This window comes from Merops nubicus, unplaced genomic scaffold (genome assembly GCF_000691845.1).
Source record: "Merops nubicus isolate BGI_N331 unplaced genomic scaffold, ASM69184v1 scaffold14841, whole genome shotgun sequence".
Taxonomy (NCBI): domain Eukaryota; kingdom Metazoa; phylum Chordata; class Aves; order Coraciiformes; family Meropidae; genus Merops; species Merops nubicus.
In genome coordinates, this window is record NW_008587709.1 from 11,429 (window position 1) to 67,389 (window position 55,961).

General features: G+C 39.6%; 1 protein-coding gene across 1 annotated transcript; it reads right to left on the minus strand.

Annotated features, from left to right (window-relative positions):
- Positions 1-20,927: 20,927 nt before the first annotated feature.
- ZNF438 (zinc finger protein 438) lies at positions 20,928-31,052 on the minus strand. The gene is made up of 4 exons (XM_008949032.1): positions 31,019-31,052; positions 29,608-29,682; positions 23,121-24,984; positions 20,928-21,540 (listed from the first exon to the last, which is right to left on the minus strand). The coding sequence occupies exons 1-4, from the start codon at positions 31,050-31,052 to the stop codon at positions 20,928-20,930; spliced, it is 2,586 nt and encodes an 861-aa protein (XP_008947280.1).
- Positions 31,053-55,961: the final 24,909 nt, after the last annotated feature.

Sequence of the window (55,961 nt, forward strand, 5' to 3'; positions counted from 1 at the left end):
TTCATGTAATTTATGCCTTGCAAGCCCACAGAAGTTTGGTGAAAAAGAACCTCTTTATTTGAACTTTCTGAAGTGCAATATTTCTCTTGGCTTAATTTTCCCCTCCTTCTAAGCTTATGAGTTATCATCTGACAAATTGGATCTATTCTTTTCCAGCAAGTTATTTGAACACATACTTGTAGCTGCTTTTAAGAACAGTACAGCTTTCAGACAATTTCATTGTTATTTTATGTGCCAGATGTGGTTTGTTTTCCACAGCTGGAGCGTTAGAAAAAAATTGCATAACATCCGTCTATTCTTTTACAAATAAAAATTAAAACCTACAGATAAAAGATAAGTGGGTTCTACAGAACCCAAAACTGCCTCATTTTACTTGTCTCTTTATGCTGCAGGGAGTTCAGCCTTGCCAGAATACAAGCTCGTTCCTCATCATCTCCCCCCTTCCTGGGCTTCCCCAGCCATTTTTCTTCTCTGTACTTGTAGACGCACAGACTCAAAGAATCATTAAGGTTGGAAAAGACCTCTAACATCATCAAGTCCAACCGTCATCCAACACTACCATGACCATTAAACCTTGTCCCTAAGTGCCACATCGACACGTTTTTTGAACACCTCCAGGGATGGTGACCTGCCTGAGCAGCCTGTTCCAATGCCTCAGCACTCTTTCAGGAAATAAATTCTTCCTAATGTTCAGTCAAAACCTCTCCCGGCACAACTTGAGTCCAGTTTCTCTCGTCCTATCGCTAGTAACCCGGGAGAAGGACCCACCACCCACCTCACCACAACCTCCTTTCAGGTAGTTAGAGAGTACAATAAGGTCTCCCCTCAGCCTCCTCTTCTCCAGAACGACCCCCGTTCCCTCAGTCGCTCCTAATAAGACATTCCCCAGAACCTTCAGCAGCTTTGTTGCCCTTTTCTGGACCTGCTCCAGTACCTTAGTGTCCTTCCTATACTTCATTGACTATATTTGACTTAACATACCCATTGACCAGAATTTGAAGCACCGAAAGAAACCCTTCTTTATCCAAACCTTCAAAGCAAGCTGAGTATGCCTTTTGATTACTCTCCATTGACTACTGCCATCCACATCAGCAGACTTACTTTTGATATTTAGAGGTTCATTAAAGGTAAGATGTCCCCTGAAGTTTATCCAGACTCTGTGCAACCTCTTTTTTATTTCTTTCTTTTGGGAGTTACTATATAGCAAAACAGCTGGTGTCTCCAAGTTATTATAAAGTCCTCTGAATACCACCACTGGGGGCTGTGGGATAAATCCATGTAAAGATCCCCGTGGCTTGGCACAGAGAGGTGATGCATTGCTGGACTCTCTCTCCCTTCAAAGAGGTTAAATACAAACAAACACATTTAGCTCAGTGGGGATCAAACAGGGCAACCAACCAAGCATCTAGCTAAGAGCTTTGTGAGGTCTGGGTGACACTGACTTTCTTCAAAGGAAAAGACAGAAACAAATTGTATGAAACACATGAAAGCTGCCTTTGCAAATTACGCCTAGAGAAATGGAGGCATCAGTTTGGCAGAAAGCTAAATTTATCCCCAAGCTCCACGATAACAGCGACTCATCTTTCCTTGAGAATCACTCGTCTGTGCAGCTCTGTGTGCACCACTTCCAATGTTCGTGCGATGGCATTTGTCATGGTGTGTTCCCCTTGCAAAGTGTCCTGTCCTGCCGGGGCACTGCCCAGAAGGGAAAGGCCGCCACGGGGCCTGTTTCAGTTGAGGACAAGAACAAATAGCCCAATACAACATGCAAAGCCGGAGTGTGCATAAATTAGTGATGTGCCCCATCTGCAGAAATCTTCAAAGCAGTGTCCTTGAAATATCCTACAGATTTTAACATTTTAATTAAATACATGTTTTATGCATTCATTCCATAAGTACTTTATGATCACCGACTCTGCAGTCCTCTGGACTTAAAACCTCCAACAGGTTTTAAGAAGGGAATACCCCACACATGGGAGAAAAGGATTCTTCTTCAGATGCCACAACTCAATATCTTGCTGGTTTATTTTTAGTTTTATAGATAGAGTAGATCTGGAATTCACAGCTCAAGTCATTAGGGCTTCAAAAGGTTTAAATACAAGCTGCTTTGGCATTAGAAAAAATACCTAAATACATCCACAGTATTTTCTTCTTTCAAGGTGCCACAAAGGTTAATTAACAAATAAATCTTGCTTGCCTCAGCTAGAAAAGTCCCTCTGTCAGTCTTGGACTTTCCCCCAAAAGACAACAGCAAGGCCTTTATTGTAACTGCTGGAGTAGCACTGGGCACAGATCACATCTTGACTAACGGGATGTGATGCAATAAAAAGCTTTAGAGATAATGAAACCTTCTCTTAAGAGTAGTGCATTGAGAGGAGGATGGACTCCATTACAGGAAATTATGCACCTCTGTGCCCACACTCCCAGAAGGCAGGACCTTCACCCCACCACAAACTCACCAGCAACAGCAGTCTCCATGCTGCTCATTGAAAAACTGTGTCAAAGGGGCCAAAATGGATTTCACCGCTCGGGAACTCGCCCCTCAGAAGGTAGGCTAGCATGGGTCTGTAGGGTGGGAGCAGAAAGCCTTGTGTGCTACTTATTTCATCATAGATGTCCTTGGTGGCGATGCAATGAAAGGACTAGAATGAATGGGGAGCACAAGGAGGTGGGTATCACATATGAGCAAGGGAAGTCTGCCCCAAAGAGGTTGGAAGGTGCAGTCTGTGGCTGTACAGAGCTCAAAAGTGAGGCTGAGAGTCACAGAGGTGCAGACTTAGGAAGATGAATGACAAAGTCAGAATAGAGGAAAATTATTTCAGTGGGACCAGTTTGGGTATGACAGGATTGGCAGACTCAAGGTGAGGTAGAGAAGAAAGAATATGAAGAAATAGGTTGCACTAAATTGGATCACAAGGTAACATACCATAGGTATGTTATTCTGGTTGTGATTTCTTTGTATCTTCTTTACAATTCTATGCCAACATGTCATACAGGTAAATCTTAACCTTGTTGGGGCTGAGAGCTTATTTTTCTAATGATCTCTGTTGGCTCTGCATCACTATAATTGAAGGGTTCTGCTCTTTTCACAGCATGAGCTTAACACCAAGTACAAATTATTAAAGAGGAACTGATGTGCAAGCACATGCCAGGAGGACCTGACAGCTCCTGGGTGCAGCTCAGCCACTGGCAGAAAACCAGCTCTCAGCTGAGCAGTGAGCATGCAAGCCATTTCTCTGATTACTTGATTTCTTAATATAAATATATCTGGAAGAAAAGCATTGTTCTGCCAATGACCAGGCCCAACAAAAATGATACCACCACCAGCAGGAAGATGAATCAATACACAGACTGTATTGCAGACAAGGACATTCCATGAATGATCGCTGGGGGTACAAACAGATCAATCAGCTGGTACATAACTGACGCCACCCCCAATGATCCCACAAAAGATGTGACTCGGCCCACAACAGGTGGTACAAACAGAGACCCGAGGTTGCCCACAGCTGGCATGGGAAACAGCCAGACCAGCAAGCTGAACACATAAGAGAAAGGTGCCCACATGGTGACTCTCACCCGATCAGCCCGTGGTCGCAGAGGTCTTGAGCAGACCGGGGCCCAGCTCCAGGGAGAGTCAGGAGGTCTGCCCTGAACCAGGAAGCTCTGTGGAGTGCACTCCACAAACAGACACTCCTGACTCCCTGCAAGTGGTCCCAGCTTTTATCCCCAAGCAGACACCTGACCTTTGTCAACTCAATGCGGGACCCCTGGGGCTCATTTCCCTTATGGCTCTCCCTGCAGGGCCGGCCGCACCCTGGGGGGAAGCTATAAGGCAAACTCACCTCCTCTGTATGAAGGGCTGTGGGAATCACCCATATGTCAACCTTAATTCAGGGCTCGGGGTTCAGACCCCAGCATTTCAAGCATTAACGAGACTTCAACAGAATATTTCTTCCCCTGATCTCAAAGCACACTCCAGAGCTGGTGGTATCCAGTCACAACTAGAAGCAAACTCTGAGAAATTCAACAATGTCTGTGCATTCAGACTTGGATCACTGCAAACTTTTCTGGAATATTAGCTGGGAAGAGGAGGGGGTTGTAAGACTGTGTTGCCTGAGACATCTGCAAACGAGGATGATTTCTTGTTTTTACAGTCTATCGTTAGAGAAACAACATTAACACCTGAATGCTGCCTCACTGTATTGTGCAAAGCATTTCTCAGATTTAATTTCATGCATTATTCAGATTCATATCACTAACCTGCAATCATGCTGGTCAATAAGTTCTTTGATTTTGATGTCAACTTCCCAGTATCCCACTAATTGACTCTCAAGAGAATTACAGTTATTGCTCACTGTAGTGGAGCACTGACTGTAACTATTGCCATTTTTTCAAAGCAAGATCACCCAAAAAATTAAAATGTTTTAAAGGAGCTGGGATAACGGATTAAAAGAATCAACTAATGAAATTATTATAGACAGCTTCTCCTTTTTCATTCTGAGCGGCTCTTTCCGATCAAACACATCTTGCACATACTATACAACAAACATTTATTTTGAAGAAAAGTTCCACTAGGCAGGTAAGTATGACACTGAATTAAGAGGTACCTCTCTGTTTCCTCTAAAATTTTAAATAAATAACCTAGGGAAAATAATTGCCCGACTGCTGAGAAATGATACATAAAGCATGGCCATAAATGTGTGGTGTATATACTGTGTACATATTTTTATGTTCCCTAGTTACCCCTGGTTACAGCTTGCCACATCAACAAAACATCTGGTCTGGTATTTTTCTTACATTGAAACCTCTCGGCCAAGCAGGAATTTTTATCTTAAAAGCAGCTGAAACTTCTGTTTACCATCTCATAGGACACGCCGTTAGACTCTCGTGCTGAAGATCTTTTTTAATGATGTGCTTGATGGGACTGAACAGTGTATGTTCACCAGCTTTCACCTTCACTATTAATAACAGCACAGTTCCTATCTGAAATGTCTTCTATAATTGTGTAATTACACACCTCATTTATCCAATTGTTAAGCCAAGAGTCTGATTAAATATTAACAACCGCTTGGTTCTCCTAGTATCATTAGTTGGAAAGCAAACCTGTAATCTCAGGTAACACATGATGGTAATTATCCTTCACAGTCACACTTAGCTGAAAATCCAGCACAATCAGAGCAGATCAGGTTGCCCAGCAGAAACCCCATTACTTTTCTGTTCTTTCTTCCCTTAATGCTGCCTGAGCCACGTACCACATGTATGGACTTTCCACCCTAGAAAAGCAAACAGGTACAGAGCACCGTAGAGGAGGGCACTGGCTGGTTTTGCTCCTCTAATCCCATGCTGCATGTTGAGAAATTGCAGCCTGGCTTCCAAAGTTATAATGTCATTTTAACTTCAAGTCAAAGAGGGGTCAGTTTGGTTTTGCCCAAATATCCCTTCCCACAGAAAGCATTGTAACAAGCAATGCAAGAGCTGGCAACGATGCTCTTGTGCCACGCCTTGCATCAGAGGGGAGTGAGCTCTGTGAACTTCACCAATTATTGGCTGAAATACATAAGCCAGGAGCAAGTTGCACTTCTGTTGCACTCTGCATGGAAGTATCACCAGGCTCCTTAAAATAAAATGTTGCAGAAGGGAGCATTGAAATGCTATAAACAACCCAAAGTGATGGCAAACAGATGTTTTGTTCAGCCTTCTGAGGAGGGCTATGTGCCACTGCCCACAGCCCTCAACAAAGATCTTGGGACCTGGGGGACCCTGAGCTGTGTGGGGTTGATGACCAGGCACCCTCTGCCTCCAGGAGCAGGACCGTATGAGGAGGTGGTGTGCCCTGGAGACACTGGGCGGTGGGCATGGGGGGATGCAGGGGGTGGGCATCGCAGAAGCCGACCCAGCAGATCCCCCTTTCCCAGCTGCTGCGGGAGCATTCATGGAGGGCTGTCTGGGGTAGCAGAGCTTTCCCCCTGTTAACATCTTATTACGATGAAAGGAGCAGTTTATACCTCCCAGAGTTATTGCTTCCAGGCTGTCTGTAAACGCAGGTGAAACCTTGCATCTGGTTCAGGTTTCCAGGCTTTCCATTGCAGCTGAGAGGACGGGACCATAATTTGTGTGTGAGGAGAGTGGGGCTGGAAGTGGGCTGGGATGGGGGGCTTGCCACCCACAGAGCTGGGGCCACTAAGCCACTGCCTGATGTCTGCTGTGCACAGCTCCTCCTCTCCTCTCTTCCACAGCGCCACGCAGCACAGCCAGTGCTGGCACACCGAGGTGATGGGCACAGCCACACACAGGGCTGTGGGAAGGGCACAGGATTTGCCCTGAGACCTCTCAGAGCACCAGGGTGGGCTGCTCCAAAGCAGGGGACACAGAGGGGCTTTGCAGCTAGAGGTCTCTCTCATCTCTAACATGCTACAGTTCAGCTCAGGCTCCCAGCACAGTCCTGGCAGGTGCTGAATTTGAGATAAGATTGGAAAGATAGAGTCAGAAATCAATAAAGTCCATCAGCTAGGATCTAGCAGCTGTCTGAAACGACAGGTTAAAGCAGCTGATGAATACTTAAAGGTGGGGAAATGAATTAAAAATAAGAGCAAAATATGATCAAAAAGCACACTCTCCAGCTGCTAGCCCTATAGGAGAGCAAAACCCAAGAGAAATAACTACATTCAGGTATATCCCTTAAGACGCCTGAAGTGCAACCCCTTCAAGGACAGGTAATATCTTTATATGATGGGCAGGTTATGCTACAAATTACCAAATAGCTCATTTTTAAAGTTTTAGCTGCCTGGTTTTGTGATTCATAAAACTGAGTTATCAATTCCTATATTATTTCTGAAATCCACTTTCAAAAACCTTCACCCACTCCTCTGCAATAATCTTTCCATTATATTTGCACCAGTTGTATAAATAAAGGCTTCAGCGAAATATTATCGATACTCATGACTCTCAACCTCAGCAGGGATATTTTTTGGAAGCTGAGTAAGTGCTTGAGCTCACCTCAGCAGCATGCAGATTGCAGGTGGGACACGCAATAGGAGATGCTCTGGCCTGGGAAGCATTGGAGAACCCCTATGCAGTCTAGCATATCAGCATGTGGCAGAGGCCTCTGTTTCCATCATTTTCCTTTCCAGCCAAAGCCATAAGAAATGTGATTTAAGCCCAAATATGTTAAATATGGACAAGAAAGGCAGCAAAACATCAGTGTCTGGGAGGCAGAGGTGGTCACTGAAGCAAGTCCGGAGAAATTGGAGTAACCTCCATCCTCCAGGACTGGCGTGGAAGTTTCCCAGCTTCTCCAGTATGGGTTGGGACACAGCACTGGGACCTGCCACTGCTGAGCCAGTCTAGGTGGGGAAACCACGGCCTTCACTCTCCTTGGAAGCATTACCTCAAAGCCTGTGTGGGAGAGACTCAACAGTCTGTTAGAAGCACTAATTTGCCATGAATTTGTTACACCAGCCAGGTGTGGCTGCATTTCTCCTCCCTTTGCACAGGCCCCCTGGAAGGAAAACTGTGGAGAGCAAGTGTGGAGCTGCAAACTCGTGTGATTACTCCCCACCAGAGCCACAGAGTGGTTGGGGTGGACAGGCAAAAGAAGCCTCTGTGGTCGATGGATGAAAAGCATATGAAACACTGGCAAGGACACCTGTTTCCAGCTATGCTTGACAGCTTTAGAGGGCTCCTAATGACTAGAAAGATAAGCTCAGGAAAGGAGGCACTGACATGGCCACCCTTCCTGGAGAGGTTTCTGGCTCATTACAATCTTTATGCATTACACTAAATAAACCACTTAATATTATGTTGTTGCTATTTAAAGGGATTATAACAATCATCAGAAAACATCTAATATGCCTCTGATGAAAAGTTAAAGAGAATAGACATAAAACTAGATTTTTTGAAATGCATCACTTGCTATCCTCTGTATGGTTGCAAGAAGTTTCACTGAAAAATAAAACTACCTGGAGGAATAAATTTGTTCAGTAGAGGCTGCCCTGAATACACAGCTTTTTTGCCTTCTGGCTTTGCACAGACATTTTACAAACAATTGCTTTCCAGAACAGGATATCGATCCTCACCGATGACTGGTACTGGTGCTACACGGCAGGAGCCTGCCCGTCCTCCTGGCGATGGGGAGGACCCCAGAACGTCAAAGCTGCCCGTTTCCCCAGGAAGGTGGGACCAGCCCTGCAGAAAGCCAAAGCAGCCCCAGTTCCAGCAGCAAGGCGATTCCAGCAAACCGAGACGTATGATCTCAGGGAGCCACCTGCAAAAGCCCACACAAAAGTGCTCCCCAGAAACCTTCCGGCCTCATAAACCTCTCACGGGCCCCCGAAGGCCATAAATTCTGCAGAGCCTCTCACAACTGTTTCAGAGCACTTAATGTTTTCCTCCTGCTCTGCGGTTTCCCTGCCCATGGTGGGGATCTCTGCACCCACCTGATACTGAGCCTGGCCAAGTATTGCTCCATATGCCAAAAAACCACTATGGAATTCAGCTAAATTGCCTTAGATGATGCTATCTAGGTAAGATACTACCTAGGTATTACTTTCTACTTAGGTAATCTAGGTAAGACCCTGATGCCACTTCCTTGTGACTTGGTTTATTTTAAAGTAAAAAGGGAGGAAAAAAAGCAACTGTGTTCTGTATTTGAGTCAGATTTTCAATTTCTAATGTCAAACTATTAAGAAACCAGTGACGTAGGTTAATGACATCAGCTGAACTGAAAAACTTGACTGTGGGACAAACATGGCATTTCTCTCCACAAACATCAAAAATGAACATCCAAAACAAGAAGAAAAAGCTTGTATGGTAGACACCGTATCCTGTCACCTCAGAGAGGGTAGCAGGAGTACACACTGAGTGAGGTACCGAGAACAAAACTGACTGGCACAGCAAAGTTAACTCTTACATGTAAGGTGTTGGGACGTGGACAAACTCAGACATGACAAAGGAAATTAAATGGAAATGGGAAAGTAAAACCCTAAGTGCTCACATCCCACCTGAAAAAGATTTTTTTTGCACAGAATCCGGGAATGACCAGCCTGTCTCCACTGCAAAACATCTATCAAATGAAGAGCACCAATATATGAGCCAAAAATTCATCATAAAGAGGGAAAAACAAGTGATCTCAACAATCGTAGCCATTTTAGTCTGTCTTCAACACTGAACTTTGATTTGGAAGAATTTAGGAAGTCAAAAGATAATGAAAGACACGAAGGTCTGTATATAGTCCCCAAAACCTCTACCCTCAACTTAATCTTGCAGCATTCTTCAGTAAGATGAGCAACCTCTTGCACCATGGGGTGAGGTGGCTGTAAGCCACCCGCCCCGCAGGAGGCGCAGCACATAAAGTAGCTATTCAACCAAATACTTTTGCCATAGGCAGAAGCTGGCCAAGAGGGCTGTGAGCTGTGCTGAGACTGGAGCCATCAGGTAAAGATGAGCACTGGCATTTTTGAAGGCTCAGCATCTCAAGTTATTTTATTTAATATTTTTCATTAATCAGGTAGGAAAATCCTAATTAAATCTGTGGATCTGGCAGAGTTAGTTGGTATTGTAAGGGTGATGAGAATTCTGGAGTATTTTGCATGAGACGTAGATAACTTTGTGGGTTGGAATATTACAAATGGATTAAATTTGATTGCGCCAACTCCACAGCAAGCACCTGGATACACCTAAGTAGAACTGTAGCTTCCACATGGGTGCTTGTTATTTGGCTTTGACAGCAAAAGAAGAGGACTATTAGCTCACAAGATGATTACGAGCTACCAGAGCAATGAGGCTCTAAGGAAGGAGATCAAACTTTATGATCTGAGAAGTTTATTCCTATTGCTTTGAGCCCCATCCACGATCAGTCAGGCATTCTTCCACAAGGCACTGAAACAGCCCTGTTCGCCCCACTGCCTGTGGCCCTGGTGGGAGCTGCTGTAACCCTCCCACAGGGCAGCAGCAGAGCTCCCAGGGCTGTTTGCAGGGGAGCCACTCTCTCCTCGAGCACCAGCTTGGGTCACTTGCCCCTAACACAAAGAATGAGAGGCAACAGAATAAAACCATGTGAACCCTCAAACTGCTCTGAAGCTTGGCCAGGTCTGTAAGCCATCCTTGTAGCTGGGCAGTGAAAGCAATGGGCTGCTCTTCCCAACCAGCCACTGTCTCCAGAATCCTTCCCCACTTTGCCACCAGTGCCCCAGGGGCTGCGAGCTCCCTGCTCCCGCTCATTAACCGCGGTGCCTGAGGGCTGAGGAGCAAAGAGCAGCAAACTGAACCATACATCCAATAGTTTCCCACGAAGCCTGTATCGGGTTTCACTAGCAAAGCATTTCAGATGGGATAAAAGTATTCTGTTCCCAGCAACAAGTCACGTTTTTCTTATTCAGACACTGCTGGAGCCTGCAAACAGCTCCAGTGGTGGCAACACCATCCCTGGGGGGCTGCGGCTCGGCAGCGACAGGAAACGCTGCTCTAACAGGGGTAGGCTCAGGGTGCTTGTACCGCTCCCTTCCGTGGTCTCTCTAAAGGAAAAGGGGCTCCACTACATGTCCATGGGAGCACATCAGTCAACTCCGATGCTTGACTTTACCACCTGCATTCTTGTTTCTGCATTTATAATGTTTTTAATCCTAAAAGATTTTGCTGGAAAGGACTGCTGCAGGCAGACAGGAGGGAGCTACAGCAAGGACAACAAAAAGTACTGTTTGGCACAGCATACCTGAAAGCCAAGGTGCTACTACATTTTCAAAGCTATTTCTCCAAGTATATTTCAATCTTTCTCTATCTGAAATCCCTGAAAATACTTACAGACTTGCTTGTCTTGATTTCTTTACCCAGACCCTCCATAAAACATCAATCAATAATGAATGCTACAGGTAGGAAAACTGTGAGGGATAAAAATCTAAAGCAAGCACTGTACTTTTTAAGTCTGTGACAAAGAAATCACTCTGTTGCCATGCATGGCCAGTTGTTCTTAATCACTACCTACTTGGCACTAGGTACTGCTAGTCTTTGCAGAGACTGGCTGAGATTTTTTACAGGCTACACCAAAAAAGCCCCAACAATAAGGTATTTTTTCTGCTTTCTGCCTGAGCAGCCGCCTGCCCGGTGCTGCAGTGAGGCCGAGGGCAGCGAGCCCGGGCACTGCCGACCTGTGCGCACCTGGCACGGGGGGGATGCAGCCGGGTGGGAAAGTGCAAACAGGAGGGGGGCACAAGCTCCCAGTGAATTTAACCTGAGAGAAGGAACCCATATACTCTTTCCTTTTAACCCCTTTCAGTGACTTGGCAGATAAATAAAAAAATCATATACCTTTCCAGTTATCTTTATTTGCCTTCATCCCTACCAAATACCCAGCTCTGGAAATGCTTCTGAATTTCTTCAACTCCTCTTCACTTTTATTGCACCAGTTCGGTGCCTTCTGCAAACCGCCATTTGGTGGGCGAATTCAAACCAATTTATTCCAACTTGTAATTGCATACAGCAATTAACTTCTTTCTTCATAACTAAGTAAAACTACTCCGTGGTTTTCCTCTGTCTCAGTTTAGGTTTCTTGACAGACTCCACTCTCATCCAGCAATTACTCCCCATCCAGTAATTACTAATGCTCACGGGACAATAACCTACCAGTGAGGACATTCACTGAAGTCCAAGTAAGGTTCTTGTAGTGGGATTTCTTGACTTGTTGGCTGGATCGCTATAATCAGCACAAGGAACAGGATTTTTCTTGTTGCACACATGGGAGCGGGCAACCTGAGACGCACGGTGATCACCGGCCCCTCCTGAATCCATCTCACTCCCCAGACACATTAGCCTTTTGCTGTCTATCAAAATGTTTCCAATATATAATATTAATATTTCACCACTTGAAATACGGAGCAGCTCAAAGTTCTCCCAGCCAATTACCATTCTGGCCATTAGTACACCAAGCTATTAAAACCAAGTTAAAGAAGGAAGGTGGCTGCATTTACCATGCTGCTTTATTTCTCAGAAGGGTTGCATTTAGAAATAAACTAAGCACTTCCATTTGACAGTGAGCAAAGCACTATTTGCTTTGTTGTCTGAAAGCCTTGGAAAGGATTTGGATAAATTGGAAGGCTTATTAGAACAGTGACAGGGTTTGCCTGTACAGAGCAAGGATGCAGGGTGGCTGTGCTGAACTGATAGTGATGTGTATTAAATCCAGCAGTGATACAATGAGGGGCAGGAAACTTAAAAGGTGAATGGCAAGAGAGCTAAGGCTTCGTTACAATGGTGCCTTTTATTTATTTATTTATTTTTTAATAACTGGAGATTTCTGTCACTGTAAACTGCAGATTCAATCATTTTGCAGATTTAGCAGAGATTAAACTTCTAGCATCTACTCTCCATGGCAAAGCACCACTATGGCATTACAGCAAAGAACACTGCACACTAATGCTGCACAAAGAACTGAGCAATGACTCCGAGTGGCTAACTTACACCTGCAACTCTCCCCTACCTCAGGGAGAACTTCTCAATCCTTTGAAGATAAAAGATCTGACATTTTTCTTCTGGTTCGAAAGTTCTTCTTAATTACATTGCAGTTTCATCAGAGCAGTTGCGAACAGCAAGTCTGTGATGAATTGTGCCTGAATGTTCTTTGCACTCATAGACTGCACATGTTGGGGAGTTTTTGCTGATGTTTTCTTGATGTTTCATTATACTGTGTTTACAGTTCACTCTCATTTTCCTTTATTTTTTTCAGTCTTGTGTTTTTCAAAAGCACTGCCATATTTCAGGTACTCCAAAAAGACTTTGACTAGGAACAAATCCCTAAATTTTAAGTGAGAATGAATCCTAACAACTTCTTGAGCTACAAAGCTTTAAACATGAGAATGTTTTCCCATGCCTCACAGCAGCTGTATCTCCTAGAACAAAACCTTATTCAATGCTGAGTAAACAATAATTCACTTTCCCCATCTTAAATCTAACCTGTAGATTTATCATCTTACTTTCCTTGGACACAACTGTAAAAGGCAAATTATTTTTCACAGCTGACAGTGGGAATGCAGAGACCAGGAGGCAGAGAGCCCCGGAGACCTGACAGTCTGCTTGAACTGTTCCTGAAAAATGCAATTCATCTGAACACTGCAGAGAGAAGGAAGGATAAGCCTAATTGGTTCTGACTCTAAAAGTCAGATCTCGGTTCCCTCTAGAGATGCGCATTGCGGGGAACACTATTAGTGAACCTGGATCCCTTTTGAAAGGGCTAATTTAATCAAGTGCTACAATAATTTAAGTATATGACACTGTTAGGAGATCTACATATAATACCTGACAGTAAAAACTATCAAATGTTTGTCATTAAATGACACTGAATGAACCACTTGGGAGAAAGACGATACGTGTTAGCAGTAGCCAAAGGGAGCAATCTCGCACATGATAAAGCTTCAGAATAGACAACTTCTCGAGCACCAAATCAAACCCAGATCCCATCCCCTATGCACAAACTAAAAACACAAGACAAAAGCTCAAAGAATAAAGGATGCCTACCATGAAGGTACGGGACTGAATTATTATCAAGTGATGGATGAGTGTCAAAACACCCTCTTGTGCTGCACATGAGGCTGGTTTCTGAGCGCGCACTCCCTTTTGTGGAGCAGTGTCCCAGGACAGCTGGCCCAGGTACAGCCAGGGGGCTCCCCTCACGCCTGAGGTGTGCAGGTACAGAGATCGCGTAGGGCTCACCCTGCATTCCGCTGCCCACGTGTGGAGCTTTCAGATGGATTCTCTGAGGGCTTCAGGCTTCCCATTTTTTTCGATCTCTCACCTTACATAAGCACTTCATTTATCAGAAAGAAAGGGGAAGAAATCCATTCTGTGTTGAAATAGACTGCCACCTGCATTGCTTCCTAATGTAAGCAAATCCCAGTGGAAAGGTTTAGCACCAGACTTCTCTGCTGGACCAATAAATCACTCTCAGAAATATAGTTTAAATCCTACACGTGGTGTTAACCTGCAGGAGTAGCACATTTTTTAGAAGAAATTCCAATAATTCAACAATTAATCCAATTTGCTGGAAGAAATCAGGTGGCTACTGTGTATCTCAGTGTTCAGATCGGCCACAGATAGATTAGCAACAGAATGATGACACTGAATGCATTTTAATAAAAGAAAAATAACTAGAGTACACTGTACAGAATGACACTAACACAGAAGTTAAAAATGTTCCACAGACTTAATCCTTTTATAATTTTGTGTGTGATGGCGCAGGCATGCACATATAAAGACACTGGAAAGCTGCTTCTGAAAGACATGAGACTATTAACCTGTGCAGACAGCGCAGTTGTCTCCTGGAGCGTCAGTATCCCATCCATTTATCAGCCCGGCTGTCTCACCAGGTAAAAATAAAATGGTGCTTTGAGTTTAACAGGCTGCAATCAACTCACGAAGCATGTCTGGGCTCTGCTGTGCTCTACTCGTGAGAGTCTGAAAAGTGGATTAGGAGAGCAGCACATAAAGCAGCACAAACTCCCAGTTCTTCCCTGGAAAACTTCCTCTCCAATTATTCATAAAAGAGAATAAAAATAAGTAAGCTTTCATATAGTCTGTACCACTTTCTATTTTATAGCTCACTGCAATTTCTTTTAATTAACTTGCATAATTTAAATGGCCTGAATTGTAGAGCTGGTTCCCTTTAAAAAAAAAGTCTTCTTGCAAACTTTGATTAGCTCCAGAGAAAAGACAGCAGATGACTTTAAATGGCACGAAGGTGGATTTATTGGCAAGAGTGTCAGGTTTGCACTTAGCAAGGAACTGGCAGATAGCAAAAAATGGCTGGACGGGATTCAAACTCCAAGGACTCGGACTTGAAAAAGGATTTATCTGAATACCAAAGTATAGCAGTGTATTTACTTCAGTTAAAATTAATAAAAGCTTTTAGCTAGGAACATGAAGAAATTGAACTTCCAGTGGGAATCAGCTGCATTACTTCAAAGGTACAGTCACAGGAATATTTATGGCTTCCTTCCCTCACCATGTCATTTACTGCCTCTAGCAAGAGGAAGGTATATTGACCTCCTTGATCAGGTGTATGTTCAAAAGTCAGATTAAACTTGAAGCTGCAGAAAACTACTTAGCACACAGGAATTGCTTTATTTTCGTCCTAAATCACCTGTAGAAAAGTAGCATAGTCACTGCATGTGAAAGGCACAGAAAAAGCAGTGTGGTCAAAGGAGTAAAAGCTGCACCATGCAGGTAGAGAAGAGGCTTGGCCACAGTCTGCAACAGCAAAAATGACAGCATTTGGTGCCAAAAGTTCTCGCTACTGAAGGATAACCAGCTGAAACTATAACTTTATTTGGGTTTGGGGAGATTTTTTTGTCTGAATTTTTGTGCTTTCTTTACAAGTGTCTTAAAATTGCTTATGACAGGGCTTAAAGTATCAACTACCATAGTGAAGCCTTGTTCACATTCACGACTCCACCAGCGGTGACGGAGCAGTGGAACAGCAACAGAGATGGTTTCCAAAAAGCCAAACATTACTCTGCTCCCGGGCTGGTGCCAAGCCTTGCTCTGGGCAGGATCCTGTCCCAACTGACCTCCAGGGTCCCCTGCAAACAATGTTTTTGTGAAACATTCTGTGAAACAGCACTCACAACTACTCGATCCCAGGATTGTGGCTAGTAGCAAAGATGCCAGACAATGCTGACTTTGTTGAACTGAGACATTTATAAATTGCATTCAGCCAGAAGAGCTCACAAAGGACCCTGAAAAGGTAGGGTGGCAAGGAAAGGAAACAGAAAGTGAAAAAAAAAAAAGGCAAATAGAGAAAGAAGTAAAAAAGAAGAACCTCAGTCATGGTGGGCATCTCTGGATTTCTACTTTATACCATCACATCTGCACGAGACTCTGTTATGGAACTTCTCTGGTTCTGTTCTGAGATTCTAACTAGGTGGTGAATGTTTTAGTTGTTTAAAACAACACATAAAGACCCCAGATCACAGGGGTTTTTTTTCTTTTTTTTCCCCCTCTTTTCTTCTTATAGCAACTGTTCACTTTTTCCTAACTACTTATCAGTGTTGTATCCACAGGAAACTGAGTGAGCCATGTTCTTATTTTGCTAACTACAGACACAGAATTTGATTTCATTTTTATGGGCTAAAAGTAAAAGATGCCTTCCTCGGAAAACTGAAAGGCCACGTTTCAAGTCTGGCAGCAGCTGGTATCAGCAGCCAGCATGCGGCTCACCCAAGGAGAAGCCTGTAATTGACACACCAAAAGAAGGGCACACTCACAGTGTCAGCTGTGCCATTTTGGAAAACCTTGTCCCAGGGAAGCCGAGGGTGTTCCAGACTGATCTTAAGTGGGAGCAGCTTCTGCAACTGTGTAACCACAGGGAGTGGAAGGGAGAAGTTCAGACTAAGGCTACAGGCCACTTCCATGTATGCAGACCATCAAAGGCAGTTGATACTGAAGCTTGACCTTACTCTATTCAGTGTGTTGTGCCAATCTTCATCATCACTACTTCCTTTCTATATTTCTTCTCCTTTCCTCCACTGAATTATGCTGTAAGTCCCCTAGAAAGTCCCTAAGCATCTACATGCCTTGAATCACGGTCTGGACTCCACAATAGTAGATAAATTTAACAAAAATCCAAGTCAAAGTGCAAGTATGCACATTTTAGAATTCTTACCTCCCTTGGCCACTCTAAATAACCCTGCATAAGAACAAACTGTTTGTACCTACTAGTAGAAGACCTATAAAATTGTCAAAGCACAAGCAGAGAAGTATGCTATTGTCATTTTTTAGGATTTCTTGAAGATATGTCAATAAGGTATTAGAAATTCACTCAAGTCTGAAAACCAAGTTATTTTTACACTCAGATATGCAGTTTCTACTTTGGAGCTGCAGAACAATCAGCTGTATAAAGTCATGCACTGAAGTCCAAACCTTGCATGATGCCTCACACGGTGCATGTGCTTGGGTAAGACCACCAAGATTTACTTTGGTTCCATGGACACATTTGCCTGTATAGAGAACAGAAGTAAACACATCTGAAAATGTGCTTGCAGGCTCAGGTCTTCTTCAGGATTCCTAACAAAAAAAAAAAAACATGGCAATTTAATAAAACATGGACAAAATCCTACAGTGTGACAGATCAGCTACAAAAACTGATCTACACACTGAAATGAGGACAACCTTTAAGCCATCAGAATTTTCTTCATGAGACCAGATTTTTTTTCTGTGTCATACTCCGCACGCAGAGATTTTCATTTTTCAGAGCTATAAGGAATAAGTAAACCTACTAAAGTTAATAGCATTTAAATCTTTATGCATAATAATCACAAACCTACATTGTACAGGTTTGATAATAATAACTGACAGCTAAATTTGAGGTATGCATTTTGTTCCAAAATAGATGCACATGTAGGTGGATGTGTTGTAGAAATATAATATACTACACGGCTGAGCCTAGATAAGCTGGTGATTCTCAAACGCCAGCATCATCTGCACAAAGTCAGGGTTGAAATCTGCTCTCTTAAGTACCTGTTCATCCTTCTTATGACAGGTTCTCTAAAAAGCTCAGTGAATAGTAAAGTAAGTATCTAATGAGGTATGACAGCAACTCTGATGGAACTAAACAGCAGAGATCTAAATTCTAATAAATAAATGAACTAAAACATTTACTGCCAGCAACTGTGTCAAGTTAGCCACAGGAAACTGTAGCTCTGCAGCTGGAGAAGGGCAACACTCTGCAAGCCAGAGAAGCGATGGAACTCCTCCAGCTTTGATTATTTATGGTGTGATGATGAAGGAACAACTTTCCATGTGAGGAACAGCTTTAAACTTGAACAGTGAAGCTGAAACAGAGATCTAATGAAAAATCAGAAGGGAACAAAACTGCAGCTACAAACCCAGTAACATTTGTTTTAACGATTTCAAAATACAATTTACGTGCAAAACCAGATGTTAACTTGCCTAGCTTCAAGGTAAACAGTAAACTGTATTCATAACAACCCTTCTGCTGAACAGCAAACATGCACTGTTCAATGTTGCTGTAAATAAGGCTCACTTCATACCTTCAAATGTTATCAAAATGAACACAAATGCAAAACAAATACATTTTAAACAAAGGACACATCTGTATTTAATGCAACGCTATTTTCAAAAATCCCAGCCTTTCATAATCGACCATAATCACAACAGCCTGAAACATAAGAATGCTTTCAGGCTCAGAAAACAAGGCTTCTAATTTTAAACATTTATGAGGACACTGAGAAGTGGCTTAGAACTATGCTTTAAAATGTGTTTTCAGGCATTAAATTGCTGAAAGCTGAGACCCCTTTTTACCCACTTGGCCTGGACCAGAGAAACAGAGAGAAGCAAAGAAGTACGATGAAAAGACTGCCCATGAAAATTTCCATTTAAAGAAGAAGCAACCCACTCCCTCATCCCAAACCTCCTTCCTCCCATCACCACTGCACCTCCTCCTCTTTTCACATGACATGAAAGGCAGTGACTTCTTGCCTGATAACCACCGTCAAATAACTCATCTACACCATTGGCTCTGACGCACCATCATTTTTAACAAATGCTTTCGGAAAATACTTTTGAAGGGTAACTCTGCCATCATTGGTGCTGTTCCTGAACAGGAGGGACTCCTGTCTCGGAGCTGCATTCATTTCAGCTCATTTTAAACCATACCAAGGGACGGGCAATTTTGCAGGAGAGGTGATTTAACGTCCATTCTAAATAATGAACATGATCAAATCTTTTTCATGTTTTTTTTGCCCAACTCTTAAAATGCATGCTTTGTGCTGGGAATGAACTTCCCTTTGATATATTACAACTCTGTGAGGGAGGGGTTGTTCTCACATTTCTGTTTTGGGAAAAACACCAAGCTGTTTGATTTTGAAAGCTAAAGGATTATGCTGAGGGAAAAAAAAAAACCCACACACTTCTAAATGCAAACACACTTTACTAAGTTAAATATAGTCTCAGTTTGATACGAAACACTGACTTTAAAATTAGCTATTCCTTTCCAAGTACACAATACAGTCTCCTCCATCTACCCAGTAAGAATAAATATGAATATACTGTAGGCATCACAAGATAGGTGGGTCAAGAATAAGAGCAAGTATTATTTTTGAAGTAGTTCAGCATAAAGCAGTCATACATGGTAACAAAGAAACAACCACAAATACGTGGTTACACAAAATAGCAACAGATAGTAGGAAGGAAGTTTTCAAAATCCACAGGGATTGTTCCACCTTACCAAGCACCTGTACTGTTCTAGATGCATTTTTCTTTTTTCTCTTATTTTTCTTGGCTCCAGACCTATAGTTCAACTCCAGGGCAAGGCACCGTACAACAAGAAACAACACTCAAAACCACTGGCTCATCAAAATTGCCTTTACTGGTTAAAACCAAAACACATACACAAAATACTGCAACAGCTTCTGGAATCCCACTCAAAAAAACCAACATTTTTAGCTCTCTTCTTGTGTTCTCATCACCCAAAATTTTTGCAAAACCGTGAGAGGTGACCCAGGACATTTTAGGAATGACTCTTTAATCACTGCAATCCCTCAATTACAGTTTGACCACAAGAAGTAGTGAATAGAGCAGTGGAGACAGTACTGGTGTATTTTTCAGTTTGCCCTGTGATGTGCTCTGCCTTCTGCTGAACACTCATCTAGCGACCTCTTACACTGTCTCCATTATTGCCTCCAGAATAATTCAGAAGTACACAAGGCTTTAAGTAACAGCAGCTTAAACACAAATTTCAAACTAGATTCAACAGCTTCAACAACCTTTTCATCAGCACTGAGCTCCAGAATTCCACCTCCTACTGGCTTGTATATTGGTAAGGTCACTGTGACTGGCTCCTGACACTGGAAGGTTAAGGTGCCGCACGCAATTCCTCTGGTACAGTAAATGTGGCAACACAAGTGAAAAAACCTCATTAGCTGTACCATACACTTAGGAGTGAAGGAACAATCTCCCTTTAGAGCTGCAGAATGGGTCAACTGCAAAGGTACAAAAGCTATACGGCACGAGTGCTAAAGGGAGAGTGCTAACAGTGCTGGCAGCCGTGGTGCTGCTGTCACAGGAGGTGCAAGGAACGTGCTAAAAGTTCACCGTGAAACACACACACTATTGCAGAACATCAGACTTCCCAGGAGTAACCAACTCAGAGTACTGTTTTTAAAACAAATTTGTTTTTTCATAAAGTGGTCAAGCTTTGAGGGTTTCATCTTCATGGGTGGCAACTAACTCACCTTTAACCCAAAGACCTATAGGCAAAAAATACATTTAGACTATTCACTTTAAAAATCTGGAGGTCCTTGCACTTTCCAGGACATAATACCTAAAAAGCCTGCCAATAACAAACTTGCAAGCAATAAACATGGTTGAAGGCACTGCCATCAAGAAAGAAAGAATTAAAAGCTCTTAAATTACAGATCATAAAACTCTTTGATGCTGGCTGCATGTATGCACAGATGATCTGGAAAACTGCATGGAAAAAAATATATATTTACCATAGAATCTGGAAGCACAGTTGGGACTGAAATTAGACTTCCAGTCTGGTTTTTCATTTCATTCAAGACTGAGATTACTTCATACAAACTGATTTACTTCTGTGCATATAGTATAGTTTACCTCAAAATCTTTTACTTGATTTTAACCGTTAGCATTTTTTGCTGCTGCTACGTTCCTTAGGCATGAACTTGAAGTACAGTGTTTCATAATCAGCTTTCCCATACCCATCTGGAATGATACTAGTTAAATACATTTTCTATTTAACAAAATAAAGGTTAGTGTAACTTAAAAAGAACCCACACAACAAACCCACCAAACAAACCTTTGAAGAGATACATCTCTTGAGTTAGTTTCACAAAACAGAAAAAAAAAAAAAAAAAAACAATTTGGCAAGGTAGTTGCTGTTTTTCACAGCATTGCAGAATCGAGCTTCAATATTCACCGTTATTAGAAAGCTCAATAACACCTTGGTTTGATAACAAACTAAAAATTGTCCATAAAGTAGAGGGATCTTCACAGTTATGATGACTTTGCCAATGATTAAAAAGCTCCTCTTTTCTTCCAAAGAACTGTTTGCACAAAATGCAGTTATAACCCGCTTTAGACCAAATTTCTGTTTTTTTGCTTGGTGTACCAAACCCCACATTTTGCATCTCCTTGGCTGCTTCACCACTTCCTGACTGAGTCAGTTCACTTTTGGATAATGTATCAACATTATGTTGATGGTGAAGGTACATCTGTCTTTTCAGTTTTGGAAAGGTATAAAACTCCTCCTCACGGGCACTGCATTTTGTTGCATGTCTTCTCTCACTGCTCTGTTTCCAGAAGTGGGGTGCACGTTTGATCACTTCCCCCTTAGCTCCTCTACTTCCTTGTGAAACCCCTTCCTTCACTCTTCCCTGGATCTCTTCTCCATGACAGCTCAATAAGTGAAACTGCATTTCACCAAAGGACTGTGCAATGAACTGGCATTGACCACATCTGACCTGTAATTTCACTTCTCCTGGGTTATGGAATAGGTCCTCAAAATTGCACTTACTCCCCCTGTTAAAAAAAGGAAATGCCAATGATTTCACTATTAGCCATGCACAGAACAGAGATGACAATGTCTGTTAAGTTCCAAGAAGAGATGACATTAATGAAACATTCTAATTAAAAACAGGAACTGTTGGTGCAGTATCTAATTCATTTGGAATAGAGGAAAGAAAGAGAAACAAAATAATAATAAGGCTGATTAGGAAACAACCAAAACCAAATGTTACTCGACACTGAGGAGTTTAACAACTGTGTCCAAAATAAGCCTTGGTAGAAGTAATCTTTTAACAACACTAAGTTTTTAATAAAAGGTTTATAACCATTTTTAAAGTTCCTCATTTATTTAGGTTGATCCAAATACTTCTAGCTCTATGCTAGAAAAGCGAACACTAATATTACCTGTAGCATATTACTAAGAGAAACTTGTTTATACTGAGTCATCTAAGGTCAATTTAAGGCAAAACCACATGTGCCACCTCGCGCTCCACTATGGAAACAATGAAACTTCAAAGGCTCTTTTTTTTTTCCCTAAAAGTTTGTAACAGAGCTTTAAAAAGTTTAAATACTTAATGTACAAGGGGAGAGCCCCTCTCATTGATTTAGGACAGCCTTGCAGAACAAAGGAAAACAGATACACACAGAGCCAGCAAGAAGGAAGACCTCCACATAAACCTCCTCGCAACATCTATGAGAAGGGCCACATAATACTGTGTATTTATACACATTACACAGATTAACTGAATGAGTCATTGTAGGACAGCTAGTAAGGCTGAAAGAAAAATGCTGGTGTTTCTCAGGTTCAATACCTTAAGAATTTCTAACTGATGCCCTGGAGTGGAGCTGTGCAAAGGAAAATGTATAAAATTGAACCATAGTGGCTTAGTGATGTGTCAGGTTAAAGCCCTGAGCTTAAAAAAGCACACTTCAATGCAGGCATATGCACAGTGGAACAAACAAGCCACCGTTTATACTGTGCCAAGAAATTTCAGCTCAAACTCATAATGCAGAGATAAAATAATGTTCTATCCATCTTAATATGGTAAATGTTAACTTTTCTACTTGGCTAAGTGATGGCAAAACCAGCAGTAACCAACACACAAGATGGATCAGCTCACAGCACTCCGGAGAAAGCAATGGAAGAATGATATTTAACAGGGTAAATGAACTACAAGCTAATACTGAAATACAAATTGCTTTTCATCTATTGCAGTCGGTTCACTTATCTTCTGAGGAAAACCCAAAAATGTGTAGGTCACAGAATACAGTGCAGATCAACAGAAAAAGCATTAGCTATGAGACATCCACTGACCAAAATAGCTCCACTAGCAGTATATTGGGTATTTCTAGAATATATGCAAAATTACTTTGGATATTCAAGTGCCAGTAATAATTTATATTCTACAGATCAGCTAAAATATACCTGATGGTCTAAGGGATTGACTAGATTCCTTAACAAAATACTTAAACCATTAGGAATCCCACTTGGTGTGGGCAGGCAGTAACAGTTTTCATAACGGCGATGTTTATGGATTTTGACTGACAACCTGCAATCCCATTTTCATTAGCATTTAATTAGTAAAAATACTCACCTCTCTGTTGCTTCTTCTGTCTCTTTTATATTTGTGTCTCTCTTCTTTAAAGCATCTTGGAGATGTTGCTCGCTAGTAGGAGGCTCTGTGCTGATAACAACCCTGTGCACTTCTCTGAGGTGGCCAAAATACACTTTTGCATGCCCAAAAACTTTAGCACAGAATTCACAGCACACAAGCTTTTTGGGTTTCCCTTCATTGTGATGAAGTTTCATATGAGTGCTCAGGCTTCCAGAGTGAATATATGCTTTCCGGCAAATTCGACAAGTGTAAGGCCGTTTGTTTGTGTGTGTGTTCATATGGTCCTGAAGATGGTGTTTGAACTGGAAGGTATGGTTACAAACATGGCATTTATGCGAGGGCTTAGGCACGGCTGAAGATGAATTTCTACTTAAATCATTTGATCTGGCTGATGTGGCATCACTGTGATTGTAACTGAAATATTTATTGGGAAGTGAACTGTTTACAAAAATATCTTGGTCTAAACAGTCAAGAGACGGTGCCTCTACCATTGCTGCAGAAGCCAGTGGTGCCAAAGCCTGCACAAATAACACTGGTTTTGGTCTAATACTACGGTATTTTTTCACTGCCTCTGCTTTTTTGTCTTCAGGTGGCTGAAGATCAGCTTTGGTCCTCTCTCTTCCCTCTCTAAACTTATTAATGATGCATTTCCTTCGCTTGGTCTGAAAAGCCAATAAATCATCTGGGGCTCTTCTTTTCCTGCCTCTTCTTTTCGAGGCTGCACTGTTCAATTTTTTAAAACTTTCGACATCCACTTTATTGGATGGAGAGAAGGTATTTTCTCGAATGTTTTGTTTGGGGACTTCTGTAGATGATACAGCTAATTGCTTATCAGATGCTTTAGTAGGTACGTGAAAGGTTTTCACCAAAGCTGGTACCTTTTCACATTCAGATCTTAGTGGAGGACCAGATACATCCGTAACAGCAGTATTCTGCTTAGATTTACAAAACACTGAATTTTGCATCATTGAGTAAGGCAAAATAGGAAGTTTTCCTTCTGGTGCCGACAGAGTCATCTGCATTGCACTGCCAAAGCCTGCTGGTGACAGAACAGCAACAGAATTTGCAGAATTTGTGGGGTTTTCCTTTAGCTTCTCAGATGTTATGAATGACTGTCTTGTGGTTTCAGATGCTGTCTTCAGAGAGTGTGGACTTAGTTGCATGGAATTCATTGTACTTGCAGGCTTGGATAGAGAGTCTTTAACTACAGATGGGCCAGAAACATTACCATTAGCAATTTCAATTTTGTTCACTACAGGAGATCCAGATTCCACACAGTTGCTTTTATTTACTAACGAGGTAACTGTAGTTTCAGCCGAGTCACTGTCTGTTAGCATCACTTGCTCAGTTGAATCTGAACCAGAATGAGTTTCAGGACAGTCTTCAGTTAAAGCAGTCACAGGCAAAGTTTGCGATGAGATCGATGCTCTGGTAGGAATCTTGTTATGGGCATCCAAACCAGATATTTGTGCTGGTTTTTTGTCACTCAGCAATTTATTTCTCACAGATTGGTACCTAGGGATAGGCAGCTTGAGGTTTTCAGAAGGGGTCATATTTGACTGCTGGATTTGCTGTGTTAGGGCAGGGGCAACACAGGGCAAGGCCAACAGAGAAAACATCCCCTCATGACCAGTCACCTGCATGACAGCATAGTTTTGAGTCGGTACCACCAGTGGCTTAGGACCTGCAGCTGAAATTGGTGCATTTAGCTCAGGCAAAGATGTCTGAAGACAAGAAACCACTCCAGAAGTTAAAATTTTTGGTACCATTTTTGGAGCAATGGTCCTAAACTGACTTTTCTTCTGAAAACTTCGTATTATATCCGAAGGGGATTTGTGTTTATCTGTAAAAAAGATGTAATGTAGTATATAGTATTTCTTTTTCAAGAATTACTGTACTGAAAATAAATAGAACTGCTTACAAAGGATACTACTACACACAAACTTATTAAAAGTATTTAGGTATTTAAATGACCACTAAATTTAGAATTGTAGAGGTTTTATGGACAAAACAGAAATACTCCCTGAAGAAATGAGCTTGAACATAGATATGCAAAAAAACCCTCAGTTTAATCTTAAATGGGTGTTTCCTTCCAGAAACTACATGGCATTTCAGAACACATACACTTACACCCTGGAAAAGCTGAACTAGCATGCTGGCAATATTCAGCTGGAGTAACTAACAGGGACGGGATTTAAACTCCACGATGCAGAACTTTTCTGAGCACCTGCTCTGATCATATTTCTCAAACAGAGTCATGCTATCTTTCAGAGTTTCTGTAACATTAAGAATGTATAGTTTTTATCAGATACAAACCAAAGCTTACCTGATGAAGTCTTAAAAATACTAGTGCTATAAAACATACAAACAATGTGTAATAAAATCAAAGAGGACTTGAGAGATGTATCATTGTTAAATACGCAGCCAAACACATTGCTTATGTGCCTTTAGTGCACAGTAGAACTACTGTAGTAAGTTATTAGAATATTATCTTGAAAGATGCAGTTTATTAAGCTCATACCATGGTTCCTTCCTGTTTCTACATATGCTGGTAAATGTTATGAACATTTTTAGTAAAGACGAATGTGAGTATACCAAAGAGAAACAAATAAAATGAAAAAGGCACAATGTGTAAGATATAATCTACACTGAGGAGCAGAGATATACGCTGACCTTTCAGACACTCCCCAAAAAAGGATTATATATATATAGTTAGTTGCATCACTACCATTTCATATAACAGCTTCATTACTCACTCCCAATTTCAACTACTGATGCTTCCAGTTCTCAAAAACTGGGATATATTTCCTGAAAAAAAAAATTCCCAAAATCTCAACCACTGAAAAATTAACTACAAAGATCCTAAGCAAAAAGACAACTTACGAAGGCAACAACATAAGAAAAGTTAATTTTGAGAAAAGAATTGCTTACATAGAAGTGAATGCAGGGACCTTGAAATATGCAGTAAGGTAATTCCATTGGAAAGTTTCCATTCCTTACCATTTTAAAGCCTTGTACAAATGCATTTTTGCATTTTTATAGACTTAAGAAGGTAACTGAATTAGTACCAACACTGGAAACTTCAGTAATTTTATCTTGATCTTGGATGTTCTTCTCAGACGTCACACACTTTGCAACACGCACTGTAAGTTCCACAGCTATCACATTTGTGGCCAGAACTCCTGGACATAAATACCTGCATGCTCACAATACACCCCTGCAGTAAATCCGTGGCCTTCAGGATATGCTAGATTCACCGGGCAACCTTCTTCAAAGGTCTGATGCCTCTCAAAACTCCTTGACCTACAGTAGGTTCACAAAGTAATAACTACACAGAGCATAAACCTTTGATCCTTTTATTGTCAACTACAGCATCAGACCTTAAGTCTATTTATGCACCTTCTTGATCCTCCAATTCAGTGAAACTGCTGAGCACCACCATAACTTTCGCTCTGCTCAGTATCTGTAGAGAAGTCCAGAATTTCTAGATATTCTGTGCAGACTGGACTACCGTACATACAGAAATCCTGCACAAATATAATGAGTAATCCCTATATACACAGGTAAGTCCAAGCCTACAGAGTTTGTGCAACCTGGAAAAAGGAGAAACATGGTAATTTTAGATTTCAGTTTCCCTAAAGCTCTCTTTATTCTCAAAAAGCTAGGAGCATGTACTATTTCTCAGGAAGACCTTGCACTTTTGACAATCTGCAATCACTATATATACAGAAATCTTTATCTTTTCAACTGCCAAGATTCCTCATAGTACTCATATTATTTTTGTTTCTTGCAGGGTATCTTCTCGTTACTGCTTTTGAGGAAAGAGCTTCGGAGAACTACAATAAAATGATGTAAGGTATTGTAATCATTAACCAAACCAGCCCTGAACTTCAATGCTTGTTGCAGGTCAAAATAGGGCTTAAATAAAGTAGATGGCAGAACAAGTGTATTTTTCTTTTAGGGGACAAAGTCTTCTCTTATTTTTCCTCTTGCTATGTACTAACATTAAAGACTTCCCAAATCAGCTGTTACTCAGCTTGTTGTAATATTCAACATGAAGCAGTTTCTATTCTTACACACGCTTGGCTTGTACCTCTCTCCCTTTTTATTTCACAATCTCATTCATTGATTTGCATAAGCTTTTAGGAAAGCCAGCACTTTAGCAGTCTGCTACCTGTGCTACTCTACACTCTAAGCTATACGTCACCCACTCCACAACCAACAGTAGCAAATGATGTGAGGACTCAAGAAAAGACAGAAGTTCTGCTGTGGACATGTCACCTCTACAAAATTTCAGTAATGGCAGCCAAAGCATCACAAAGGAAAGGTTAATTTGAGGCTAGGAGGAAATATTTGTAGAAATAAGCTACGACACTGGCTTTAAAAGCAAGCATATGTTTCTCAAATACATGGATTTGCCTACTGCAAAATTAGGCGGCAAAATCACTTTTCTTTAAAGAAAGTCTCTCCAGATATTATCTTGGCATTCCACAAGAAAGTATCGTTCTAGAAACCAAGACCTTTATGAATATCAACCACAAAATGCTCTTTGAAACAAGATCCATATAGATCAATATTACTCTTATGCAGTTAACACAATACTAAGCATTGATGTAACCGGTTCAGAATGGATTTTTATACAAACGCTCTTTTCCCAACTAGGGTAATTTTATAATTTTACCACGCAAGCTGTGCTTGGTGTCAGCCTTCATGACTATTTTTCCCCCCTTCCTTTCTCCCCCAAGTTTACATGAGGCAGTTTAGTATAACGATACCATTGTAGTGCCTCTGGGTAAGCAAAGGATCCTCTCATCCAACACAGCCACTGTAGCTAAGCAGCTTAGCCAGTGCCTAAATATAGAGATCAGCTAGGTGAGGACTAGCTGTCTGATGATCCTCCAGACTCAGTTAAGATTTTGCTTTTGGACTGGGAAAGCTAATTGGAAGAACTGGTGGAAAACTATTTAGCATCCTGGATCAGGAAAAAGCAACCAGTCAATTCACAGAGTAGAGGTACTACAGACACCATCCACAGTGTGCAAGTATCATCAGTGACCAAAACTATTTTCTTCCATTTATACTTAGTGTCAACAATTTCGTTTGCACACAGAGTCTGCTACAGTAATTCATATCTTTATCACTCTGACACTGAAGGACTGGGTATGCTCTGGCTGTCTGGCTACCAGAAGGCCACTTGAAAACTTCATACATGTCTTTCAGGTGCACTCCACCTCTATTCAACATCTTCCAAACGATTTCCATCTCTGATTCAAAGGAGTCATTTTGACTTGTCAACTGTGACCTGACGAAAAGCCTTCATGCCTGTGCAAACCCACAAAGTTGTGCATCTGAGAAGGGGAATTTTCAGTTAAGGGAGGCTCTGCAATGACATTTTGGGGAATGGCCCTTCCTCTTAGATAACAGTCTTTCTACAAATCAGTCTACAGGTCCTTCACTTGAAGGCAAAAATTTTTATATTTTCTCTAAAATTTTCATTAAGAATAAATGACATGAATGAAACTACATTTCAGATAATAATTACATTTATTATCTGAATGACATGAAGCTCATTTAACTGCTGTGTTTTCAGTCTTTCAAATACTTATGGAGTTGGGGCAACAGGAAGACACTTCTAAATAATTAAGCACAAGGTTAAATCAAATACAATTCAATCCATTTACTCTAAAAGTCTCTGTTAAAGATTAATGGCTACCATGCTAGCACCTGCAAGTATCAAATCACTCAGAAACTTGCAGGATGTCATAAGCTTTCACGCTTCTAAATAACATTGGAACTCTACAGGAATGAACAGTGATACACCAATAAAAAAAGATTAATGACACATCAGTCTCTGCTATAGCTATGCTGAGGATAGTACTGGAGGAAAGAAAGTCTTCCACATAGCTCCTGCTCATTCATGGCTGCCCCTCCTTTCTAAGTAATTTGTTTGTCTGGTCCAGTTTGTTCTGCTTTCTTTTTGTACCTGTTTCAGTTTGATCTATGTAAAGCACACAACGTTGCTGAACTCAAGACATTGCAGAAAGCATCAGCAGAAATTTCATTTTCCCTACAAAACTGGTCTATTTTGAACATTAACGTAAACCATCAAAATGCCAGACACTACTTTATTATAGTGTTAATTTTCAAAATAATCGTTGTAGGACCACCTCACTTGTCATAGGTTATGTATTCAATTTGTGTCTGACTGGACAAGTGACAGAAAATAACACAAAAAAAAGGATCATTTTGTTTTGAAGGGAAAGGCAGAACAGAGATTAAAAAGATCAATTAAATATTTTATTAAACACATGTTTACATTGCTGAGTTTTTGCTGACTTTGAAAGGAAGAATATCTATTCTATGGTAAAGAAAAAAATCCACAAATTTCTAACAAACAATACTAGAGTTATTTCTGTCAATGCTAGTTAATAATTTATTTTGCCAAACCTCCATACACACTAAATACCTGTGGATATTCTCTTTCCAGAGTAACTTTCTTGGTTTTGCTGACCCAGCATACTTTGTTGAACACAATGTTTCTCTGCAAAAGTGCTTCAGTCAGTTTTAAGCAAATCCCAGGGGGAAAAAAAAGAACCCAACAAACCCAAGAACCCCCAAATTCAATAAAAAACAGAAGACAATATAAAATGACAAAACAGTTAATGATAATTCCAGTTAATGCATCAAGAAAGCTACTGCTTCTTGATTTTGTCAGTTTTCTCACTTCAAAAAATGTTTTAAAATCGAATATACTATATGTCAAATGCAAGGTGATAGCTTAATAATTGAGTAAAGCTGGTTAATGTTGTAAACAGATGGGATGCTTTAGCTTGAGTGTCATGGCAGATAGTCAACAGCACAAAAACAGAAAGCTCAGAAAAATGAAGGTTCAGTAGTTTTAATGAGGCTTTTAAATACAGGGGCTAAATTCTATGCTGATTTAAACTTTCTGCAATCCCACATAAATCAAAGCAACCGTAGATATTCTAAAAAACAGAATCTGGCATTCTATGTTCAAAATTAGTTTTGCCACATAACTGTACAAAGTAAGATTGGTAATAACGCCTACTAGGCAGGAGTGCCCAACTGTAACAATTAATTTGCTGTTGTTTCTATCTTGGCCTAAGAAATATTACTTGGGTGGAATGTTCTGTTCTGGGTATTTGCCCCAGATAATTTTATAAAGCTAATTTCAACAAAAAATGGCAGCCATCCCCAGGTATGTCTGCATTAAAAAAAACAGCTAGTAACACATCTGTGTGTTACGGAAGACCTTGATATTTATATTTGACATAGCAACATCTCTTTTTTCTGTGAAAACCTGCCCAAATTTGGTGAAGTTGTAAGCTTTTGGCACGTCTTTGAAAGATACTTTAAAGGGCTGATTTTTGCAATGATTATGTTCTATTGAACACACTCCTGCTTCAGGCTGGGCTGAATTTTTCCTAAAACTACAGCCTGAGGTCCAAACACCCAAGTTGGAATAAGGAAACGGCCTATCCTTATCTCTTAACTGCTGACAGTGTGGAAAGAAAACTAGGATATGTGCCCCTGTGTTTTGCCAATTAGATACCCCATCAGGAAAGGCAAGGCTATCAATAGAAACGTCAGCAAAAATTATATTATCTATTTCCTGGACATGAAAAAACAACGTAGCCTGGCCAGTCGCGGGTACAATAGAGGAAACAATAAACTCAAATAGTAGAGAGGATACAAACTGTACAGTTTGACTAATAATGAGTGGAACAAATAAAGCAACAATCCCGCTCACCACAGGTAATAGAACAGAGAAGAAGAGAAAAGAAAGAAAAGAACCCACCACTCCCCACAAAGCCATCCTGTGGGAAATGCCGGATAAGATCATAGTTGGATGTTACCTGAGAATTTCTGGGTGGTTCTATCTCGGATCATTCAGAGATAGTTGGAGGGTCTTTCCCATGTAATAAGGAACCTCTGGCTGGTCCGTCCACCAGCAGATGAACTCCCCTGAATATCTCAGCGAGCAGGGCCTGCTTTAATCTGTTCTCTTAACAAGCGGGACTCCTGCTGGGGCCCACCCAATTGGCTTTCGTCCATGAATGGCCAGGTCCTGGGCAAAAACAAATAGAAATGTTCTGGTACTCATCTGGCCTCTTCCAAAACAGCTGATGGCTTTTTCTCACACGATTAGTTATGTCTCTCACAATATCTCTACAGAGAGACTAATTTCCCACAACTCCTCTGCAGAGACAAGAATCATCACACATCTCTACAGAGAAAGGAATTGTCTATATGTCAAACCCCAATTCTGAGCACGTCACCCTGCCAGAGAAGAACAAGAGAACTAGAAATGAGACTTGCTAAATGTCTGGGGGCCAAAGAGTCAGGGTGGGATATGGGAATTAAATGCGGACTCAGGATGGGTAACAAACATTACTGTTACATGTGACTTGGAAGGGAGAAGCATTAAGTCACAGGGATAACCTCATCTCTTGCATTTCTTACCTTTTTAGTAATTGACTTTTTAAAGAGTAATATAATTATGTCTCCATAGTAGTCCTTTTGTGCAATTTAAAATAGATTAGAAAAATAATCAATATAACAAAGTATTCTAATGCAAGACTGGAAAATCACAATACATCACTCACACCAACAGTAAGATACAGAATGCACAAATATGCTTAGAAAATGTGTCCTGGTATACCACAGGAGGAACAAGCTCAAAATAGTTTGTTAAAATTTTAGAAGGGAATATTAGACCTCTTTAAAGCTATATAAAATTAATTCTGATTTGAGCATCAATGTGATTTGCTAGTTGTGCACTAAGCATTTAAACATTTAGAAAGGTCTTCTTTGCTTTAAAGTCTGTGCAAGGCTATTATCTTAAAGGATTAGGATTACAGTGCATTTCAAGAAATTCTGTGAGCAGTGGGATGCTTCCTGGATTCCTTAAATAGTCTTCAAAAGACACTTCTTAGCAGAAGAGAGCATTATAATAACAAAGTTACATGATAGATAAAAATATTTTTTGACATTAACTGGACTCCATTAAAACAGATGTTCAACCTTAAAACTTCTAGTGACACTTTTCAGTGTGGGAATAAGCTAAAACTATTTTTGGCATAAACAGTCATTTTGGAGAGATAACTCATACAGTAATCCAAGATCATGGGTACATAGTTCATATTTAGGGAAGTTCTTCAGTTTCCAGTCTAATTCAGCCTTTTTTTTTTTTTCCCTCCTCAAAACATCCTTAATGGACTATCAAGTGTATATTGATATATGCCAAAGATTAGCCAGATCTACTTTTCCAAAAATTAGTATCTAACATAAGTTACGCAAAAAAATAAAAAGGGATAGAGAAAAAAAAAATTAATACTCTCTGCTCTTGGGTAACTCCATTTTCTCAGTTTCCAGAATTGCTTTCCTCTGCTGTTTGACAGTATGCATAGGAGCTTCATCATCATGCTGTCATTTACCTGGAGTTCTGTGAGGCCTTTAACACAGTGCTCCACAGCATCCTTCTCTCAACACTGGAGAGATGTGCATTTGATGGGTGGACAATTCAAGGGCTAGCATCCAGAGGCAACAGTCAATGCTCAACGCCCAGATGAAGGTCAGTGACGAGCAGACGAGTGGTGTCCCCCAGGGGTCTCTACTGGAATCAGTGCTGTTCAATTCCACAGTCAATGACATAGACAGTGGGATCAAATACACTCTCAGCAAATTTGCAGATGACACCAAGCTGAATGGTGGGGCTGAAACGCCTCAGGGAAGGGATGTCAGGGAGGGACTTGGACAAACTCAAGAAGTGGTTCACAACAAAAGCCAAGTGCAAGGTCCTGGACCTGGTTTGGGGCAATCACTGGTATCAGTACAGGTTCAATCTGAAGGGATTGAGAGCAACCCTGCAGAGGACTTGGGGGTATTGAGGGATGAAAGCCGGACATAAGCCAGCAACATGCATTTCAAGAATCATAGAATAATTTGGGTTGGAAGGGACCTTAAAGAACATCTAGTTCCACCCCCCTGCCATGAGCAGGGACACCTCCCACTTGACCAGATTGCTCAAAGCCCCATCCAATCTGGTCTTGAACACATCCAACGACTTCTACAACTTGCCACAACTTCACTGGGCACCCTGTTCCAGCGACTCACCACCCTATAGGAAAGAACTTCTTCCTAATTTCTAATCTAAATCTACCCTCTTCCAGTTTGAGCATATTACCCCTCATCCTATTACTACTAAGTCCTTGTAAAAAGTCCCTCCACAGTTTTCTTGTAGGCCCCCTTCAGATACTGGAAGGCTGCAAGAAGGTCCCTCGGAGCCTTGTCCTCCAGGCTGAACAACCTGAGCTCTCTCAGCCTGTCCTCACAGGGGAGGTGTTCCACCTCTCTGATAATCTTTGTGTCCTTCCTCTGGACCCACTCCAAGAGGTCCATGTCCTTCTTGTGTTGGTGGCTCCCAAGCTGGATGCAGCACTCCATGTGGGACCTCATGGGAGTGGAGTAAAGGGGGAGAATCACTTCCTTGGCCTGCTGGCCATGCTTCTTTAGATGCAGCCCAGGATACAGTTGGCTTTCTGGGCTGCACTTGCACGTTGTTAGCTCCTGTTGAGCTTTTCATCAACCAGCAACCCCAAGTCTGTCTGCTCCGGACTACACTCAACACACACTCAGCCCAGCCTGCACTTGTACCTGGGACTGCCCTAACTCTGGTACAGAACATTGCATCTTGCCTTGTTGAAAATCATGAGGTTGGCACGGGGCCACCTCTCAAGCCTGTCAAGGTCCTTCTGGATGGCACACCACACAGTTCGGTGTCATTGACAAATCTGCTGAGGGTACGCTCCATACCACTGTCCAGGTCACCAACAATCCACATTTTCTCTTAACACCTCTAACACAGTGTTTGTGAACTTTAAAAGCTTTCCATGCTACTCATTTCATATTAAGGTTAACATAATAACGTAATTAGTAGGTTTTAAGCAGATCAAAAGTATTTTCATACCAAGAAATGAAAACTGACATAAAGAGAGCTAGACATAAAGAATCTAATGATTAGCTACTTTTTCCACCTTTACAGCTGAAGAAAGCACCCACAGATTTGTCTCACTAAAGCAATAAGAGAATTTAGGAATAAGGTTAAAGCAGATAAATCTATGGGCTCAAGATGGTACCTGGCCTCTGCAACCACACAAATCTCTGTTAAAGATAGGAACACTGGTTCTTTTCTTCTAAAGCACAGAACATCCCTCTGAGAGAGCCTGTTGGTTATGTTATCAAAGACTGTGCTTCAGCTTCTGTGTGCCTCTACAAGTTTCACCAACCAGCCATGTCAAACTTCAAGTGGGAACTATCTAAAAGCCATGCTGCTCTGGCAGGACTCAGTTGAGTAGAATGGAAATTATTTTGGTATCACTGCAAATCCAGTGGTTTATGTTTGTAGGTTTTGCCCAGTCATTCTGCTCCACAGAGGAGCAGAGATTTGCAAAGCAAGGTGTCAGTGACACAGCCACTTGGGGGAACCAATTGTTCAGAAAATAGTTGAAGGGAGGTAGTAGAAGCACTGGTCATAAACACATAATTCATAAACCTTCAGTGGCATTCCAAATATAAATTAAGTACTTTAAAAGGTGGGGATAAACAGAAGATTCAAAAGAAAAGGCTGCAATTGGATTTTTAAATATTATTTTCTGGGAGAACTGCCAGTTGAAATTTCTCTTAGCAAGCTTCAAGAAAGATATAGACCTAAACAGTAATTCACTCACTGTAAAGTTAATGTCAAGTCCTTTTTAAAAGGTCTATCAAGATCTTATCAACCTGGACAAAATCTTGATACACCTAATGTAAGTGGTAATTAATAGACTTATTTTTTTCTTTAAGTGCGGGAAACAATAATGACCAGGTCTGCTACAAAAACGAAGGCAGAATTCTTCAGAAACTATGCATCACAGAAAGGTCAAGTAGAACCATTTTATGAATAAATCATGAAACAGTTTCTGACTAGACTCTTGCTTCCCTTTCAAACAAGCTGAGAATGGAATCTACCTTCATCTTACTAACAGCTAAATCCTCTTCCCTTCCCTCTATGGGACAGAAAACACAGACATCTGATTTCATTAAGGGAATTATGCCTCTTATTGCTCTCCTTTTTTTTTTTTTATTTTGTAAATACTGATGTGCAAGTAGAGAGCACAACAGAAGAGCAAAATTATTCCTTTTATAGACAATCACTTTTTCTTTTTGTGAAAATCAGAGCAATTATTTCTTAAGAGAGCTTGTATACAGAGAAAAACAACTAATTCACCACTTTGGCTCAATAGAACAAATGTATTTCACCTGAGGCATTAAAAGCACCTGTATAGTGACTTCTCTAGTGCAAACCTTGGAAAGTGCTCTCTTATTACAGATGAACAGAGGATCAGAAGACTGTCAGTCTTGACCTGGCCTATTTTTAATTTTCCTGCATGAACTATACACAGGGTTTATCACTGCCCAATGGAAGGGCCAGAACACAGAACACATTGTTAAACTCAGCTGACTGTTGGAGAGTATTTTTTGAGGGATCCTGTAAATAGCTCATTTCATTTGAAAATTACCTAAGTGATCTAACTTTTGAATGGAGAATCTCTATCCAGGCTTCTTGTTTGCTCTAGCTGTCCCTTTTTTCTTTCTTCGTGACTCAAATTTCTTCAGAAAAGGACTCCATAGCTCTAGCTGATACATGCAAAATATTGCCACCTCTAGTCAATTCCACTAAGGTTAAGACAAAAATAAAGATCAGAGGATCTCCACAGTACTTCAAATAGATATGCACATTTTTTCAAAATCACAGCCCTGTATAGTGTAGGAAAAATAAAATGTCTTCAGAAAGACAATGGTCCTGGCTAGGAAGACATTAGTTTTCATAATATATAAAATTATCACTTACTGTCGAACCTGAGCATAGCTAGGCCTCTCTGGCAGTAGGATGTAGCAGGAAACAACTTAAATGACAGTCTCTGAGTGTCCTTCCCCCCCTGCGTGCAGTTACAGTTATCTGTAATGCCCACTGGCGTCGCTAGGCTCACCCGAGCCAGGCCCTGCTCTGCTGAAGGGCCGCGGGGGTTCCCCTGCGGCGGTGCTGGCTGTGCCGTGAGGGGACGGGCCGAACACGCCGCTGGTAAGCGGGAGCGTACCAGCAAACACTTGTAACGGCTGCCAGCCTACGAGGGAAGGGAACCAGGAATGCAAGTCAACGGGAACGCAGGCCACAGGTGATATCCGTAACTTGCCGTGTGCCGAAATACCAGAACGCCGCTCATGAAATTCACGCGTCCCTGGCAGCCACAGGAAGCTCTCGGCACCGAGGCCAGCAGAGGGAGTTGGGCGCCCACCCCCGCTGACCCCGGGCACCGCCGGAGCTGGGCAAACCGGGCGAGCCTTGACCTGGCCGGGGAGGCCCCACCGGGGCTCTTCCTGTGCCCTCTCTCAACCGCCAGCTCAGTTCAGATCTGCCACTCGCGTCCACTGCCTTACAGTGGGTTTCAAACAACAGAAAGGTTAAACTGCTTGTCTAATAATTCTGTAACACAGCTTCTGTTGAAAAATTCCCAACGTTGTGAAATCTTTTACAGCACCACACACAACCTCTGAACGACTCCATGACCAGTTCTGTTATTATTTCAAAAAATTCTACTTTTGCAAACTTTTTGGTCAAAACAATGTTTTGTACAACTTGAGAGCATCTTAAAGCAAAGCAGATGAGCCTCCCTGTTACAAGTAATTACTTCGACCAAACTACTTCATATCTGTAACTGCAGTACAATTTTTGTGTGAGAATTAAAAAAAAAAACACAAACCCTCCTTTACTTGATTTTGTGTTTAGTCTATTTAATGTCCGAAATAACACGTCCATGGTACTAAAAACATTAGTATTTCTAACAGATGTTGTTCTTTTGGTCGACGTCTGAAAATGAGGTCCTGTTACCAACATATTTTCCCATCCCAAGAAATACCCTGAAAACTTTGTCAAACTTTCTTGCTTTCATCATTGCTCAGCTCATCACACAAACCATCTGCATAAATAAAGATGTAAGCATCTGCTGTATGGCAAATGGTCTCAGGGGCAGATGTTTTTATCCTTGCATTCATGTCACTGGCTTGGATACATTATTTGAACAGATGTACACAATCTGAAAGTGTCGTGTCCCACAATGAAATGTCTCCAACTGCTTCCTATCAAAGTACATAAATGCTATTTGCACCTGCATTTATGTTAATGATATAAAGGCAGCAGGGGTTCCGCAAAGTGAGAGCTGATGCTAAGAAACACATTTACATGGCTAATTGAAGTTTGAAATCTCCCAGCCCCAAATGACTATACTAATCTAGATACAAAATGTAATAAACTATACAATGACTTTTTAAAAATACTAAACGATTTTTAGAAGAAATTAAAATAAACATAATCAGGAAGAAAAACTATGGTTTCAGCCTACGATATACTCTTGCAATGTATACTTGAAAAAAAGGATAAAGTATTACATAAATTCCTAGATAAAGCACGACAGCCTTATATGCTGCACATTAATTAAGATATACAATTATTTCATGTTAGAGACATTTAACAAAAGTGTTTTATAAATCTGACAGTACCAAAGGTATTTCAGTTCTCTAAGGCGCATTGGTATTCTGTGCCATTATGGAGTGCTATCAAAAAAAACAGCACTTGCTCAGCAGCAAATATTAACATGAGTGTGAATGACAGAACACGATGCTTCAATGATAAATTTGTAATTCTTAGGAAAAAAATTAAAATCTGAGAATCTAAATATTTATCATTATTCAGAAAAGTGCACCTGTTTGAACATGGCATTACAATTGCTTCTTATATAAATGATAATCACCTTTCTTATAAAATATTTTAAAGTGAGAAAACCACAGATGTCCTGAAGGAGTATATATCAAATTACAGAACTCCTGCTATTACATGACAAATGGTAGCAGTGAAAGGTTTATGTTGTCACTCAAAGAATTTGCAGTAACCACTAGGTCCATACTCAATTGAAAAATAACAAGCACTTTCAAAGTACAGAAAGACTGACAAAAATGCTGCACTGAATGTAACTGATGGATGGGTTCTACTTCAAATACCATTTATTTTCAACCCTTTTATTTGTAAGAAATGGATCAATATTATAGTTGTACATAAAGTGTTATAAATTGCTAATAGCCTCAACATTTTCAAAGTGTCATAACATATTTAAGAAACAAAAGTGATGCTTGATACGAGGAAAAAAAAGAGCAATAGTAAAAGAATATCCAAAAAAAATATACTCACACTAGTCTATTTGTAGAATATTAGGATTTCAAACCAATACAGCTCTTAGTCAGAATCTGGTTATGATTTCTAACATGAATGCAATGCTCCCTTCCAAAGTTTACAACATGGCTCTTATAATTTGCTCTGGGTATAAATTAATAACAGGATACTGACTGGAATACAGCTTTGTTTAGGGGGAAAAAAAAAAGTCTTCAAAAATATCTCAAACCAAATGATTCATTAGTTTCATGTTTTCAAACAGCTTCACTATCTATATTCTCTTCCTGTTACTCAGAAATGCCATTAACATAAAGATAACATTCAATTTTACTACAACAGTGGTCAAATCCCTGTTATTTAAAGGAAAAATTAAATTAAGGCTTTTAAGTATTTAAGTATTTCAGTCATCAGCATGCAGGCATAGAGCACACTACGGGGTGGATAGCTTTAAACAACAGTTAAGTACTGTCTCCCTTTAAAGAACAGTCCCATTAGACACAGAACTCATCAACTAAGATCAATTTGCATGACATCTGTCTGGAATAGCTTGCTCAGAATTATTACAGCATCATAAAAATACTCCATCTTCACAAAACAAGTGAAGTATAAACTTATGTGACAGTAAAAGCTCAAGGTTTCAAGTTAAGTAATACATAGTGCTTTTCTTAATTAACATAAGTACTAACTATGAAAACTTAACTGACAACCTGCAACAGTTCTGAAAGGTCCATTAGAGCTTATGTTGTATCCATCAAACTTTCACATTTAAGAAGTATCATTAAAAATGACATTCAAGTTAGAAACTGTACTTAAACATTAGCACTGTGACACAGATCAAAAGGGAAAGGAAATTGAAGTTACAGCTGCACCTTTAGAGGCTTGGGAATACGTAGTTGCAGTACAAATACTCTTAGTAATAATGGGAAAAAATCAAGATACTAACCCTTCTGAAAACTAAATCAAAAGATGACTTCTAAAGAGACAAAGCACAGAAGAAATACAGCTGAACCCAAAACATGTTAGTAAGGGTAGGAATGCTGGAGAAAAGGCACTTAAAATCTAAACCTCTAAGACTGTATTCAGAAAATATTTATTTTCTTGTATGTGCTAGTTTTGTAGCATAACATATTTGACTCCCAACTATATGGAGGTCAAATATGACAATTATTTTCAAACATACAAGGATAAATAAAACAAGTAATAAACTCTGCATACCTAACTCTGCTGATTTAAGAAGTGGATTTATATGTCAAGTTTAAACTGTAGATGGCAACAATAATTAGCAACATCCTAAAGAAGAAAATCCTTGTCACTGCAATAGTTTAAAGAAATAAATGCTGCAGTACAACAGCTTCCTTTTTTTAACCATATTAGGGTAGAGCAGTAGACCCAAGTTATACAGTGATTTCTTCAAGATGGTAATTCTTCGACATTTTGAATCACAAGCATCTAATTTCTCAACGAAAAATACAGAATGAATACTATACCTGCATAAAAAGTTAAAGGATTCTGCATTATGTCCTTTAATAGTTATGACAATGTTCCTGAAAAGAAGAAACAGATACTTAGAAGTTCTGAAATTTTTTCATAAACTAAAAACAAAAAAAGTCAATGGTAATAGTTTTCTGAAATTGTATTTCAGAAGAGATGCCAGTATGCCCATGCTTCATGCAAAACACCATCAGAGTTTTAAACCAAGTGTTTCTCTGGATCACAGATATCCTTATACGCACTCTCCATATTTCAACACTAGGTAAAACTAACTTAGGCTTCTTGTAATTGCAAACCCCTTGAAGGCCAGAAAAAAGGGTATGTAAGAATTCCAATGTGACAATGCGTTCTGAAGAATCACGGACAATGTAGGGTTAAACAGTCATTTTCCTTCAAACATGTGACTGTATGAATACCGTGTAACTGACTGACAAGCATAATCTACAGTGGAGACACTAGCTTGCATTTGTGAAGCAAACATTACACTGCCACCTCTCCTGAATTTGACATCGGTACTAAACATAAAATTTGATGTGTGATGTTTGCCACAAAATAGCCTTGCATCCAGTAACTTAAGAATTGGCTATTTCTTTCCAGTGCAGTCACTGTGTTGCTTAAGTTCCGGTCTAGTGTGCTTCAACAGTCAAGAAAGACATATTATAACGGGTACAATAATAATACAATACATAACAACAATAATACAATACATAACAAAATTGTGTTATTACCCACTTATATTTTCTTTATCATAAAATGGTATAGCTTTTGGAACAGCTGCATAACAGTTTGGTTCAGCTGACCACCCCTAAGATGTTAAAGTCACATAGGGCATAAAACTTCTGCTTTCCTGATGCAGCTGGCAGCTTTAGGTAGGTAACAGACAAGTCCATTGACTCTTAGATGGAACTCCAACTACTTGAGGGTTTACTTGGATCTAGGCTTTCACGCCAGTGCATACCTATAACATTTCCCATGAGCAAAGCCAGCTGTGTGGATGTGGAGTTTGCTTACTTCCCTGGCCAGTTTAACAGCTTGTAGAATCTCACATAAAGAACATTCCAGACACGCACTCAACAGCCGCCTTCTGAGCACATGAAGTACCAGAAGATTGGGTCTGGATAAATACAAGAACAGTTAGGACAAATTCTGACAAAATTATCAAAACAAAAAACAATTCCTGAATATGTTTCTTTACTATCATGCAACAAACTCTCAAAAAGCAACGGAAAGGTTCCAGGAAGGAGCTGGTTCTGTGGGCAGCAATAAAGTATAAAAGATTCCATATCCAGGAAGTTCCATACCAAAGCATGAAGGACAATTTGAGTGTGGCTGCCATGGGGAGATCTCTCACACAACGAACAGGTGAGGCTCTTCGGTGACTGTTTCTCCTGCGCTGAGCCCTGTGAATGGGAATCTCTGGCACGTGAGCCAGCACCGCCTGGCACAGCTCTGCGGGTCGAGGCGTGTCGAGGCCCCCGGCTGCCTCAAGAGCCTCTGTCCGTGGTACTTGAGCACCCAACCATTGTGTCCGATCCTGTCAGACCGGGACGCAAGCACCTCGGCTCACCTACCTGGCGTTTCCCACTGCAGTAACATACAGGCAACTCCCTCGTCACCTATTAAGAGTGGAACGGAGCTCACTGATGTAACTTTAGAATGGCAATACACAGCTAGGAACCAGTGTGGCTTTTCAACTTGCCACCCATACTCTAAGACATCCCTTCTTAAGGCCATACTGCTCAATAAGATCTTTTATAGAAACAAAGTCAGAAGTCTTCCACTTTGTGATTTCCAACACTTGAAAACATAATGAAGTCATTTCAGCAACACATGTTCTTGCAGAAAACAATGTAAGAGATGATGTTCAAATGAAGGTTCTCAAAATTATTATTCTGAAGTCTCATTTTAATACATTTTCATGGTTTCTCCCAGTTGTAAGGAGCATTACATCACTTAAAATCACTTATGGTTACTACTTCCTCTTCAAATTATAGTAGACAAACTAGAACACTGATTCTTTTCAAATACAGGAAATGACATTGATTATTTCTATCTGGTATTATCATCAATTTTTCTCCACCTGAGAGCCTTTCCCACTGATAAAACTTTCAAAATTCTATATAATCTTAAAGTCTGGTTTGCTCAGTTTTGATCTCTACCACAGGGCAATAACGACAATCATTCAAGTTGCAGTACTCCAAAACTCAAAATAGCTCTCTTGAAATCTGCTGCTGACTGGTCAGAGATCAAAAGAAATCTATTACAAGAATTTCAAGTGGAGTCGAAGTTGTACAGAATTAAAAAGTAATATTTATCTTAATGCCACAAAATAAGCTGTGTCATGCCCACACTACTCCTTATGCTACTGCAGAATAAAAGGATAAATGAATTTTAAACCAGAGGAAGCCAAAATATCAAATGAACTGGGAAAAAAATACACTGTAAATTGATCTTTAACAATCAAAGGAAGCAGGGCATTTACATGTAATAATTTAAAAGCAATTTTCACAGAAGGATACCCGCAGGTCTTTTATATGAAATTAGTATCCTGATAGACAGACTTAATCTGAATATCAGGTGAACCCAATTAACCTAATTTGATGCTCATCCATACTAAGACATTTATTTTAGGTGTTACACAAAATCCTTCAGGATACTACACAGAAAACGACAAATAGGCTGTAAAGGTTATGACATTAATTTTACTGTTATTCTCATGCTTTAAGCACGCATCAAAACTAAAAATCTCCTCCTCTGCGAAGGAAGAACTACCTGAAAGTAATTATAGTACTCATTACCATAACAGTATTAACCTAAACCACTATGACCCTAACTGAATTTACTTTTGGTACCTTTTGTTAAAAGAACAAAGCTTCTCAATGATGACTGCACCTTCTAATGCAGTGAACATTAGTTCAGGTACTAGAAGAAAGTAATCAAATCTTGTAATTTCATATCAAGCTCAATTATGAATTTTAATTTGCAACTAAGTATGTAAAGAAGTGTTAGTTAAATATTACATAATTTCATTTCAGAATGAAAGCATTCAGAAAAAAATAAATACCTAATACAGTTTAGAAAAGATGTTCTCCTAACAGAAGCCCATGAAGTATCAATTTATATTTCAAAAGCAGTTTTATTTAAGTAATTTTTCCACACCTGTTCTTCCACATACTGTGCCACCTTGTAAATGACAGTGCCATGCAATCGTTATTTCTCCAAATTTAGAAACTTTTCAACAGAAACCAAGTTCCCCAAAAAGCATGAATGAATTGTATCAGCATAGCTTCCAGGGAAGTTTGCAAAATCTGTTGTCATTTAAAGGCTGAGCTAGACTTGAAATAAATGATTAAAATATTGAAGCTACACAAAAATACTGAGGAAGGCAAAAATGACAGACATAAAGATTGACTAGTTGAACACACAAAAACATTTGTTCAAGCAAGTATATATGCCAAAAGCCTGCCGCGCTTGGCAACTTCATAAAAATCAAGCATGAGGCATTAAGCCAATTGTTTCAAAAATTTAAAAATCCCACAAAACCCTAAACCCCAATAATCAAGCAATAGCTGATTTGCATTTCTGACAACCTGCAAAAATATTCTGCTTTTCAGTGTCCAAATGTTCCAGTTGCAGAAGACTGACATGCTTACTCAAAATGTTCCATTTTCAATCATATTCTCACACTAGGATTTCATCCCACATCAGTAGATTCTCATCCTCCTATTCTATATCCAAAGAGATATGCATGTAGTCACAAACAACAGCTTTTTTACAAGAGAAATTACACCCCGCTTATATAATTAATCAGGAAGAAATGTGTCTGTGGCAGCATTCTTTTTGGCTGAGCCCATTAAGGGACTTCAGCAGACAGCCAAGAAGAAACAGAAGCGTCTTTGCAACTGGTCACTTTTTCTAGTACAAACCCAGCAGAACCTAAAACCCAGGCTATTTTTAAATTTTTGGTCATCCTATGGGATGGACCAGTCTGAGCACACTTCCTGAATTTCAAGCCTCACATGCACTGAATGCCTCAGTGGCAATTCTGGACAAAAATTCTCCCCTTCATCCTCCGTTAGGCAATGTACAGAATGGTTGGCTGGCACGCTTACACTATGCCCATCTGTCAGAGTGGAGCTGTGCCTGCACGACAAGTTTTATGCCACTTTCAGTAACATGTTGCTGATAATAAAAGCTTATTTATGAAACAACACAGGGCAACTTCAGTGCTTGGCTTAAAAAGCAAACGAAAAGCAACTGCTTTTCTTGAGATGAATCCTTCAAAATCTACTTTTAAGGTTTTTAAATTGTATGAATAAAGACTAGTTCATACACTGCAAGAAATAAGGATGTTCCACACATTTTCTACTACTGCAGACAGCCTAGAATACAGCCTCAATAATTCTTGTTTTACAGCTGTAACTATCTCCAAGAGAGCAAATTCAAGGACCCGAGACAAAATTTATAAAAGCTAAGTTTCTCAAAAGGATGCCTGGGAGAACGCTAAAGAAAGAGCAATATTGACTCTTCATTTTATGAAATGTATATGTGTATTAAATAAATTTTAGTCAAAGAGTTTTTATAACTGTAAACAATCCTAACTATTTTCCATTTGAAAAAACAACTCCATTCTGAAAACTAAAAAAGAAGAGCAAGGAACAAGACGGTTGCTATTATGCCTACTCTTAGACAATTCGGAGAATGCCAAAAAATAACATATTTTTCCCAAACTTCCAATTTAAAATGGTTGCCTGTCATTTTATGTTTTCCTCAGTAAATATCTCCACAGTAGTACTGCTTTGAACACCCTGAACTGGAGTCTTGTAGAAGTTCCACATCTTTATTAGACAACTTTGCCTTCATTCTACATTAAAAGTTCAAAGCTTCTGATTCTAAAATACAGTCTACAGTCTTACTGTCGTGAAAGTAACTGTAAAATGATCAATCAGTACAAATTGCCACATACTATTCTTGATTCTGAGGGCATCAGGAAACAATAGTTCTGGAAAATACAAACTATTTATTTCATTTTTGTAAGACAACATGCTGTCAATAGTTCTTATGATTTACATTCAAATGAATTTAGTATTTTACAAAATTGAGAAAAAAAACTAGCATTTACTTGTCAATGACTAGTATAGAATTTACTCTGAAATTCAAGCTGTGCAATTTCTTCTACTCCTGTCTGCCTGTCCCCGCCCCTGCCTCCCGTTACCCTAGTCCTAAACTAAACAGTAATTTATTGCTTAGGTCCAAACTGCTAAGAAGTTTTGCCAGGATTCTCAACAATGCAGTTTCATAAGACAGAATCTAGGTATCTCACAATTCTGTTAGCAATATGTAGTAATGTCATTTGCAGAATTTATCTTTCATTATGTATCTTCTGCAGTGCATTAGCTTTCCTTTCAGATAAACAGTATCACAAATAGTAAACCACGATTTCATTGCATTTACAATAACACTTCACAGCTTTACACAAACATCTCCAATTGTGTACGCAGATACTCACATGATCAGTCAGGTTGGCAGGGACTGTGCTAGGTCATCCTGTCCAACTTCCCTGCTTAAACAGGGCCAACACTAGGCTTAGGGCTTTGTCCAGATGGGTCTTGAAAAACTCCAATCTCAGAAAATGCCTTTCAGAAATGAAATTATATTTACCACTTGACAACAAAAGATAGCCTGAAAATCACAGTAACATTAGGTCTATATATATGGGACAGATTGTTCCAGCAAAACCTGCTGCAATGCTCTTGCCACACTTCAGAATTAGCTAAAAAGGTACTCAAAGAAACCCTACTGTATTTCATGCTATGCTGAAGGACTGATTAAAGAGAATTTGACTGGCAGAAAACACAGATATTTTAAAATAAATTGCCATATACAATTTTTATTTATTTGGTCCTACACTACAGTTAAACAGGTTATTTCAAACACTAGAATGATGTTAACGTATGACAAAGGTACCAAACCAAAATAATGACGACTGAAGACAAGGGAAAAAATTACTTGTGTATTACTTGCTTTTTTCCATTTTCCCAAACTCTGATATTTGATGAATAAGCCATTACTGGTAGCATGACAATAATTTTCTGGCGAAAACGAAGTTTTAGGATTCTGTTAACTATCAATTTAGACTACAGACATAAACAGCCAGGACTTCAATGCTGAAAGGAGAGCAAGTGTCCTGTTTTCTTAACTTGGTAGCCCAAACATATTTTAAAGAAATTTGATACCTCAGAACTTGTTCACACACAGTCAAAATGTATTTGAATGTCTCAGATAACACAGCCCTAAAAATTCCATTAATCATTTAAGGATTAAGACAAGGGTACCCAAGATGTAAGACCAATCAAAGCATAGCACATTCCAAGGCACCATTTCTCTCAACCAAAAAAAGCTCTTGGTAAGAACTGTACACTGATGTATTTAGTTTCTTATGTTGAAGGAAAAGGCCTATTTTCTTCAGTTGAACTCAGAAATAAACTCCAAATTCTACAGAAGAAAAATTCACTTGAGAATGTGTATCTGCTGTGAGGCACAGCTGGTCCTTGCAGATCACCCTGTACTGAAAAATGTACTAGGTAACCACTCAGATGGTGTGCTATGAACTGTTTTGACTGGATTTCTGCTACACTGATTCTACCCCCAAACTCCAGCTCTAACATTGCTAACATACACTATGTTTCAGCGCAAGGAATCATTCTTCAGGAGAGCTCAGTGTACAGTACACTTTAAGAACAAGTAGACTTTTTAAACTAGCAATGTAAATAATAGTTGGTTTCTTCTTAATGATGCTGAATATTAAAAACATTGCCCAACTATTAATTATATCCTATGTTTCCCGAACATGATTCTATTCACTCAAAAGAAATATGTACCTAATGGGTCACACTGTAAAACTCCATAAAAACCCTAAAATTATCTTGCAAAAGTAAGGGCAGTTAAACTCCAACCGGTGAAGAAGTGGACTATAGTTGTAGAACCCTTGTGAAAACTGCTGCAAGAAAAGAACATGCTAAAGATGCAGCATCCTCCCTCCCTGCTGCTGCTGCGACCAAACTATTTCATACAGACCCCGGCAGAGAAGTTCAGCTGTTTGCCTGCATTCTTTGCTCAAAGAGCCATACCCCTCATTTTCTGGGAAAGGACTGTCACCACTTCACTTCTCCTGCACATAATGCCCCAATTCCCTGGTTGGGAGCTCCCAAAGGTCTGACGCAACTGAGAAAGCAACTGCTGGCCCTAAGTGACTGATATATATTTTAAGAACAATCAGAACATAACACTATATTTTCTAGTCAATCAGGTATAAGCACATTTATTAACACCAATTGTAAAACTCAGAGAAAAATATTCCACAGGTTCATTTAGATTTGGTTACATTGCTTGATTGATTAGCATCTAGAAGCAACATAAAATAGTGGCTGTGGTTCAAACTGGTATGCCACTCACCACACAGGATAAAGGACAGCATTCGCAAGACAAAACATATATCTGTATTCTATGATTTACTTAAATGGTACCTCTTCTGCAGGATTTATTACTGTCTGTCAGCACAATGTTACTGAATGAAACATACCTCCTTAGTACAAAAAACTTTCACACAAATACACATACAAAAAAGAATAAATCAAAGTCTAATGTGCCCTAGTTCCCCGCCGTCGCTCACTTATCTTGTGTTGTTTTCATTGTGCAAACAGTCCTCGCCAATATAATTTTCATTTTTGCATCCACCACCTGTTTGTTTGAAAAATGTTGAAGGCACAGAGCTTCAAAGACTATCAGACATACTTAATGAAGTGTCCTCAAAACATGTTCATGGAGAAAAAATGTCAAATAAACACGTCAAAATTATTCCTGGCCACTGTCCAGCAACCAGCTGTGGTGCACAGACTATCCTAACCCTGGGAACATTCTTCCTTCTCTATGGGCCTCCAGCTTTGCCTTCTGTTCCTACCAGTATTTGTATTCCTAATTCATTCAGCTAAATCTCAAAGTAAGCAAGACCAAACTGAATTAGTACTTAAGGAGAAAAGCAATTAAACACGACCAAACTTATAAAGCAACCAGGTTACTGTGGTTTGACACACACCTTTTCACTAACTTCTCATAAAAAACCTTGCTGTGGGACACCTATATTGCTTGAGTCATGTTGAGTCTTCAAATTCTAATTCTGAAGTTCTGCTCACTTATGGGAATTACATAACCCAAACATCTATTTTTTTGAATAGGGCCACTAGTTCCTACATTAGGGACAAATTCAAACTTTGGTAGTCACATTCAGTGTCTCTAAATTTCAGCAGAGATTTAACTATTTGAGACACTGCTCAGGCACGCACAGAGAGAGTTAAGAAAGGCAAAGCTCACAGGGAATTGCAACGAGCAAGGGGTGGGAAAGGTGACAAGACTTCTGCACGTACACTTGCAAGAAAAGAGAGACTAAGGATAACGTGAACTCAGTGAATGGGAGAAAGGAAGCAGGTGACACAAAGCACGGAAAAAGCTGAGGTACTAACACAACATTACCAACAGTGAAAGAAGATGTGGTTCAGTAAAAGAATGTAAATGGACCTGTACAAATTCATAGGATCAGAAGGCTGCACCCACAAGTGCTGAGGGAACCAACGAGTGTCACTGCAAGAACACAGTCTATCATCTTTTAAAAATCATGGCACCAAGGGAGAGTCCCAAAGACTGGAAAACAGCACCCAGCACATCCAGCTTCATGATAGGAAAAAAAGGAGGATCTGAGGAACTACAGGCCAGTCAGCCTAACTGCAGTCCACAGAAAGGTTATGGAGCAGAGCCTCCTTGAAGCCATTTTCAACCTTGTGAGGGACGGCGAGAAGGCTCAGAACACCCAGCACAGATTTATTAAGTCAACTAACCTAGCTACTTTCTGTGATAAGATGACTGGCCCTGTTGGCAGTGGGTGTTGTTCATCTTGACTTTATGAAGGTCTTTGACATGGTTCCCCCAGCATCCTCACAGGCAAATTGGTGAGATATATATATGTAAGTCAATGATAACACGCATGGAGAATTGGCTGAGCTGTCCAGCTAAAGGGTGGTGAAGATCAGTGGTATAAAGTTCAGCTTGCAAGTAGTTACCAGTGGTATTCCCCTGGGATCAATCCTGGTGCTAACATTGTTTAACATCTTTATTAATGGCTTTGATAATGCAATAGAGTGCACTCCCAGCATGTGTGCAGCTGATATGAAATTGGGAGCTGGAGGGCAAGGACTCTGTTCAGAAGGACCTAGACAAGCTAGAGGAAAGAGCTATCAAGAATCTGTGAACCTCAACAAGGGTGAAGGCAAATGCGAGCACCTTCCCAGGGAGTAACCCCATGCAGCAATATAAGGCAGCGTCTGACTTGTCCATTCGGATCAGCATTAATTATGCAATTCTTCTTTAAATCTTCACTGACAGCATACTTCTCTCTGCCTTTTCAAGGTGCTCATATTATACTTTCTAAATCTGGGCATATTACTTTCCCTTCCTCTCAAGCCTTCTAGAATTTCTCCATTGTTCCATGATTTGTTAAAACTCAAAATTAATAATTCATATAGCTTCTAAGCTTTTATTTTTTTTAGTATCTGTAGGTGTCAGTGCAGCAGATTTTAAAACATGTAATGTTAATAGTTGCTAGTATGGTGATAATACGTTCTTTCCATCACTAATGATGGAGGAGGTGAGATGTAAAAGCATAATCCAGCCTCTTTCTGAATACAGAACATAATATTTATTGAATATTTATGCCTTTTTCTCCACAGCAGAAATTTATCATTCTTGCCTGTTATTGGTCTTCTATCATTACTAAGCTTTTGTATCCCTCAAGAACACCCTCTATATTTAAAGAGCTCTATTCTACTCTACTGCCCACAGATTTTTATTAATATCTTTACCTCCTTAACTGTCTCCAAGCCACATAGTGCCTGCCATCATCAGTTCCCCATTATTTAAACTGTATTGCTAAATTCACTCCTCTTCTTACCTTGTTTTAACCAAACAAATCATGTTTCCTAAGAGAATTGCTCTGGGAGTACCTAAAGGAGCAACCAATTGACAAGTTAGATTGCTATGCTCAAGTACTCCTTGTTTTTAAAGTTCAGTCTTTTGAAGATTAAAGTAGGAGATATGTGTATGCAGAACTTGTTCTTGGCTCCTGACATGCAAAGTTAGGTCACAGTTCCTAACACATCTGCACTGTTTATTCTACATGCGTCGCAAAGAACGCCTGTACAGAATTAACCAGCATAATACAGCTTTTGTTAGAAAACTGTTTATATATACATACATATATATGCATGTATAAACAGATACTCTAGAAGCTTCAGAAATTGATCAGTGTCCACCTGATTTATCAGCACAAACTCCCTGAATGTGAAACAAACAGGCTGAATTCTCCTAATTTTCCTTTATTCAATACAGAACAAGTTTTAAGGAACCACTCACATTTCTAGGATGTGAATTACTTTTATAAAAAGCCTCCAATACAGTTTGTAAGTTGGCACACTAGCACAGTACTCTACTCATCCTTCGAGTTCTGAGTACTATTAAACTAGGTGGCAAAATGTTTAATATACAAGACCACTGAAAAGTCTGTAAGGTTCTGCTCTAACATTTTAGTTTTCATAGCATTTCTCCAGTTAAGGCTCACTAAAAATGTCTTAACAGACAAGTTATTTGGGTCCACTATAATTTTCATTATGAAGCTGTGATTTGCTTTTTTTAATTTATCATTTTACTTCATCTCAAAAAGCTAGCACTAAATATCAGATATATACAGGTTTGGACAAAGAACATAATATCCCATAAAATTTAGATGAGAGTTTTAATATAGAAAGAACATTAGCAAAAGCATCTCTGTAAAAATAAAAATCAATGCTTCCCTTGCAGCAAAGCAGAAACCCCTGTATATTATTTCTATCGCATTCACTTTCTCTCTGTAAAGGCCATTTGCCTTTCACTAATATTGAAATAACTTAAAATCTACATTGTAAACATTACACTTTTTATATGCACATTGGGTGCACGCCAACCATCTACATCTTCTCCTGCATCAAACATTCCATCATCTGGCCCAACTACTATATTTTACAGCACTGGAAGGGAGGAGGGGAGAGAAAATAACTAACGGTGATAACTGCCAAGGACATTTCCCACTTCTACAGATATTTCTGGTGTGTGTGAATTCACTTACTGCACACAGGCCTCATGATCCATAGCATGTAAATGTCAATGACCATGCTAAAAGACCAAAATGAACTAACCTTAAAAAAGAAACATGCAATGGCAATGACAAAGATTTCCACTCAAATCCACAGTCCTTTGACTAATTTAAAAAACCAGGTATTTCCACTGATTATATCAATCTTCAAAGATAAACAGGTAACTATTTTTTCCCAATAGTTCAGGCTACAAACACAATTTTTAAGTACTTGCAGAAACTGTCTGCTTCAGCAGCTTTAAAATCTACTGTATTTAAAGACGATGAAAATCCACAGACTAGAAACCAAATTCATTTTTTACAGATAGAAGAATGAGCTTGAAGTTTCTGAAATGCAAAGCTTTGGATAGGATTTTTAAAAGAAGCCTCTAATAAGTAACAAGTTTAGACAGGATATATACACATTTAGCAGATCACACAAGAAAGCATAAAACTACTTTGGGCATCGGACCAGATGGCAAGAACAGAACTCTTTCTACAGAAGAGAAACATATCTATAATAAAGATGCAGTATATTACTGTTTCCTAATCCCTTTCAAATTGTAAAATATCTTTGAAAGTTCTCTATTTTCATGACTGTTTATCTGAAACCATACAACTAAAAAGCTTTAAGAATATAGACAGAAATTTAAAAAATTCCAGGGGGTACTTAATACAAAATGTTAAAAATGTCATGATGCTTCATCTTCCCTTGGCACAGGAAAAATGTCAGCAAGTCTATCACTACACTTTATCTACGTTTCTTCATTTGCTAAATAGTAGTCTCTAAATGTGGTAAACCGGGCAGTAAAACAACTTTAGCTAAGACTACCAAGAATCTTTTGTTCCTATTATTTATCTGCAGGGCACAGAAAATGCTTTAATTAGTTAGTAAGAGCTATTTCCATCACTGAATTTGCATTCTTTCTGTAAATGGTCAGAAATAACAGATAACTTGGGACTTGCTTGTTGCACGACCGTAAGCATCAATAAAGTGCAGAGAGCAAAGGTGTTTATAGGTTTATTTCCTTCAAAAACCACTTCCTACTTTATTCGGGAAAAATTCAATGAATAAGTATAAGCTTTTGTGAAATTGTGAGTATAAGATTGGTGAACTTTGAAGAGATATTTTCAGAAATACATTAATTGTTCAGAAACAAAAAATGGAACTGTTAAATATTAGTCATAAGTGGGAAAATTATCGCCCCAATACCCCAATGTATTGTTTCTCATTTTAGAACAAAACAATGCCACCTGAAATTCCTAACAAATAAGAACACAGGCACTGCTTTAAATTACTTCACATAAACAAGAAATTTTTCTTCTCAACGTGTATGATTCAGAAACCAAAACAGTTTGTGCAGATCACCAGGTCCAAGACAGAAATCCACCAACTAACTTACCAGTGGTGGAGATTCTCACCTAACCTGAAATGACTGTTTTCAGTACCAAGTCTTCAATGCACAGTTACTTCTGCCAGCCGAGTATTATCTAATTTTGAGTTACAGAAACTGTGCCCATTTCAGTCATTAAACAAAAGATGGCAGTTTTATCCAGGACACCTGGGTTTTGTTACAAGCAGTGGTGAAGTCAAGAAATTTTGAGTGGGCAGCGTAACAGAAGCGAGATTTTTGTCTCAAGTAGCAACTACACAGTCTGGCAAACTGTTCTGTTCTTCTTTTCTTTCTCATACACATTTTTAACAAACTAAGAAATTAGTTTCCCTTAACGTTTCAAGAACATTTTCAAGCTTTTATGCCAAATATTTTAATTTTCAGGTAACAACAGGCAGGAGAGCACATAATTCTTCTAACATTTTGGTCATAAACCCCTTATTACCTACAAAGAACAGGAAACTGTAGCTGCATTGCCTCATTTTTCAACAATCTATCCTACTACATGTTGCCAGTATTTTATAATTAGGCTTAAACATTTTCAGAGGGAAAATATGGTGATGAATTAACACAGTCTTCCAAAGTGAACATAGGGAAGCTTGAGAAAGAACTGGTCAGGAACATGAAAGTCAATGGCAACCTTAGCTGTACAAGATGGTGAATCTTAAGATCCTGAGAAAAGCAATCAAGATTAATAGCAAAATTGGAGCCCTGGACTTGAGGAAACATTGTTTGTTCAGAAAGCTAATTGGTGTGACCCCTTTGAAAGGGCTACCCTGAAACATAAGGGAGCCCTGGAGGACTCATTAATATTTGAAATCAACCTCTTCAAAGTGTACGAATGGTCCAGCATTCTGACACACATGAGGCTGGAAGAAGCCAACAGAGATGAACAGAGCACTCCAAACTGAGCTCCAAGACAGAAGAAGCATACACAAGGTAAAAGAGGAAGATGCTAACAGGAAAAACACAGAAACATGGCCTGGGGGCACATACACAGAATTAACAAACCAAAGATCATTTGGAATTGCAACTAGTAAGGGATGTGAAAGTCCAAGAAAAGTTTCCATAGATATGCAAGAGCAAGCTGAGGGAACTGAATAATCTGGTCTAGTGGGAGGTGTTCCCGCCCATGGCAGGGAGTTAGACTAGATGATTTTTTAAGGTCCCTTTCCAACCCAAACCATTCTGTGATTCTAAATGCATCTATCCAGCACTTCTAGGGCTGTGCTCATGTTTGGGTTGCCCACAGACATACCAGAATTCAGTTGTAGAAGAGAACGGTAAGATGGGAAACTTACTGTTGTCTTCACCTACATAAAATAGGGGAATGTATAGAAGATTAGGGCAGATTGTCCTTCAGCCTGCACAAGAGGACAGGAAGCTACAGACAAGTCACTATGTGAGAAGCCAAAATATTAGGAAAAAAAACTCACAGTGAAAGTAGTCAAGCACTGGAGAAGGGTATCCAGAGTCTGTGTAGCCTCATCATCCATGGAGATGACCAATAACTCAACAAAAAAACACCTAGGACAACCTCATCTAGCCATGAAGGTCGTTCTGTTCTGAGCTGGGCATTTGAGCAGATGACCTCCAGTGGTTCTTTCCAAAATAAATTCTTTTATGATTCCATAATGTGTACCCACAAGAGTACATTACTTTGGGCACATCCTCAAAAATGTACTAATTTTGCTTTCCCACATATGTCTATTAAATAATGAACCTTTAGAAATAAATGATGATTCAAATTAACTTTGATATTACTGATTTCTAAAACGTCACACTGTGTTACCACAGTATCCTCACACCTTCTCTCTCCTAGTCAGACGGATCTCTGCTCTATGTTTCACCTCTCTTTCTCCTGAAGGCATCAATATAGAACTCTAGGAATGAAAATATGTAAATAAATTAAGGAATAAATTACAGCAACATTATCAGTAAGCAAACCAGTAAGCATTACATCTGTCCATTTCTTGTGTATTTAGTAATTAAAATGCAGCACACACACAATCAGTGGAAAGGACTGGCATAATTTAAGATCTGATGCATGCTTAATACTTATCTCAGAACGAAGACTAAAGCAAATTCCTATAAAAACATCAGTGTTAATATACTTACATATAAATACAGATGTATATAATGTGTGTGTAAAAACAAAGAATAAAAGATGAAATGTAGATCACAGAAAAGCTGATGGTACAACACAGATCTATTTTGAAATCAATGTTGTGGAACTCTAATGTAAGTAACGACCAAATCCAGTATCTAGAAAAAAGATCCTGAAAGACAGCTGCAGAAAGAACGTGTATTCTGAAATACTCCCATCAGTGAATATATGGCATCTTCTGAACCAGGAGAAATAAAAAAAAAAAAATCAAGGAGTCAGCCACTCTTTTTGCGGACCAGTGATATGCAACATAACACTATCAGAGTGCTAATCATCTTTTTAGCAGTATTTAATACTGTTTATACACTTCAAGTTATTCAGGAAACCCAGGGACACAAAAACTGCCCTTAAAAATCAGTCAAGAGGTGCTGTGTGACTCAACTTCAGTTTGTGAACATTGCAAGTGAGAAACCACTGCATTTAAAACCGAAGTGTCTGCAGTTCTATGCTACACAATGTGATATTACATGTGCTAAATTTGTTTACATGTTAGTTTTTATAGCCAGTTTCAAACAGAGGAACTGAATCTTTCATTATGTAAGTTAAATTAATTAATATAAAATCCTGGACATATTTATGTACTTTGTCGTAACAGTAATTTACATGTCTTCTCAAAGAAGAACTTGTAGAACTCTGAATATAAAAAATACAGCTGACTACATTGTCTGAAAGCTTAAAAGCTCACTTAATTCTAACTATTCCTTAACTCTATAGTAGCTTGTTAAAATGAAACAGCTTCTTCCTTTGCACTAAATACACTTAAGATTAGGTCCAGTTCTTCCCCGCATCACAATTAAATGCCATCACCTTGCCTCCAGTACATGAGAGACATTTAAATCCAGGAGTTTTAAGTTAAACACTAAGTTAAATCAACACACACACAAGACCAACAGCACCAGCTAACATCCTGGAATATGCCTTCTACATAAAAAGCATCAACTCTGAAATGACATATTTTCAATAGAAAAAAATTCAATACCACTCAGGGTATTTTCCACTAGAAAGGTGACATTTGTAATGCTGAGTCAGGTCAGTGACATTCTAAGCACTTTACAGAGGAAACACAAAACTAGTTACCTTTAATCACAATATAAGGTGTAATCCCTCACTGTCTTGACCTGAGCAGGAGCAAAATTAAACAGGAAAAGAAAAAGGAAAGAAAATCTATACACCCTCTTATATGAAAAGCAGGCTTCAATACAATTGCACTCACTTTCTAACTAACTTTATCAGTCTTTTAATATATATTAAAATATTTTTTATATTT

Bases quoted from the DNA above. Each gene is read 5' to 3' on its own strand.
- ZNF438 (XM_008949032.1), bottom strand. From the start codon at position 31,052: ATGATCCGAGATAGAACCACCCAGAAATTCTCAG. The intron at 24,985-29,607 runs GTATTTAGTGTG...TCTTTTTTACAG, and splicing joins TGGAAAGAGAATATCCACAG to ATAAACACAAATCCCCTTCG. The intron at 21,541-23,120 runs GTGAGTATTTTT...TTTTTTTAACAG, and splicing joins ACAGAAGAAGCAACAGAGAG to GGGGAGTAAGTGCAATTTTG.